A 60948-nucleotide genomic window follows, 5' to 3' on the forward strand; every position below is an offset into this window, starting at 1 on the left:
CCATTCAATCTAATCGAGGTAACGAATACCTTCTTAGGGATTTCAAGGATTATCTAATTCATAATGGGATTGTATCCCAATTGACTGCATCTAAAACTCCTCAACAAAATGGTGTAGCAGAGAGAAGAAATAGGACTCTTTTAGAAATGGTTAGGTCCATGATGAGTTACTCAACTTTACCGATTTCTTTTTAGGGTTATGCCTTAGATACAACAATACATCTTTTAAATTTAGTTCCATCAAAATCTATTCCCAAAACACCCATGGAATTGTGGAGTGGGTGTAAGCCTAGTATGAAATATCTTCATATTTGGGGTTGCCGAGCACATATGCTAAAGGGGAAGCCTGATAAGTTGGAACCAAAATCAAAAATATGTTTGCTTGTGGGTTATCCAAAAGAAACTAGGGGTTATTTATTCTATAGTCGAAATGATAACAAAGTTTTTGTTAGTACGAATGCTAAATTTTTGGAAAATGACTATATGAATAACTTTACTCCTAGAAGTAGATTTGTATTGGCTGAAATGAAAAAACCTGTAAATGAACAACTAATGAATGAAACTAGGGATGATGAAAGGCCAAAAACGTAATAACCCCTTGTGGTAGCACAAATAAATCACCAATAAACTAAAGTGCAGTGGAAAATAAAATGGCACGTTGATTTGTTTACTAATGGGGTAAACCTCCAAGGCAAAAACTCCACCGGGTGATTTTAAGGTCACCACTCCCAAGAATCCACTATTATCACAACAAGCAGTTACAAGTAAAGGAATCTCAGTACCTTATACCAACATACAGTTGAACCCTTACTCCAATACCCAATTGGACTTGTTCTGTAGTGACAATCTCTCCCTTTCAATGCACGGCTCCTAGTACGTGACTAACCAATTGCGCGGATCCCAATACACGACTTCAATCACCAACTAGAGAAAGATGTTGGCTGCAAAGTTCTTCAGTTCATCCTCACAATGAAGAACAAGAAGATGCTTGGTTACAAAATGCTATGGTGCAAAGACACAGCAACTTCTTCACAAAGAGATGAACTAGGGCAAACTTTGTCTCCAGTCATAAATTGCTTGAACAAACTTTGCTTAATGCTTGTGCAACTTGTGTCTACTTTGACGGCCCTTAAAATAATCCTTTTATATGTCTAGGGTTATGAGAAAAGAAGGTCCAAAGACATAGTCATGGATTAGAATCAAAACAAATCTGAAAAACTATTTTTCTTAAACCTCGACAGCTAGAGATGTCGAGATGCTATCGAGCTTCGGGCTAGAACAGCTTATTAAAGCTCGATAGATGAAGCTGTCGAGTCAGCTGTCGAGCTTTAATGACAGGCACTTCTTCAACTTGTTTCTTAGACAAACTTGCATGACTTTAACACTTGATCTTGGAACAAGATTTCTTGACGCATTAAACACATCCTAGATCTATCCAAATACAAGTAAAATGCGTTTTGTCAAAGGATTTGTCAATTATATAAAATAATGACATATGTTCCTAACCAGTGAAACACATATGTCCTAACAGATGATGTGGCTGTATTAGATACACCACAAGATACTACTCATGAGATGTCTAGTACTCAGGTGCCTCGTCGTAGTGGGAGAATTGTTCGACCTCCTATAAGATATATCGGTTTGGGAGAAACTTATGAAGCTATCTCAGAAGAGGCTGAATCGGATTCTTACACTTATGAAGAAGCAATGAATGATATAGATGCACATCATTGGGTCTAAGCTATGAAATCTAAATTAGATTCAATGTATTCCAATCAAGTTTGGGATCTTGTAGAGGTGTCTAACAGCATTAAACCTGTTGGTTTCAAATTGATTTACAAGAAGAAGAGAGGGATAGATGGAAAGGTTGAAACCTTTAAAGCAAGGCTAGTGGCGAAAGGGTATACACAAAAAGAAGGTATTAAATATGAAGAAACCTTTTCACCAATAGCAATGCTTAAATCTATCAGAATTCTCTTATCCATTGTTGCTCATTATGATTATGAGATTTGGCAAATGGATGTCAAGACTGCATTTCTCAATGGCAATCTTGAAGAGGAAATCTATATGATGCAACCGGAAGGTTTCATAACAAAGAACTAAGAGCATATGGTATGCAAGTTGAAAAGGTTCATTTATGGACTTAAGCAAGCATCTAGGTCATGGCTCAACTATTCTAATCATCTTCTTTCTCTGCCTTCTCCACTATGCATTAAATTCCTCTACTACTATTTTCCTATAAATATATGATTGCAATTTAACGTTAAATATTGAAGAAAACCAATTCATTACTTAGTGCATTTCTTCTCTCTCTCTCTCTCTCTCCCTCTCTCTCTCTCTCTCTCTCTCTGTGTTAATATTTCTCTATGGAGAGTTACTAATTCAAATAAAGTCAATTTTCCTACAATTTTCATACCATTCCTCTAAAGAACTACTGAATTTCTAACACTCTACTTGGTAAAAACTACTAATGTATCCCACAATCAACTTCAGATCCAATCTAAAATCCTCTATGAACTCCTTTCATGAATTATGATCATGATCCTGACCAATTTCACCAGCCGACTTCAAGGATCTCCTTGAAGATTTGAGCTCCACATCAATGCAACGGGTTATGCTTTGTGACTTTAGCTTTTAATCTCTCAACAGCACTATAGATGATATCACTATTTACTCTCTTTACTCACTAGTTGGAATGTGGAGGCAATAATTTTCTCTTAGATTGTCTCTTTAAATTTTGCCTCAACAACCATATGAAGTCTTATATAATAGGCCCTTATATAGCCATTCCAACTAGGGTTTTGAAACACAAGCATTGACTTCATTAAAACATGTCACTGACTAAGTCCACAATTCTTAATTGATTGAGCTACTATTGAACATAAGTTGAAACTTGTCTTTCGATTGACCAAGATGCAATTGAAAGGATGCCAAAATTGTGATTTTTATCAATTGAGGAGAAATTGAACGGCAGTTGATTCTTTTTTTTTTAGCAGCTAATCGGCAGTTGAAATCTTCAGCAATGATGATGCCAAAGAAATCACCAGTAAGCTGCAAGCACTCCTAAATCGAAACAACACCTGCAAAAGGAAAAAAGAAGACCTAACAGAAAGCACCGGTGTGGTGCCAGCCAAAAACCCTTCGAAGGTCATGTTAGAGTCCTTTACAACCTAGAGTGCTAGAGTCGAGTTAATTATGCGTATCTTGATTTACGAGGGTTTTGGGGTATTTATATTGGTGTAGGGTTATCATCCACGCCTTGGCCAGGCTACTCTTTCCTTTTAGGATAATACTTCTTTCCTTATATAGTTCTTTTCCATATAGGAGTCTTTTGATTATGGTCAAACATGTAACGCAAGAACTCCTTTTATTCACGTTTGTGTGGAGATCAAGCAAAGCCATATCAGACTTATCACGAGATGCAAGTTGATTCCGATTAGGAACCCATGAAGCCTAATCAATACCGACGGAGACCAAATGTTACAACCGTCCACTACGTGTCTTTGTAGTATTGATCCGTCGACCCTTCCTATGTCAACACCGTTCCGTCGTTCTTTATGAAGAGAGATCCGTCTCCTACTTTATCCTCTTCAATTGCCCCCTCACTCCTTGAGTCCGTCGCTAAGAACTAGACGGACTCATGGAGTGGCAATCTTCCTTTTTCATGGCGACCTATTAAGACAGACAGGCTAGGATTATTTATGACTAAGGACACGCGGCCTTTATTGATTAGCTATTCACCCTAAGCGAAGTGTCCCTTCGTATTCTGTGCCCTTTCACTCTATAAAAGTTTGCCTTCTCTTTCTTCATTCTCACCTTCTTTATAGAAATTTTGCAATCGGAGCACCATCGTCATTTTCATTGCGTACTTGTACCGTCCTACTAATATCTCCGTCATCTTATATTCCTTGATCTCGATCCGGTATGTACTCTAAACTTTTTCTCTTTTTTCATGCACTTTCTGTAGATCCGTCAGTGTTTTAGGTTTAACATCATATATAGGTAATGTCTAGTGCGTCGAGTACTCAATCGTTTGTCCGCGACAAGGCGGGCTACGATGAGGGATTCCCGTAAGGTCAAAGAGACCCTGACACTTCAAGTGAAGAAAGAAATTCGTCCGCTACTTCTCCTTCCCTAGATGATGAAGGTTTGGAGTCGGATAGTTCAGAGGAGTCTTCAAGTGATGGCCTAGACGGCGTCGATCCCCCTGTTCAATCTGTAATCGGTCCTAACGGCCTTAGGGAGTTCGTCATGCTACCCTTGTGGATGGTCAATGATTTTAGGTCCACGGTCACAGAATCCCATTTCAAAACAATTAGGGCCAAGTACCAAATTCCTGACAACGTCTATCTCCATCTCCCCCACAAATCCGAGAAATGTTACTACAGGGGGGTTGACGGTGTTGGGATTTATGAGCAAGCGCTAAAGGTAGGGCTCAGATTTCCTCTAAGCTCTCTCCACCGTCGACTACTTCAGTATCTTGGTTTATCCGTCACACAAATCTCCCCAAACGCCTGGAGGGTTTTCATAGGCATGGAGGTCTTGTATGGGGCCATGTCAGACAGTGCACGAAGGCTGACGGTGGAAGAATTTTTTCACTTTTACCGTCCCACTGAGATCATAAAGTCAAAGGGTATGTATAGTTTCGTAGCTAGGAGCCCGTTGTTGAGGCTCGTCCATGACACACCTGACTCGAATAGGGACTGAAAGAGTAGGTATTTTTTCATGGAAGGGGACGAGTGGATGTGTCGTCCTGGGGATAACATATATATGCCTGTCGACACAACATAGGTCATAATGCCTCCATCGGGTATGCAATTGCTTTTAGTTCCCATGTGTTCAAACCTTTCATTTTTTGTAAGTTACTCTAACCGTCTTCTTTTGCAGCTCGAGACCGTCCGCAAGTTACTTTGGAGCAGTAGAGCTTCTTGGAGAGGATTTTTAATAAGACGAAGCTCGAAGAGAGGACGTGGGCACAATTAGTCACCCTCGACATACTCCACTAGTATTGTGAAGGCCCCGAACCAACTTCTGCCACCCATCGTTACGACAGTAGAGTTCGCAAACGTAAGCCCGTCATCAAACACTTTCAGTTTCTTTTACTCATTCTTTTCTAATGCTGCCCATCCGTCTTTTCTTTGCAGAAATGGACGTTGCTAAGAGAAAAGCCTTCATCAAGCAACAAGCAGTAAAGAAGAAACAAGAGGCCAGTTAACAAGCTAAGGGGACGGGTTCATCTGTTCCATCCAAACGGAAGCAACCAGAGAAGATGGACCGTCAACAAAAGAAGCAGAAGACCACCCCTGAGCCCGTCGTAGCGCTGGAGGCTGAGACCAAAAGAACAGTCACTCCCATGGGGCATGGAAAGGGTAAGGGTTTGATGAAAGGTCCAGCTCCTACTGGTGAGAAACCACCCGTCCTCCTGCAAGAAGATTCTGAATATGCCTTGGAAAAACTCTCGTCTATCATTACCGTTGATGATTATGAGGACCTTGGCAACCACGCTACAGAGGCGATAGGAGAGACGGGCCTTTTTACTATTACTCAGGTATTTTAAACCCGTCCTCAACCTTGAAACCATCCTTTCTAATCCGTCGTTTACATCATATTTGTTTTGACTTTGTTTTCAGGCCATGTTGATGATAAAGGGGCTGATGGGTCGTTGTCTGAATCATGAGACAACTTTGGACCGTCTTAGGAAGAAGAATAAGCTAATGGAGGACGAGCTTCATGATCTAAAGGCCTGGAAGATCAATATGGAGAGAAAACTCACCTACTCGGAGTAGGTTAGAGGAGAGCTAGAGAGGCAGACGGAGCAGCTGACACAAATTCTGAAGGATAAGGAAAAGGAGGTGACGGACGCCAGGAATCAGCTTCGTGATGCCAAAGAAGAGGCGATCGGGGAGTATCGTGACTCCGACCTTCTTTTAGCAGAGCTTGGGAGCTCCTTTGCTGACGGGTTTGATGATGCCCTCCGTCAGGTCAAAGCCTCATATCCTGATCTGGACGTGTCCCATGTCTCCATAGATGCCCAAGGGCAGACACTAGCTCACTCCGTCCATTCAAAGAGTACAGAAGATGTGTTTGCCGTCACTGCTCCTCTTGTGGATGAAGGCCAGACTCTTGCTCAAGATCAACTAGACGAAAACCAGAAACTTGAAAGCACTCCCCCCAAGCATCATCAGCAGTATTTTTTTTTTTTTTTGAATGTTAAGGACAAAATTTTAACCGTCGTAATTTGTTTTGTTGAACCGTCGCAATTTGTTTGTGGACATATTTCTTGTAAAATTTAACTAGCTTATTCGCTTGCTTTTATCCGTCGTGCATTTTTTAATTTATTGCTCGTACAATAGATAATCTAATCATGTCGTAGGGGTCCATCCACTATGTGGACATTGTATATTTTTACCCTTATTGGATTATCCGTCCATTATGTGGACTATTTTTCACCTTTGTAGGATGATCCGTCCACTATGTGGACATTGTATATTTTTACCCTTATTGGATTATCTGTCCATTATGTGGACTGTTTTTCACCTTTGTAGGATGATCTGTCCACTATGTGGACTATATTTTTATCCTCATTGGATTATCCGTCCATAATGTGGACTATTTTTCATCCTTGTAGAATGATCCGTCCACTATGTGGACTTAACATATTTTCATCCTTTTTTGGATAATCCGTCCACTATGTGGACAACATATTTTCATCCTTTTTGGATGATCCGTCCACTGTGTGGATATTTTCATCCTTTTTTGGATGATCCGTCCACCGTATGGACTTGACGTATTTTCATCCTTTTTTGGATGATCCGTCCACTGTGTGGACTTGACATAATTTCATCCTTTTTGGATGATCCATCCATTGTGTGGACAACATATTTTCATCCTTTTTGGATGATCCGTCCACTGTGTGGACTTGATAGATTGTGAGCAAAACATGCGTTTCTGAATAAAACTCTTCTTATTATAACAGACTGGTAGACTATTGTTCATAGAAAATAGTAAAAAAACTGTCTTTAGGAAGTAAAAATCATGACTAAATAAACTAGAAATGAGGAGGTAAATGTTGCTGTTGTCTTTTGCCCTTTGTCTACTGGTAGTATTTTTTCAGATGCTCCGTGTTCCATGGATGACTCAGCTTTCTTCCGTCTAGTGTCTCTAAGTAGTACATTCCTTTCCTATGCCATGAGGTGATCCTGTATGGTCCTTCCTAGTTAGGACCCAATTTTCCTTGGGAGACATCCTTTGTTGCACCGAGTACTTTTCTTAGGACTAGATCTCCCACCTGGAAATCCTTGTGCCTAACCTTGGAGTTGTAATGCTTTGCCATCAGGTCTTGGTATCGCACTAATCTCTATGCAGCTGTGGCTCTAACTTCGTCCACAAGGTCGAGCTGTAAACGCAAAGCTTCGTCATTCTTGCTCTTATCGTAGTTCTCCACGCGGTAGCTTGTTAACCCTACCTCTGCCGGTATGAGAGCCTCACTACCATAAGCCAATTGAAACGGTGTTTCCCCTATCGGTGTTCTCACCGTTGTCCTGTACGCCCATAAAACACTTGGTAATTCGTCTGGCCATATGGCCTTTGCCCCCTCGAGCCGGGTCTTGAGAATTTTAAGCAAGAACCGGTTCGTGACTTTAACCTGTCCGTTGGCCTGCGAGTGGGCGGGTGATGAGTAGTGATTCTTGATCCCTAGCTAAGAACAAAAGTCTCTAAATGCGTCGTTGTCAATTTGTTTCCCGTTGTCCAAAACAAGCACCCTCGAAATTCCATACCTGCAAATAATACTTCTCCATACAAAATTACGGATGTTCTTCTCCGTGATAGTGGCCAGAGCCTCTGCTTCTACCCATTTGGTGAAGTAGTCAATACCAACCACTAAGAACTTCAGCTGCCTCACCGCTGTTGGGAACGGACCCATGATGTCTAAACCCCATTGTGCAAATGGCCATGGGGCCGTCATAGGGGTAAGTTCTTCCATTGGCTACCTTATGAAATTGCCAAATCGTTGGCACTTGTCGCAAGCTCTAACGTATGTGTGGGCATCCTTCTGCATTGTTGGCCAGTAGTATCCCACTCAGAGTAGCTTGTACACTAAAGATCTTGATCCAGAATGGTTTCCACAAACTCCTTCATGGATCTCTCTCATTACATAGTCTGCTTCTTCGTGGCCGAGGCATCTTAGATATGGTCGGGAGAATCCTCTTTTGTATAGGACGTCTTTAATCAAGACGAACCGGGCAGCTTTAACCTTCAACTTCCTTGCATCCTCTTTATTGTCGGGTAGCTTGCCTTCCTTGAGATACGCCACTATTGGAGCCGTCCAACAATGCTCATTGCTTACCTCCTGCATGCTAATGTCATCTAATAATGATGAGAGTTGGACGAAGGACAATACCTGTTTAGGGATGATCATGGGTTCAGCCGAAGCTGTCTTTGCGAGTCGGTCGGTTTCTTGGTTCTCCTCTCTTGGGATTTGAATCATCTTGAATTGGAGATTATTCGTTCGACCCTTTACTTCCTCAAGATACCTTTTCATCCTTTCATTCTTGCAATCATAGCTCCCATTAACCTGACTGGCCACGATTCGAGAATCGGAGTAGACGATCGCACTCTTAGCTCCTGCCGCTATCGCAAGGTCCAGTCCCGCTACCAAGGCCTCGTACTCCGCTTCGTTGTTAGTAGTAGCGAAGTCCAGACAGATAATGCATTCGATCTTGTCTCCTTCCGGGGTGTGGAGTACAACTCCAACACCTCCAGCATGCTTATTGGAAGATCCGTCTGTATGAACTCTCCATATGGGCGTCTCTTCTGCCCCCTGATCCTTTGTGGTAGTGAATTCAGCAACGAAGTTTGCCAATATCTATCCTTTCACTGCTGCCCATGGTTGATATCGAATATCGAACTCACTCAGCTCAATTGCCCATAGCGCCATCCGTCCAGCAACTTCGGGACTACTCATTGCTCTCCATAAGGGTTTATCTGTCAGGACATTTATGGTATGCGCTTGAAAGTATGGTTTGAGCTTCCGAGCTGCGGTCACAAGAGCAAACGTGAGTTTTTCCATCCGAGGGTACCTCTCTTCTACTCCTCTCAGCGTCCGGCTTATAAAGTACACAGGCTTTTGTACCTTTCCTTCTTCTTTAATAAGTGTTGCACTGACCGCGGCTAAGGAGACGGCAAGGTACAAGAACAATTCTTCCCCCGGCATAGATGGGCTAAGCAACGACGGAGCGGAGAGATACATCTTTAATTCTTCAAATGCCTTTTGGCACTCATCTGTCCATTCGAATGGTCTCTTCAGTGTGCGGAAGAATGGGAGGCAATTGTCCGTTGCTCTTGATACGAACCTGTTCAAGGCTACTATCTTCCCGGTCAAGCTTTGTACTTCCTTTACCGCCCTTGGAGGAGATAGTTCCATGATCGCCTTTACTTTTTCTGGGTTGACTTCAATGCCTCTCTGGGATACCATAAATCCTAAGAATTTTCCTGCGGTTACTCCGAACGCGCATTTGTTCAGATTCAGCTTCATTTTGTATGATCGAAGAGTATTGAAAGTCTCCTGGAGGTCCCTCAGGTGATCAGACACCCGCACACTTTTTACCAACATATCATCTACGTAAACCTGCACGTTTCTGCCAATTTGGTGCGCGAACATCTTGTTCATCAATCTCTGATATGTGGCCCCTACATTTTTAAGCCGAAAGGCATTACCTTGTAGCAGAAAAGCCCCTAACTCGTTACAAACGAGGTTTTCTCTTGATCAGCCTTATCCAATTTGATTTGATTGTAGCCGGAGAAGGCATCCATGAAGCTAAAAAGTTCATGCCTTGCGGTGGAGTCTACTAGGGTGTCAATACGTGGGAGTGGGTAACTATCCTTAGGGCAGGCCCTATTCAGATCTGTGAAGTCAACACACATTCTCCACTTTCCGTTGGCCTTCTTGACCATTACTACATTTGCCAACCAATCAGGGTAGTACACCTCGCGTATGAAGTCTGCTTCTTGTAGCTTCCGTACTTCTTCTGCTATGGCTCGATCTCGTTCGGGGGTGAACACTCGTTTCTTCTGTCGGACAGGAGAGAAAGAGGGTGACACGTTCAACCTGTGAACTATGACCGTTGGGTCTATCCCCGACATATCCTCGTGACTCCATGCAAAGACATCTTGATTTTCTATGAGGAACAATGCAAGCACTTGTCAGACTGTTTGGTTGGCCAAGGTGCCGATCCTTGTGGTTCGTTCTGGCCTATAATCATCCAGTTGTACTTCTTCTAACTCTTCCACCGGTTCAACCACCGCCCTTTGTTCCTCGATGCTCATTGCTTGTAGGTGGTCATCCATTTCCATCATGGCGATGTAACATTCCCGTGCAGCCACCTGATTTCCGCGCAGCTCTCCAACTCTGTATTCGGTGGGGAATTTGACCATTAGATGGTAGGTAGAGGTAACAACCTTCCATGCATTGAGAGTGGGCCGTCTAAGGATGGCGTTATAAGCAGAAAAGTAGTCGACCACCAGAAAAGCTACATCCTTGGTTATTTGCTGTGGGTAATCCCCGACCATCACAGACAACGTGACGACACCCAAAGGGTAGACCCTTGTCCCTCCGAAGCCAACAAAGGGTGCATTTTTTGGGACCAGTCGTTCTCTACCAATCCTCATTTGCTGGAACGCGGGGTAGTAGAGGATATCCGCTGAGCTTTCGTTGTCCACCAAAACTCGATGCATGTTGTAGTCCCCTGCCCATATGCTAACGACGAGCGCGTCGTCATGTGGGTGGTGAAGGCGTTGCGCATCTTCTTCCGAAAACCCGATGCTGGGGTTATCTCGTCGTGTCACTTTCAGTGAGGAACCTGTCGACTGGACACTTTAAACCATCCGTAAATAGGTCTTTCTGGCCTTTTTGGATAACCCTGCTGAAGTAGTGCCCCCTACAATCATCCATATGTCTCCTACGGCCGGTCTGGGACGTTCACTCTCCCGTCGTTGATTTTGTTCCTGGAGTTGATCTGTTCTCTCCTTCCTCACAAATCTCTGCAACCTTCCTTGCCTAATAAGGGCTTCAATTTATTATTTTAAATCATAACAGTCCGTCGTATCGTGGCCATGATCGCCATGAAAACGGCAGTATCTGTCTTTTGGCCTCTTATTCGGATCTCCCTTCAGCTTATCGAGAAACGTCAGGGTTCCTTCATCTTTGATCTGCATTAACACTTGGTCGATTGGGGCTGTGAGAGGGGTGAAGTTCGTGAATCTTCCAGTAGGCGGTTTGGGTCGTCAATCTTCTCATCATTCTCCGGTTCTAGCCATCTTTCGTCCCTTATCCGATCGTATATCCTCCTGCCTTTCCCTTTTTCTAGGTTTTTCCTCTCGAGCCAGCAAGGCATCCTCTGCATTCATGTACTTCGCTGCCCTGTAAAACACTTCGGACATAGTCTTTGGGTCGTTCTTGTACAGAGAAAACAAAAACTTACCCTTTCGCAGCCCGTTTGTGAACGCTGCTACAAGTATCTTGTCATCTACCTCGTCTATCGAAAGGGCTTCCTTGTTAAAGCGGGCTATGTATGATCTTAAAGTCTCGTCTTCTCGTTGCCTAATGTTCATCAGACACGTAGTAGACTTCTTATGCCAGTGACTCCCAATAAAGTGTGATACAAACTGTGCGCCCAATTCCTTAAAAGTGTCGATGGAATTAGGTGTCAGCCTACTATACCAGTCCCTTGCAGGCCCTTTCAATGTGGTGGGAAAAGCCCTACACATGATTTCATCCGGTACACCCTGAAGATGCATTAAGGTCTTGAAAGATTCCAAGTGATCCAATGAATCCTTGGATCCGTCGTAATTCTCCACCTAAGGCATGTGAAACTTTGGGGGTAGGGGGCATGAACTTATGAGCGCTATGAAAGGCGAATTTGTTCTATGGACTAGGTCGTCCAAGTCGCTGGAGATTCTTCCTCTGAGGGCATTCATCATCACATCCATACGTTCCCTCATCTCCTGCATCTCAGCTGTTATGTGAGTTGGTAAGGTGTCCGAGATGGATGGCCGGTTGGTCTCCTGCCGCTCTGGTCTAGTTAGAGCGTTGCTACCCTCAGGCCTTCCGCGTTCCTCCCCTCCGCACTGGCACCTTCCTGGTCTTCCTCTGGTGCGCTTGGGTGTGCATTCCTTTGCCGCAGTTGCTATTCTAAATCATGATTCTGCTTGGTTAGGCGCTCAACTACCGCCGCAAGCATTTGGACTTGCCTCTCTAGAGATGTGGCGTGCGGTTCATCGCCTTGATTGTTGGTTGTTGCCATCAATCGAGTGAGTACCATGCAACTTTTTGTCTCAAGGATAGAACAAAGGCTAAACAATTTTCCCACAGACGGCGCCAACTGATGATGCCGAAGAAATCACCAGTAAGCTGTAAGCACTCCTAAACCGAAACAACACCTGCAAAAAGAAAAGAGAAGACCTAACAGAAAGCACTGGTGTGGTGCCGGCCAAAAACCCTTCGAAGGTCAAGTTAAAGTCCTTTACAACCCTAGAGTGCTAGAGTTGAGTTAATTATGCGTACCTTGATTTACAAGGGTTTTGGGGTATTTATATTGGTGTAGGGTTATCATCCACGCCTTGGCTAGGAAACCCTTTACTTTTAGGATAATACTTCTTTCCTTATAGCGTTCTTTTCCATATAGGAGTCTTTTGATTATGGTCAAACGTGTAACGCAAGAACTCCTTTTATTCACATTTGTGTGGAGATCAAGCAAAGCCATATCAAACTTATCACGAGATGCAAGTTGATTCCGATTAGGAACCCATGAAGCCTAATCAATACCGATGGAGACCAAATGTTACAACCGTCCACTACTTGTCCTTGTAGTATTGATCCGTCGACCCTTTCCATGTCAACACCGTTCCGTCGTGCTTTACGAAGAGAGATCCGTCTCCTACTTTATCCTCTTCAAGCAACATTCTTCTTAATTTGAGGTACATCTTAGAACTTTTAGTCCATAAAATTTTATAAACATTACAATCTCTTATTAGATTTCAAGGTCATGGAATTTGCCAATCTAAATCCTAACAATCTCCTTCTTTGGTAATGTTGTGACCATCTCATTTCTCTTTCAATCTTTTCATTTGTTCATATGTGAGTTCTAAAGAAATGTGCTTGGTCATTTTTGGTTTCCTTCAATTGTAAAACTTCCTCTCTAACTAGACTTTTTATATTCCTTGTCTTTGAGCTAGAAGATGTGATCATGGTATTGTTGCAAAAGGAATGTGTTTATCTCGCTTTTCAAAAGTTCCTCGGTTGTTTATTTTAGTTTGTCAAAATTTGAGATTTGCATTGGTCAACTTTATTATTGACACTAGTTGCAAACTCACGCAATACATGAGAAAATATAATATAATTATTTTATAAGAATATATGTAAAATTTGCTGATTACATAATGCATTTTTTATATAAAATATTTTCTATTTTTTATAATGTATAATGTAATGGAATATATAATGTATTTTGCATTTAAGAATAATTTAATAAAAAGACTTAAATTACATGATTTAATTATTATAATAAAAAGACTTAAATTACAATAATTTAAATGTGCACCCCCATTCTATGGACAACATGTAACATGTTATATTAAGTTTAAATTACTATTTAAATTTAGAATTGAAGTATATATTTCTTTCTTTCCAAATATAAGTGTAAGAACACAATTCAAATTCCCAATCTAAGGTTGGAAATGGGCTTGAAAGGCCCTTTTGCAATAAATTTGTAGAGAGTGGGTTTGTAATCTAGTTCTCAAGGATGGTTTTAAATAACATAGAAAAGAACGGGCTCCGGGCCCAATGGCACGAAATAAAGAGTTATTTGTAAGAGTATAACTAAAAGCTCCTCCTCGGACACAATCCAAGGATAGTTTATAATATTGCTTCCTAAGGTTGGTTACAATTGTAGATTATCATATACTATTGTCTTTATTCTTTACAGAAAGAAGCCCTCCCCTTGATCCAAAGGTCTTTCCCTTTATTTATACTTCTTCTTCTTCTCTTTATCATCTTCCACCTCATGGTTGTAACGCTGGCTTGGGATATTTGTCCCATCAATTCTCCTCCAAAGTCCGCTGGGGTCAGGGACCAAGTTCCAAACCTCATGCTCAGGTCCCATCTTTCCATCTATGCAGTCAGTATATCAATTACAGAGCTTTTAATGTATGGGCGGTGGTAGCAGCTTTACCTTAGATATTCCACCGCTCTTCCTATTGTCCTCCACATGTACTGTGTCTTCTCGTACTCATAGGATTTCTTATAACATAGCCCGGGTACACTAAACCTCTCTTCTTATGACCTCGGCTTAAAAACCCAAGGACAAATATATTCCTCAAACGTAATTGGTCACTCGTTTATCATATCTTTACTTGACATTTTCTTTATGAGGTACATTCATGTACTCCTAGATCATTTGATGTCCTCGGATTTGGGTTTTTAGCCCAAAAGACTTTGTTGGGCCATCCTTGGTAAATTACTGGGCCCAATGCCCCTACAATAACCCCTCAAGATTCTTTATTTCTTCACCTCGGGAGGAAAAGAGGATCTCGACTTAAATCTCCTTTTTGTCTTGCGGATTTTTGGCAATATTGCTGACGAGGACAATGACTTTTGAATTGCCCGTCGCATGTTCCCGATGCTCCGGCATGTGAAGCACCCCTGAATTAATTTTTGGCATCTCTATGTCCCCCATGTTTCAACGATGTGACACATATCCAACGGTTGAGAGCCATTCCTGGGTTGAGGCGGGAATTCTCCCACTTCATAACTCCTTTTGATATATAAATACTAATTTTCTTCAAATCTTTCACACTACAATAACCTTATAACGTACCTGCCACATTTGCTACCTTCACGTGCCTTCTCATTTTACCAAATACTTTGTCCGAGGTGACCGTGCCTTCTTCTTTTTTTAAAGTAAGTTCTCTCATACTCTCTCCCCTTCTTGTCAGCTCTTTGTTTCTTTTGTTTTCTTTCTTTCCCTTTCTTTTTCTTTTTCTCTGTATCTTTCGTCCTCGGCATAGTTCTTTTTTAGTTTCTTCGCACCCCCCTTTTTCAAAGATGGGTAGATTTGTGTCCCTAGTGGATTCAAACGAAAAAATAGAACAGTTCAAGGCTAAGTACCGAATCCCCTCAGACGTATCTATTAGGTACTGTAACGAGGAGGAATATTTTGAAAAAAGAAAAATAGGGGAGGTAGTAATCCCGATGATTGCATTCATCGAAGGGGGAATGAGAATCCCCATGGGAACCGTGACTAGGGATTACCTTAGGGCTTTTAGATTAACTCCCACCCAGTGCGCCCCAAATCTCTTTAGGATCTTAGGTTCCATAGACGCTTTAAACGAGAGGATGAACCTAGGGCTCACTCATCACGACGTGAACTGGGTTTATAACCTCCATTACCTGACAAAGAAAGACGAATATTACCTAAAATCTAGATACCCAGAAGTTAGGCTAATTCAGTGTCTGCCCGAATCTAATAAGGGTCTAAAAAACGACTTCCTGATCGTATCAGGAAATTGGCACGACAGCTTACCCTGTCCGACAAGGGAGGGGACTCCAGGTGAAGTTTTTGGTTTTTTATCTAGAACCCTAAAAACCATTATTATATATTTTTTCTTTTTTTTTGTCTTCTTATTTATTCTTACCCTTTTCCCTTTGGATAATTCTACAGATCCACACGCAGCGGATCGTCATCCTTTCCTTATCGATTTTGGACGTTTGGACAGGATCCTACAAGCCGAAGTTTTTGTGCATACTGACAGCCAACTCCGAGCGGCTCATCTCATCCTCGGCTACAATCCAATTTCCAAAGCCTTTCAGCCACCGAAGTGCATGATCAAAGCCAAGGACCCCCGCCTTCCTCGGATTAGCGTTGTCGTTTTCCTGCTACCGGAAGGGGCTCCTATTCCCCAAGGTACTCTGATCACTCAACAAATACAACCACCACAACCTGTTCTAGTTGGGATTCCCTTAGTCCCTATTCCCACACAATCCGTACTTGGTGAAGCCACATCTTCCCATCCTACTGTAAAGGAAGAAGAAAACATCGTTGAGGTATCTGATTCCGAGGATGAGTTTGAGGTTTTTAACCAACCCCACTCTCCCAAAGACTCAATTTCTATCCTCGGCACCTCTTCACAAGTCTTGCCAGCCATTGTTCACCAATCCGATAACATGGGCATTCAGCGCAAGGTCAAGCCCAGTTTAAAAGATGTGCTTGAGGGTCACACAGGCTCTCAAGAGCCTCCTAAGGAACTGCGCCCTAGGGCCCAAGATAAGGGTGCTGACAAAGGCCCTGAGTCTAGGCTCCCTCCTCCTCCTCCTCCTCCCCAAACTCAACGTACCAATCCGGCTGACCTTTAAAGGAAAAGGGATCAGCAGAAGGGAAAGGAAGTGATGGAGGTAAGGAAGGGCTCTCTTTCTAAAGAGCCCGAGATTGAAAAGGGTAGTAAGCAGGCCCGCACGATGCAGACCAGGTCGGACAAAAGGACCGAATCGCAGGTGACTGTGCAGGCTCCTCTATGGCTCCCTGACATGACCATGGACGACCGGGCTATTACCGTGAAGGGGTCCATCAGAGACTCTGATGAGGGGACTACTGCGTGCGTGGCAGACCCATTGGAGCAAGCGTTGCTGCTCCCTGAGGACATGGGTGAGCTCAGAAAGAAAAGAGACCACAATGTCTTCATGATTTTGAAGAAGGAGCTTGCGATGGTAAGTTTTTCTTCTAAGCCTTATCTATTTTTATTGTATATATATATATATATATATATATATATATATATATATATATATATATATATATATATATATATATATATTTTATAAAACTTACACACACACACACATATATATATATATATATATATTGTTCACAGGCTGTTCAATCTGCCCATAGGGCAGAAGAGATTGCCATCAGCTCATACAAGTCTCTGAGGGACGAGGAATCAAGGCGTGAAGCCGCCCAAAGGATCTCAGACATTCAGAAGAAGAAGCTGCAGGTTGTCTCAGCCAAGTTGGTTAAGGCAGAGAGTGAAAGGTCAGGTTTAGAGGCTGATCTCAAAACAACCACTAAACAAGTCGAGGACTAGCGACTGATGCTCCGACACGCCAACGAGAACCTCGCTGCAGCACAAAAGCTTATTGAAGATCTGAAAAAAGATCTGAAGGAGTCTGAGAGGGTTAAAGAGGAGGCCATCAAGGGCAAAAAGAAAGCCCTTGAAGAAAAGGAAAGAGCTGAAAAGGCAAAAGAAGAGGCTGAAAATTCAAAGGAGCTAGCTGAACAAGAAGGTTATGAGATAGGTGTGAAGGAGATCACGGAAACCTTCAAGGCTCAGGTTCCCGAGGTATGTAGACATTACTGCCTCCAAGTGTGGAACGAGGCACTTTCCCAAGCTGGGGTTGATGCTTCTTCTACTCTTTAGAAAGTAGAGAGTGTCTACTATCCTCCAGCAATTCGAGCTTCTGACGTTCCTCAAGCTGACAATGAAGTTGCCCAGGTATCATCTGAGGATAAGAGAGGTGAACAGTCCGAACACTCAGCTCTTTCTGAAGATCTCCTCAAGCCAGTTGATCCAATACAAGAGAAGGCACTAGAAGACATACAGCCTTCAAGTGACCTTCAGGAATCTTCCAAGGATGAGCTGGGTGACCAAGCAAATCCATTAACTTTGAAGGATGATTCCAAAGGCAAAGGAATTGCCGATGAGGCCTCGGTGCAGCTCCCACCTCCTCAAGACCCTAAAGGCCCTCTGAAGATAAAATTGAAGCAGTGACTGCTTTTCCTTAGTTTTGGTTTTTTTTCTTTATTTTCTGCTAAGTGTAATTTCGCAAGTTCCTTGTAATTACAAAATACTTTCTGAATCTACTACAAGTGCAAGTTCTTTTTTGTTTGATGGCCTTCACTTTTTTTTTGTTTTGCCATATCTTTAGAACAATAATCCTTTCACCCTTATTAATTTACTAAAGTCAAAGCCAAAAACTGGATCAAACTTGATACTATAGGCAGGTTCAATATGCTAGGAGATGCATTAAGTGATGCTCATGGATTTCTTATCCATTTATCACTATCTCAGGGAGACTTTTAAGCAGTTGATTTTTCATTTAGACCTCTAGTTTGATTTATGTCAAATATATGAAATAAGGTATATGGTCTAATGACCTAGGCATACCAAGCTTTGATACTTTAAGAAAAAGAAAAGGAATGTTAATTTTCCCAAAGTAGATAGTCTGAGGACCAGACATAACTAAGGTTCTGTTTAATACTTGGTAAAAAATATTAATTTAGACGAGGTATGTGGTCTGAGGATCCTGGCACACCAAGCTTTAGTTTGATACTTAGATGAAAACAATTGAAATGTTAATTTTCCCAAAGTAGATGATTTCAGGACCAGACACAACTAAGGTTCTGTTTAACACTTGATAAAAAATATCAATTTAGACGAGGTATGTGGTCCGAGGATCCAGGCACACCAAGCTTCAGTTTGATACTTAGATGAAACAGTTGAAATATTAATTTTCCCAAAGTAGATGATCCGAGGACCAGACATAACTAAGGTTCTGTTTAACACTTAATAAAAAATATCAATTTAGACGAGGTATGTGGTCCGAGGATCCAGGCACACCAAGCTTCAGTTTGATACTTAGATGAAACAGTTGAAATGTTAATTTTTCCAAAGTAGATGATCCGAGGACCAGACATAACTAAAGTTCTGTTTAACACTTGATAAAAAAATATCAATTTAGACAAGGTATGTGGTCCGAGGATCCAGGCACACCAAGCTTCAGTTTGATACTTAGATGAAACAGTTGAAATGTTAATTTTCCCAAAGTAGATGATCCGAGGACCAGACATAACTAAAGTTCTGTTTAACACTTGATAAAAAATATCAATTTAGACGAGGTATGTGGTCCGAGGATCCAGGCACACCAAGCTTCAGTTTGATACTTAGATGAAACAGTTGAAATGTTAATTTTTCCAAAGTAGATGATCCGAGGACCAGACATAACTAAGGTTCTATTTAACACTTGATAAAAAATATCAATTTAGAAGAGGTATGTGGTCCGAGAATCCAGGCACGCCAAGCTTCAGTTTGATATTTAGATGAACGAAGATAATGAACGCAATGCAGTTTTTAACAAAAATGGCCGAAGGGCCTTTCATTTAATAATAGTACCTTCGTAGGTTATTTACATTCCAAAGACATTGTACAACATGTTCGTCCAAATCCTCAAGATTGTAAGCCCCTATTCCTGCAACCGAAGTAATACAATAAGGTCCTTCCCAATTGGGCCCTAGTTTTCCCCATGCTGGGTTCTTTGTTGTGCCTAAAACTTTCCTCAAAACCAAGTCGCCAGGTGCAAGAGGTCGCAACTTTACATGAGAATCATACCCATGTTTGAGCTTATGTTGATAATAAGCTAGTTGAACCATGGCATTCTCCCGTCGTTCCTCAACTAAGTTTAAATTTCTCCTTAATAGATCATCGTTGCTATCTGGAACGAATGAGCTTTTCTTTAGGGTTGGGAACCTAGTTTCTAGGGGTATTACTGCCTCGGCTCCATAAGTCATGGAGAAGGGCGTTTCTCCTGTGGATCTTCGTGGGGTAGTTCGATATGTCCACAAGACATGTGGCAGTTCTTCCACCCACCTTCCCTTAGCGTCACCCAACCTTTTTTTGAATCCATTAACTATCACTTTATTGACGGCCTTGGCTTGGCCATTCCCTTGAGGGTAAGCTGGAGTGGAATATCTATTCGTGATGCCCAGATCACAACAATATTTCATAAAGGCTTTGCTATCAAATTATAAACCATTATCTGAAATGAGAGTATGAGGGATGCCAAACCTGGTAACAATGTTTTTCCATACAAATTTTTTCGCTTCCATGTCTCTGATATTCGATAATGGCTCAGCTTCAACCCATTTGGTAATATAATCTGTTCCGACGAGGAGCCATCGCCTGTTTCCTGTTGCTTTTGGGAAAGGTCCAACAATGTCCAAGCCCCATTGAGCAAAAGGCCAAGGGCTAGATAGAGGATTAAGGACACCTCCTGGTTGATGTATGTTTAAAGCGAATCTTTGACATTGGTCACACTTCTTCGCATAATCCTGCGCCTCCCTCTGCATATTGGGCCACCAATAGCCCTGAGTAAGGACTCTATGAGCCAAAGACCTTCCCCCAGTGTGACTTCCACAAATCCCTTCATGCAACTCTTCCAAAAGTAACTCCGTTGCCTCGGGGTGCATACATAACAAATATGGTCCCGAAAAAGAGCGTTTGTATAATTTCTGGTCCTCGGATAACCAAAACCGAGTTGCTTTCCTGCGAATTTTATCTGCTTCGACTTTTTTTTTAGGCAAGATATCATCTTTGAGAAAAGTTACTATTTGATCCATCCAACTAGGCCCTGTCCTAATTTGAAGAATTCGAGTGACGTTACCATTCGTCTTAGCAGGTTTCAACAGATTTTCAACAAGGATAACCCGCGGTAGGCTTTGCGCCGAGGATGTTGCGAGTGTGGCTAATGAATCGGCATGGGTATTCCAACATCTAGATACATGTAATAAAGAAAAAGACTCAAATTTAGATTGCATACATCTGACTTGGGTTAGGTATCCTTGCATTCTTGAATCTCTTGCTTCTAGCTTCCCTTCTACTTGGCCTACCACCAATAATGAATCCGAGAACATTTGTACCATCTTCCCTTCCATTTTATGAACCATGTTCATCCCTGCAAGGATGGCCTCATATTCTACTTCGTTGTTAGTGGCCGAGAACCCCAATCTCAAAGATTTCTCAAAAGTAATTCCCTCCGAGGATACCAAAACTAGTCCCACACCAAATCCTCTCTGATTTGCTGCTCCATCAACGTGCACTTTCCATAACGGAGGCTCTTTGCATGAAATCATGCCTATTGATTTTTTACCCACACCTGATCCTTCAATATATTCTTCTAATGAGGGCTCAGTAAATTCTGCCACAAGATCCGCAATGACTTGCCCCTTTATAGAGGTGCAAGGCATATACTTGATGTCAAAAGCTTCTAGGATAGTGCCCCATTTCGCAATTCTTCCCATATAATCTGCACTCTGAAGTATAGATTTGAGAGGGAGTTGTGTAAGGACAACCACCGTATGGGATTGGAAGTAATGAGGAAGCCTTCGTGTAGCATGCACCACCGCTAAAATAGCTTTCTCCAGTGGCAAATAACTCACCTCGGCTTCATGCAAAGACTTGCTTACATAATAAACTGGCCTCTAGATATTACTATCATCTCGTATAAGAACCAAACTAACTGCATGATTAGCTACTGCAATATATGCAAACAGAATTTCATCAATTTCTGGCCGAGACGTAATGGGTGGTTGCGAGAGATACTCTTTAAGCTGTTGAAAAGCCACCGCACACTCCTCGGTCCATTTAAAACCCTTCCATTTATTCAACAACTGAAAGAAAGGCCTACATCTGTCCGCGGACCGAGATATAAATCGGTTGAAGGCAGCGGTCATACCTGTTAGTCTCTATACTTCTTTAGGATTCCGAGGTGGGTGTAAGTTGTTAATGGCCTTAACCTGAGTAGGATTCACCTCAATTCCTCGGTGAGTTACCATATAGCCTAGAAACTTGCCCGATCCCACACCAAAAGAACATTTAGAGGCATTAAGTCGCAACTTATACTCTCTTAGCATTTGAAAAGTGTTGCTCAGATCTTCCAAATGCGTAGAAACTGCTTTACTCTTTACCACCATATCATCCACATATACCTCAATAGTCTCTCCCAGCTGTGTCTCAAACATTCTCGTCATCATCCTTTGATAGGTAACCCCTGCGTTTTTCAAACCAAAGGGCATTACCTTATAATGGTAGTTTCCTGTGGGAGTGACAAATGCAGTCTTCTCCTGGTCCTCCACAGCTAAAGGTATTTGGTGGTAACCTTGGAAAGCGTCAAGAAAACTCATCCGAGGATGTCCAACAGTAGCGTCCACCAATTGATCAATCCAAGGCATTGGGAAAAAGTCCTTCGGGCAAGCTTTGTTCAAATCTGTGAAGTCCACACAAACTCTCCATTTTCCATTCTTCTTTTTCACCACTACCGTATGGGCTAACCATTCAGGATAAAAAACTTCTTTGATAGCACCCGCCTTCTTGAGTTTCAGCACTTCCTCTTTCACAGCCTCGGAATGCTCTTTAGAGGACCGCCGAGGTGGTTGCCTCCTTGGTACTACAGCTGGATTGACCTTTAAATGATGACAAATGAAACTTGGATCAACTCTAGGGGCCTCATAAGCATTCCATGCAAATACGTCCATGATTTTTCTTAAAAACAAAATCAGCTCTTCCTTCTCCTCCTGTGGCAATTGAACCCCTACCTGAAATAACTTCTCAGGGTCGTCGTCTATGAGAATCTTCTCCAATTCCTCACATGCAAGTTCATCTACCTTGGCTGCGCCAAAATACTTTGATTGCTACGCCTTTCCGCTAGCTGAGGACGAGGACTCCGGCTCAGGTTGACGCAGAATTGCAGCCGTGATACATTGTCGAGCCACAGATTGACTCCCAAGTAGCTCCACCACCTGGTCTCCAGAATGAAACTTAACCTTAACATGCAAGGTTGAGGAAACAGCTCCCAACGCATGCAGCCAAGGTCTTGGCACAATTGCCGTGTAGGGAGAATAGTCATCCACCATGATGAAATCTACGTTTACCACCTCTGGGCCTGATTGTACAGGCAGTCTAATTTGCCGTTTTGGAACGACAACCTTTCCTTCGAAGCTTATCAAGGGTGAGTCATACGCCATAAGATCTTCAAGCTTTAATTTTAAACCTCTAAACAAGTCAGGGTACATGATATCTGCGCCACTGCCTTGATCGACCATCACCCTCTTCACATCATAGTCCCCTATTCTTAGGGTTACCACCAAGGCATCATCATGAGGCTGGCTAGTCCCCACTTTGTCCTCTTCCGAGAAACCTAAAACTGGTAGGATATTCTCCTTAATTCTCTTCGGCTGATCCCTTGACTCCTCGGCCAAAGTCCGAGCCACTGACATCACACTAAAGGGAGCTGAGCCAGTCCTTCCAGGTGCCGCAAAAATTACATTGATTGTACCTAGAGGAGGCCTTGACGAAGGGCCACCGTGGTTTGCCACTCCTGATTGGTTTCCTTGCCCATTAGGCTGATACAGGAATTGCTTTAGCTTTCCCTCTTTAACCAACTGCTCTAAATGATTCCACAGAGTGCGACAATCCTCGGTGGTGTGACCCCTCTCCTAGTGATAATGGCAATGGAGATTTTGGTTGCGTCTCAGAGGGTCCCCTGCCATCTTATTTGGCCATTTGAAGAAAGACACATGCCTGATTTTCTCCAACAGCTGCTGCACTGGTTCTTTGAAAACGGTGTTGACCACCTGTGGGGGCATATGACCAGCTTGTCTAGAAAAATCTCTTGTAGGCCTATTGTTGTTGTATCTGTCCGACCTGAAATCCCTCCTTTCCTGTGGGATAACCTTCGTCTTACCCTTCCCCTGCTGCTGATCTTCCTCAACCCTTTTGTACTCGTCGATGTGATCCATAAGCCGACGCACGCTTTTGACAAGCTTTTTCGTCAAAGACTTCCTTAAGTCATGCTCCGTCGATAGGCCGACCTTGAAGGTCCTTATCGCCACATCGTCGAAGTCCCCGTCAATTTCATTGAACATCTCCCAATACCTATCCGAATACATTCTTAAGGTTTCCCCATCCCTCGTGGCCATGGATAATAATGAATCCAATGGCCAAGGAACTCTACTGCACGTGATGAAGCGAGAACCAAATGCTCTAGTAAGCTCTTTGAAAGAGCTAATAGAGCCTACCCTCAAGCCATCAAACCGTCTCATGGCCACAGGCCCTAGGCTAGAGGGGAAGATCTTGCATATCAAGGTCTCATTCTTGGAATGTACTACCATTCTTTAGCTGAAATGGCTCACGTGCTCCACAGGATTCGTCCGGCCATTGTAAATAGTGAAGGCCAGTTGTGTGAAGCGCCGAGGTAACCTCCCTTCCTCCAGTCTACGCGTGAAGGGTGACTTGAAGATTTGGTGCAACGCCCTACCCATCGCATCATTTCCTAAGCCCTTAGAGGAGAAGTCCCTGCCATGCCTCCCATGCAGGTTGTCCTCCTCGGAAGAAAAAGATTCACCCGGGGGAGTCCTAGACCTCTGCCTGTAATTGTCATCCTCGGATCCTTCCGAAGAGGGGTCGGAGACCGAAGGAGTTCGCCTTCGCCTTTCGTGACGTAACTGTCTTTTCAGGCCGTCAATCTCTTTCTGCATGGCCTTGGTATTCCTCTCGTGAGGACCTCTACTTCCTCCTTGTGAATGACTCGTACTTCTGATAGTGTGCGTAGTATGTACACTACCTTCCCAGTTCTCTCCGTGATCAGGATGTAAGGAGTGATCCTCATGCTGGGAGCCTACGGACTCCGCACTGCGTTGTGGTCCTGAGCCCACCATGATGTTCTAAACTTCCTCAAAGACTAAATTCCCACAAACGGCGCCAATTGTAAGAACACAATTCAAATTCCCAATCTAAGGTTGGAAATGGGCTTGAAAGGCCCTTTTGCAATAAATTTGTAGAGAGTGGGTTTGTAATCTAGTTCTCAAGGATGGTTTTAAATAACATAGAAAAGAATGAGCTTCGGGACCAATGGCATGAAATAAAGAGTTATTTGTAAGAGTATAACTAAAAGCTCCTCCTCGGACACAATCCGAGGATAGTTTATAATATTGCTTCCTAAGGTTGGTTACAATTGTAGATTATCATATACTATTGTCTTTCTTCTTTACAGAAAGAAGCCCTCCCCTTGATCCAAAGGTCTTTCCCTTTATTTATACTTCTTCTTCTTCTCTTTATCATCTTCCACCTCATGGTTGTAACGCTGGCTTGGGATATTTGTCCCATCAATTCTCCCCCAAAGTCTGCTGGGGTCAGGGACCAAGTTCCAAACCTCATGCTCAGGTCCCATCTTTCCATCTATGCAGTCAGTATATCAATTACAGAGCTTTTAATGTATGGGCGGTGATAGCAGCTTTACCTTAGATATTTCACCGCTCTTCCTATTGTCCTCCACGTGTACTGTGTTTTCTCCTAGTCATAGGATTTCTTATAACATAGCCCGGGGACACTAAACCTCTCTTCTTATGACCTCAGCTTAAAAACCCGAGGACAAATATATTCCTCGGACGTAATTGGTCACTCGTTTATCATATCTTTACTTGGCATTTTCTTTATGAAGTACATTCATGTACTCTTAGATCATTTGATGTCTTCGGATTTGGGTTTTTAGCCCAAAAGACTTTGTTGGGCCATCCTTGGTAAATTACTAGACCCAATACCCCTACATAACCTAGATAAAATCAATCTAAGACCCAATTAGTCGAAAATATATAGATTGAAGTGCACCAAAATGGATCGAACTAAACTGAAAAGGATTGAAGCGTACCGAATGACCAAGATGAATTGAAATTGACCAATTGGACGGAAATGATATGCTTAACAAGAACGTTACAACTTGCAACTAGAAATATTATGTTTCAACTTTTATATATTATATAATTTGTCTTATGAAATTGTGATATTCTTATCTCTTTCTAAAAGTCGTGTCATATATTTCACAGCATTAAGGAATTACATATTATAAATCATGTCTTTCAATAAATTGTCATATTATCGGGTACGTAATTGTTATTACATTACCAGTCAGTGATTTTTTAGGAAGTACAAAAGTAATTAAAACTAGTTTGAGGCGTAGAGTAATAAGTAGAAAGTATTTTGGAGGCGAAAATTGAATTGGCAGCTTCTGTATAGTGCACTCCATCCCAGCTTATGTATTTTGCTCCTTCATTGCACACGTTAAATCCTGTTTGGCCACATGTAGTATTGGGATTGTAGTTGTATGGCGGTCCTCCGTAGCCACAACATGCCATTAAAGGATTCTCAAAACCTTCAAAAGGAACCATAATCCATTTGAGAACGTGGAAAGTTAATGTTTAGAAGTTAGAACATAAAGTAGAATCTGAGATAGTACGTACCATAATTAGTAGCATGTGCAATGAGATCGTACTTGATGCTATATATGTCCGCATACACAATGGTGACATTTTTCATTTCAGACCTCAGCTCTTCACATAGAGTGCGCAATTGTTCGTTAAACTCTTTTGCTGCATTATTAAGAGGCTGAAGACAACCATACTGATCAAAATCGCTTGCGTTTTTGGTAGTTGTAGCAAGTTTTTGAGGCAAACAACCTAGGGGCCCGGTATTGTGTACCCAAAAATTCTGCCCTCCATGCTTGTATATAGTCTATATTTGGATTAAAGAGAAATCAAACCCATCAGGAGTAAGAGATACAATATAATTTTTTAAAACTATTGAAACAATGTGATCTGGTAATGAAAATTGAAAAATTAAGACTTACCCAGATAGCATTTTTTATTTCGGTGATCATAGATGGGATTTTTTCAATAACTTGAGTGTATGAAAGATAGGTGAAAGAACCAGCTAGATCATTTTGTCCAATGTCAATTGTATAAACTGCATTGTTGAATTCCTCATCTGTAACCAAATCTTTGTAACCTACATCAACGAGTAAGGAAATTAGTATTAAGTTTAAGTGTGAAATTAATCAAAGTAAGTTGTGAATCAACCTTTTGATATTAGCTCAAGGGAACGAGCTCGGAATTGAAGGAGCTGGAGAGCTTGGACGCTCAAACTGAAAGGTTTATACCTAGGTAGAGTAGATGAACCACTTATTGCAAAATTAGCTCCATTTGTGAAATTTGGACCCAAGGATTCCAGGTACGGAGTTAAATAACCAGCATGCAAATTTTCACCTGTGACGCAATCAAAATTAGCTACTGTAGAGTAAATAAGAGAGTTAATTGTTTTGTTATTGACATTTTATTTTGTCCAAACCATTACACCAAATGGTTATAATTTAACGGTAATGGCATCTTTTGTGATTTCTCATGTTTGTGTTCAAACATCTACCTATAAACAAAATTAAAAATTAAAATAGAAATAGATATAAAACCTTCAATTGGAGTATTGGGTAAGGTCTAACTTGGTCTTTATCTGTAATTTCTTCACGTACGGGAGGAAGATAATAAACCCAAAATTAAAGATAACCGTGAAAAAAACATGTTAGACATCTGCATGTATGGCTATATGAGTCTCATAATTAATAATAACAGTGTTCCCTATAATAACAACATAAAAATGACGGATGACTAACAACATTGTGTTTTCAGATATTTCTCAATCTTTACGTGACAAGGTTCAACATATGAGGGACTTCTCAATTGGGCTGCTTGTTCTTATTTGAATGAAAAGTATTACGTCCACAATATTTTCACAACAAATTATAGATGATAAGTTGTTATTGGTTCTAATTGAAATCTACCACTAAAATTACTTTTTCTTTCCATCAATAATAACCTGTAACAATATGTCACTTATGATTTATTGTGAAAATGTTATAAATATAACATTTTTCTATTTGATTAGAGTACGTTCACATTTGCTTGCCCCAAGTTAGGAGCTTTTTTGTTCCTAATTAAATTAATGAGCAAGAAGATTAAATTTAAGAGCAAGAAGAGTAAACAAGAGTTGTAGGTGTAAGTCTCAAGTCCATCCCAAAATAATTACTTATTCTCACGATAATTTTCACTTAAAAGTACCTATAAAATCATCTCTCCTCTTGATATATATAGCAACAATTCATTTAAAATTTTAAAGAATGTAAATTTGTTATATAGAAGAGGATCTTTTTCCCTAAATGATTTTTTTTTTTTTCCTTTCTTTCCGTGAAGCATGGACTTAGTCACTAGTTCTAGACTCATACTGATGGAGGAGGAAAAACAAGGATTATAAAGGAATGAAAACAGAATATGTTGAACTTACAAAGAAAATCAATTATCAAGCGGCCATCGCATAATCGGCCTGATGGCTGATGGAAGAATGTACGACCATTTGGAGGTCCAAAGTTGAGTCCAAGTCCAATAGAGAAACCGCCAGTGTCTGAATTAGAGTCGCCAAAGTTGAACACAACTGGTTTTCTATTGCACTGAGAATGAACAAGAAGTGGAAGGCAAAGACACAGTATCACAAGAAAACCTCGTCCCTTCTCACCCATATCTACCTCACTTTGGTTTTGATTAGAACCACAGAATTAATCTTGTTGTTTATATATAAAAAAGAATGATTAAGGTGGACAAAAGAATAAACAAGCCGAAAACATAACCAAATTTAAAGTTGTCTTACTACTTGTAACTTGTTAATTGTCCTACATCAACATGTGATACTGACAACTGACTGCACGAATTAGCAGATCTCTGCTAGGTACTCAGGCCATGTAATTTTTATTTCCATTGAACAATCCTAAACAAGTAATGATCAATAACAATGGATTTTTTTACTCTTTGTCTGATTATTGAGTCGTACAATTGATTATCAAGCCCGTGAATGTGATATATATAGCCCGTGATACACAGATATAATTAACAAAACAATTATGAAGAGGGGAAGAGCTTGATCCCATTTACTTTCACCAGATGTTCACTTTGGCATGTACAATGCGGCCATGATTACTTTCACAACATGCATTTATTTGGCTACTATATTTTCTGTATGACACATTTTACCCAAATTGTAGCTTCTCATGATTTGATCACTGATTTCATCAAAAAAATGATTTGATCACTTAACGTATACCATGGACCATGATGATAATTTTTCAATACAGAACCCAAATTCCATTCCCCTTCCTGGCCTCTTGTGCAACTTTTCCTTCATGTAAGGTTGAATTTATTCAATCATGTGTTGACTTTATTCCACGCCAAATTTGCTTGTATTTTAGCAATTAGATATCTTGTATTTAGGTAGGAATTATGTAAGGGTAGTGTATGAGAAAGTGTGAAGAAAACTCAAGAAGTGTGCACTTAAAGGAGTCTCACGACTAGATCTCGCGACTGGCAAGTCGCCAAAGTGTCACAAGTGTGAAGCATGCAAGAAGCTGGAGGGTCACGACAGCTGGAGCACTACAGGACAAAAAGTACAGTCTGGCCTGGCAGTTATCTCGCAACTCAAACTCGCGACTAGTTCCGGTCGCGAGGCCGAGTCGCCAAAATGCCCTGTTTGGATGAAATTTGCCTTTTCACATTCCTCACGTACCCTACTATAAATATCCTTATATCCACGAAATCTAGAGAGCTTCTAGAGAGAATTTTGAGAGAGAAACCCTATAAAAAAAAAAAACAAGATTGACTCATCCACAATCTTAATCTTTTGATTCTTCAAATTCCTCTACTCTCGACCTCTCCATTGATACATCCTTGAGAGGTTCATTTGCCAAATCATTATCTCACCATACCCATATCAGTGAGAAGGTATTTTGGTGCTTGGGAAGCAGTTCAGAAAAAACCAATTTAATTTGGTTGATGCAATGGACTTATTGCGGGATTCGGTAAGCTAGAGAATACAAGATTCAGCGTAACCCTGTTGGAGCAAGAAGCTTGGAGGGCTTAGGTGCACTGGGTAGATTAGGCTTTGAGGGTCTATTGCTATTCATGTATCCCAACTACATTCTCTAATGGATTATTTGACCGCTTGGAGGGCCACAGAGAGGTTTTTCGCCGAGTACTTTGATTTCCTCTTTGATAACACATCATTGTGTTATCTTTGTGTTTGCATCTCTCTTCCCTTACTCTTACATTTTAGTTGCTGTTTTGTTGTGATTAATTATGGCTTAGAGTTGTTTATTGTTTTGGGTATTGCTTGTACGTATCATTCCGCACATCTATTGTTTGAGTATAAGCTTGTATCGATTAAGTTTAAATTGAGGGTCTGACTGTTCATTGGTGTTTTATACACTAATTGAACCTTTCAATTGGTATCAGAGCGGGTACAGTTATGTGGTTTCATTACCGAAGTGTGATCCTAGACCCCTTTTGAGATGGAACGATCTCAATCCCTCAATGCACCTCCCTACTTTGATGGGAGCAACTATGCATTTTGGAAAGTCCGTATGAAGGCATTTCTATGCTCCATTGATGATAGTGTTTAGGACACTGTCAAGATAGGATCTCTCCTGATGAATTTCACAGGATCTCTCATGTTACAATTGCCAAAGAGGCATGGCAAATTTTGGAGACAACCTATGAGAGAACCAAAAAGGTGAAGGACGCCAAGTTGCAAATGCTTACCACATGCTTCAAGGAGCTGAAGATGAGTGAAGACGAGTCATTCGACTCATTTTATGGGAAGCTAAATGAAGTGGTAATTGGAAAATTTAATTTAGGAGAAAAGACGGAGGACTCCAAGATTGTGAGGAAAATTCTACGATCTTTACTGAAGAGCTTTCGTGTGAAGGTTACTATCATTAAAGAGAGCAAGGACCTTGATGAGATCAAAGGTCAAGAACTTATTGGCTCATTTCAAACGTATGAGTTGTCTCTACCATCATATAGGAAAAGCAAATCTCTTTCTCTCAAGATGATTAATGAAAGGGTGGAAGCTCAAGACTCCTCGAAAGAGGATGAGATTGAGAAAGAAGTGGCATATCTTGCTAAGAACTTCCGCAAGTTCTTAAAGTTCAAGAAGAATGGAAAGTTTGTTGAGAAAGAAAAAATCTCGAATTCTTGGAAGGAGACAAAGGATTTCAAAAAGAAAGATGGGAAGGATTCTCAATCCCCTCAAGAAATCGTGTGCTACGAATGCAATGGTCATGGACATCTCAAGAAGGAATGTCCCAACTATTTGAGAAGGAAGGGTAAAGTGTATGCCACTACCCTTAGTGACACGAACTCCTCTAATTCAAACTTGGAAGAAAGCTATGACAGAGAGGGAAACTACTCTACATTCATGGCCATTGCTCTCGTACAATCTTTGAATGATTTGAGTGTGCTAGTGGAAGAGCTTGGTAAGCACACCGAAGTGGAGTCGATGGGGATAGTAGAGGAATTCGATGATGATGAAGATAAAGGAACAATGAGATCGCAAAAGATTGCAAGAATCCAACAATTCCCTCCTTGAGAAGACCAGTGAATATGCAAGAGTGACTAGAGCAGCCATTAAGAAAATGAAGAGAGCCGAGCCAGATTACAAAAGTCTTCTAGTGTGGTACAATGAGACTAAATGCGAGATTGAGGCACTAAACGGAGAACTAACTAAAGCCTATTCCATTATCAAGTTCCTTAAGCTGGAAGTGATTCAAGCTAATGCTAAAATGGAGCGGGTTGCCTCCAAGAAGCTTGATGAAGTGCTTGCTCATCAAAAGCCGTTCGCTGACAAAAGCGGATTAGGATACACTAGAGAAAGCAGTTCAAGTGCTAATGTGTCTAAGGGAATGAAGTTTGTGAAAGCAAAGGAACCAATGATAGCAACTCCTATTGTTGAGAAAGTGAAGATGGAGAAGAAGCGGAATGTGACTGCTCATGTCCATGCATTAATATTTCCTATTTGATATGACATTGGTTGGTTGTGTGCATATTTTTTATCATTCTAGCATGTTTTTACTATTTTGTTTGTTGTTTTTAAATGCTTTGCATGTTTGTTTCTTTTTTATCAATCTTTACTTTTTTTTGTGTCAAAAATTCAAAAAAACATAAAAAGTAGAAAATCAAAAAAGTTTGATCGGCATTATTGTGCTTTGTCACACGCATATTTTGCCTTGTACCTTCGTACAAATGGCTTTGTGCATTTACGAGCATAGCTTGTTTTCATTGCACTCATATCATTGTGGGAGAAATCTTAACATCTATGTGACTGTTGTAAATAGATCTTCAAACTTGTCATGAATGATTAGTCAATGTTTTTGTTGATCTTAAGACATGTATAGACTTGTGCCTATATATCTTCCCACTCTTTTATGTTTTTGTTTAATATAGCTTACCTAATGTCAAATCTCAAAAAGAAATAATGAGCTGCAAAAGCTGTCGCATATACTAGTATTCAACTAGGAAAAATGAAAAGTGACTTGTAATGAAAATGTATAATGCCCAAAAGGCCAAAGGCTTGTTTATCAATTTGAAATATCAAAAATTTTAGGCATCGATCTCAAAAAGAGATGTAAAGATCAAAAATGATCAAATGTTATGAATTGTAAAGAAGCCAAATGAAAAGCTTCAAAGTTATGTAATCAATTTTTGTGGGAGGTTATATATGCATATTTCTATAATTGAGATTGGTCGCTCTTTCTAGTGCTAATTGTGTATGGCTTGGTCGAATCGATCATTGAAGCTTCACATTAGACTAAGGACTATCTCATTTTTTATATTTACACACATCACACTTGTCTATGTTCAATGAATGCCTTATTCATTTGTATGATTGTACTTATTTAAATGTGTTGCACATGCTTAATCTTATGCTGATCAAACTCAAAAAGATTTTTGAGTATTTTTATTGTCTTTTGGAAAGTGTTTTGTTTTTTTTTTTTGAAAAAAAAAATCAAAAATTCAAAATTTATGTGCAACTCTGTTTTGGCGATTCACTCGTGGGTTAAGTAAGTTGCGAGACCCTAGTCGCAAGCTTATTTAGAAGCTCTTGCGACTCTTTGGCGAGTCAGTCCGCTAGACGCGAAAAAAACTTAGAAAATTTTTCAAAAATTCTGGGTTTTTGAAATGGTCGCAACTCATTTTGGCGATTAGTTCGCGAGTGAAGCTCCAGTCGCGAGTTTACTTAGAAGGTTTCGCAGGTTCCCTCGCAACTTGCTCGCGAGTGGACATCCTAGTCGTAAAAAACACTTAGACAAATTTTTCAAAATTTATGTCAAGGGATTTTGGTGACTTGACTTGGCGACTTGCTCGCAACTCATTCCAATCGCAAAAAACTTGTGTTTTGCACAATTAGGGTTAAATCAATTACAGTTTGCAAAAACTTTTCAGTTTTCCCTCCCATCAAGTGCGTCTACATTGTCTTGTCTGCCTCTCCCTCTTCCAAAACCTCTATTTTCACTCACAAAACCTCCATTTTGTTCATCAATCCTTCATCACTCGTCAAGAAAATGTATGGGTTCACTTTTATTTCAAAAGCATTTTATGTTTCTAACCCTAGATTTCTTGAATTTTGTGTTTGTGATGAGATTTGAAAATATGGTGTTTGAATATGGTTTTAATGATGTTTTGTTGAGTTTGTCATATGAGTTTTGTTGATCTTGTCAGTGTAATGCTTATTCAACATGCTTTCCATGTTTGTTCTTCATTGTTGTGCATTATACCATGTTTATGTTGTGTTGTGCATATCATGTTCATGATAAAATGTCTCTTAGATGTTTTTGTGTGTTTCTTTGGATTTCATGGAATACAAAGTTGTTGAGATAATCATGTTTCTTTGCTCTTGAAACTTTTTATGATTATGTGGTTTTCCACTTTGCCCTAATTTGCACACTTTTGCATTTGATGCACACACACACACGTTGACATGTTTGAATGCTTATTGTCATGATTCTATCATGTTTTGATTATATATGTTGTCACATGTCAATTTTGTTTGAATGCCCATGTATATATCTGTTTTTAGGATTTTAATTCATTGTCCATTATGTTGGTACTAACCTCTAATAATTCAGTTTGCTATCATATTTTGTGATCTATTTTGTGGTACTTGTTGCTCTCTTTTTTTCAAATTACTCCAAAGAAGAAACCACTGCACAACATTCTGACAAGAGGAAGAAAATGGACAATACTCGCTTTCGCTCCACACAACACTTTGAGTGATACAATCGGCAATTTGAAAAGGCTCCTAGCAGCCAAGAGCGGTTTGTGGACCTATTTGATCTTAAGGATACTTTCATTCCAAGCTGCTTTGAAGAGAGAGGTTGGGAAAAGTTCTTGGTGATCTCCCAATGGTGTGTGAACCACTAATTCGGGAATTCTACGCCAATGTCATAGCACGAGATGATGTCATAAACTGTTGGGTTAGAGGCCATGAATTCACCCTTGAAGTGGAGGATATTGATGAGGTTCTTGGATTTGGAGAAGTGGAACATGGCTTTACTCACTTCAAGGACAAGATGCTATCCAGAGAAACGATTCAATCCCATATTGGTGGAGGTCAAGAAGGGTGATGCCTCAACACATCTGCATTCTCGTCGAATTTATGATGTCTTACATACATCATGATGTTCAATCTATACCTAGTGAAGAAGATGACCACTGTCAACAATGCTAGAGCCATCTTCCTCATGGAGCTTCATGAGAACCTCTGCATTGACATCAGTGCTCATGCATTCAACATTATTGCTGATGAAACAAGGACATCCTCAAGGGCAAAACTCATCTTCCCTAGTCTGATCATGAGGATCATTCATGCAAAAGGTGTGAAAACTCCCCAAGATATCAATGTCATGTCTACTCCTCTAGCTATCAATGCTCTAACCATTAAAAGGATCAAAGTTCGTCTTCCTGGCGATGAAGAAGAGGTTGATCCTACACATGGAGAGCCTATGGACACCAAAACTGAAGCAAAATGACAACCATCAACTTTGGAGTTGTGGTAAAAGGAACAGAGCTTCATCTTCAGCAGCCCCTCCAGATGCTTTCCAGGTCATTCTTGAACGAATTGACAACTTGAGAGAAGTCTAAACTGAGCACTCCAACAGGCTGACTGCCATTCAAGATCAAATCAACTTGCTCACAACCAAGTTTGACAGTTTCACAGACCAGCCTTAGCCCTTTGGCCATTCCGATCAAAAAAGGGGAGTAGTATAGAGTAGCTCTTGAGGGGGAGAACTTTTAGCAGTCTTTATAGTTTATTTTTTTGGTTTAAGTGTGTGTTAGTTTTAAGTATGGGTTTTCATAGCACTTATTTAAGTACTTTGGTTTGGTTTTAAGTAGTCTATGACTTCAGTACTTGTTTTTATTAATACTTGACTATGATGCGTTATGAAGGCATGAATGTTTTAGCTATTTAGACTATGTTTTATTTTGTACCTTTGCTTCGTAGCTATGTAGTACTTTTAGATTATGTATGCATTTTCTTTAGTACTTCACTCTTGTGCCCTTTGTTGGATCTTGTATCCTTGATACAAATAACTTAGTGTTTTTGTATCGGTTGGACATGCAAATGATATTTTGCATCGAGCTTATTAGCTTGCATGCCCGGATGTTCATTACTTGTGTGAATGATAATTGTGATCACTATTTATAGTGATTGTTTGGTCAAGCCATGCCTTATTGTTTCACTATCTATTGCTTGATCGCATTGTGTTTGCTCCATATGTAGTTCAAGATGTTTGCTTACAATGATCTTGTTGTGTTATTGTTTTCAGGTAACTTGTTCATATGGTTTAAGAGCTTCTCAGAATATAGAGTTAGATGTGAGTGAGTTTTGGCAACTGTTCCCAACTCACATTGTAAGTCTAGAGTCTGTTTTTAGGGTTTTGTCACAGAATAGCCAAAGGGGGAGATTGTAAGGTTGAATTTATTCAATCATGTATTGGCTTTATTCTGTGCCAAATTTGCTTGTATTTTAGCAATTAGATGCCCTGTATTTAGGTGGGAATTATGTAAGGGTAGTGTGTGAGAGAGTGTGAAGAAAACTCAAGATGTGTGCACTCAAAGGAGTCTCGTGACTAGATCTCGCAATTGGCTCGCGACTGGCAAGTCGCCAAAGCGTCACACGTGTGAAGCATGCAGAGAGCTGAAGGGTCACGACAGTTGGAGTACTACAAGACAAAAAGTACAGTCTGGCCTGGTAGTTATCTAGCGACTCAAACTCACGATTAGTTCCAGTCGCGAGGCCGAGTCGCCAGAATACCCTATTTAGATGAAATTTGTCTTTTCACATTCCTCACATACCCTATTGTAAATACCCTTATATCCACAAAATGTAGAGAACTTCTAGAGAGAATTTTAAGAGAGAAACCCTAGAGAAAAACAAGACTGACTCATCCACAATCTTAATCTTTTAATTCTCCAAATTCCTCTACTTTCACCCTCTACAATGATACATCCCTGAGAGGTTCATTTGCTAAATCATTATCTCACCATACCCATATTAATGAGGAAGTATTTTGGTACTTGGGAAGAAGTTCAGAGAGGACCAATTTAATTTTACTGATGCAATGGGCTTATTGTGGGATCCAGTAAGCTAATGAAGACAAGGTTTAGCGTTACCCTGTTAGAGCAAGAACCTTAGAGGGCTTAGGTGTACTGGGTATATTAGGCTTGGAGAGTCTATTGCTATTCATGTATCCCAACTCCATTCTCTAGTGGATTATTTGACCGCTTGGAGGGCGGCGAAGAGATTTTTCACTGAGTACTTCGGTTTCCTCTTCAATAACACATCATCGTTTATCAATGTATTTGCATCTCTCTTCCCTTAGTCTTACATATTAATTGCTATTGTGTTGTGATTAATTATGGCTTAGAGTTGTTTATTGTTTTGCGTATTGCTTGTACTTATCATTCCGCACATCTATTGTTTGAGTATAAACTTGTATCCGTTAAGTTTAAATTGGGGGTCTGACCGTTCATTGGTGTTTTATACACTAATTGAACCTTTCACTTGCAAACCTTGACCATTTGGGCTTAGCCCCCCTGGGCCTTAGCCCATGAGAGAAAACAAATAGTATCCTTAGAGCATCACCATCAGCTCTCTTATAAAAAATGTCATTTTGACACACCAAAAGCCTACTTTATTATTTTAACACACCATTTTACAATTCACCATTTATCACATCTTCTATTCTTCAATTCTATACATTAAAATAATATATACCAATATTAAAATAACATTAAAAAAGCCAACAATATATAAAAATACAAAATAAAAAAACCAACCACCTCACCCCAACCCACAGCCCACCCCCGCTACCAGCAACCATCAACACCTCACCCATATCCCACCCTTCACCGTCTCACACCAAAACCCCCACAACAAAACACCAAAACCACCACCACAGAAAAACCAAAACAACAACATAAAACACAACCCAACCGCATCCCACACACCTACCCACCACCGCCGCTAACCCACCCACCAATCAACACCCCACATACCACCCCACCACTGTCTCACACTAAAACCACCACAGCAGAACACCAAAACCACCACCACAAAAACAACAAAAACACAAAGATTGGCATCAGAGATCGGTGATCTAAGAGATCAGAATCAGAGATCGGCGATCTGAGAGATCGGCCATCCGAACCCATCCATTGCCCAACCCACCCATCAAACCACAGCCCAAAAAAGTGAACGAAAAAAAGAAAAAAGGGGGAAAAAAAAAAAGAACCCAAAGTGGAATAGAGAAGACAGATGATCGGCGACGTCAAGTGGTGGCTTTGGTGAGATCGGTGGCGTCGAGTGGTGGCCTTTGGTGATCGGCGTGCTGTGGAAGAGGAATAAAGAAGACAAAGATGAGAGAGAAGACAGAGATGAGAAGACGAAGAGAGAGAGAGAGAGAGAAATCTATTATAAGGAGAGAGAAAAACGCAATAAAATAAGAATATAAATTTTGCAATTGTTATCCGTACCGTCTCATATTTGAGACAGTACTGTAGCGGTGTGCCAAAATTTTTGGCAATTAAAACACCTCATGAGGCTCATATTTTGGGGTTTGGTGTGCCAAATGCCAAAAATTTGGAATATGGCACACCTGCTACGGATGCTCTTTGTACATATTACATTTTTTTTTTTGTGGATATATTAGTATACATTACTTTATTACCTTGAATAGGATAGCTATAAACTCATTAAAAAAATAAAAACTAAAAGCAAAAGCTTAGTAGAGCATTCTTCTATATTAAAATAAATTTGGAAAAAAAAAAAAAGTTCTCTTTCCAACAAAAATGCCTTAAATTCACTATGTAGAGACTTGTAAAATGATTTATGTGTACTTTTAATGACATCATTTACTTAATGAGTTATATGACTTGTTTAAGTAACACACAAGGATGATTTTATAAGTCGTTACATAATAGGTTAGAGGAGATTCTTCCAAATCAATTTGGAAGGAAATTTTGTCCATATAATTATATGAAGATAGTTTTGGGATCTTTCTATTAGTTTAAAATATAATTTTAATACTACTTCATTGATTTTATTTAAATCCCATAATTATGAATTTTTTCAAATTAAACCTAGCACTTTCAAAAAAAAAATTCAAATCATGAATTTCTAATTATATATATGATGTCATTAATAGAAAGTTTTTAAACAAAATAATATCGTATGACTTGGAATAAAATAATATCCATATATAGTAGACAAAAGTGTCTAAATAACTAGGAGTACTGATAAAAATTTCTCAACCCGCTTGACCTGCCTTGCCTAGCTCAGTCCCGTGAAAATTTTTCCCACCTTGAAGAAGAAACGATGCTAGCTAAAACAAGTTCTACCAGGCCCACTCTACCTTCAGTATGTATAAATATTTTTATTTGATTAGTATATTTAAAATTATTTATGTACCTAATTTAATCTTTTTATAGATATCTTATTTACTGTTGAATTTTTTATACTTATTATACCAAAATTATGAGGCTTGCTCCACTTATAGGCCATTAGGCAATTACTTTTTTTTTGTTTTTATGAACATTAAGTAATTAGCTAAGGCCTTCAAGTAAAACAAAGCCTCATAATTTTGGTATAATAGTACAATATCATACTTTTATAGTGACCTTAATAAGATATATCCCATATTCATTATTTATTTTTTATTTTTTTATAGAAATGTAGTCCATGTAGCTTATAATGGAAGAAACTTGTACCCTTTTTTTTGTTTTTCTGTCTATCTAGAAGTATCTCTTCAGAACCGAACCAGTCACCATCAAACCCACTTTTTCTTACCATCTTTTACCACCAAACTTATTCTCACTAGTCACATTTAAGCAAAATAAGTGTGTTTTAGTATTAATTTAATTTTAAGTATCTTTTTTTTATACTTAAAATTAAATTAATACTAAAACACACTTATTTTGCTTAAATTTTAAGTATCAATCTTTGCTTTTGCAGGTCAAGGATATGGGGTAATTACAGTCTTAAGTAAAACTCAAATAGTGTGTTTGATAAATTAGTTTATATTTTTATGCACCTTAAAATTTATTTTATTCTCATTATCTTATAAATTTAAATTTTGGCTGGTGTTTATTTTATTTCCAATTTTTTAATTATAAATGTCAACTTAAAAATATGAATTTATCAATATAAAAAACGCACAAAAAAAATCCTAGAAAAATGAATTGAATCTCAAAAAGGAACTACTAAAAAAAATTTATTAGACATAAACAAAGTGAAAATGTCAATTTTTATATTTATTTTCCAAATTAACTTTTGAAGAAGATTTACAAATAAAAGAGATATTTCAATTGACAAATTAAATTATAAAAAAAGATTATATTGTTTTCCAAATGCATGTATTGCTTACAGAAGCTTACTGACAATACTTACCAAATTTATCTTTTTCACTTAATTAACTTTCTCCAAATTAAGTGCCGGGTAGCTGCTTTTAAAAACAGTTTTTCATATTTAAAAACAAAAAGTGGTGAGTACCACTATTTGATTTGTTGTTTGGCACCTATTTTTGTAATACTATTGTTAGAGCATTCACATCCCAAAATTCTATCTCATCCTATTTTTCCATTCCAAAAAACTATTTTATCAATTATACCATACCATTTTACAATATTCTCAACATCCCAACTTTTATTTTACAATACAATACATTAAAATAATATTTCTATACAATAAAATAATATATCCCAAAATCCAAATATAAAAAAAAAACCCCAAAAACCCGATGAGAGAGAGGAATTGATAAAGTAAGTGAATAAAATATTAGTTTTTTTTTTTTAGAATTGAGCTGCAGTGCAATTCTTGTAGCACTATTGCAATTTTTTTTTTGCAATAGTTGGTTTTTACAAGTCTGAATGTGTGAGGAGTTTTGGGCTTTTATGCTAAATTTTCCTTACATATAGTATATGCCATTTCCAATGCAAATGCCCTTAGAAAACTATTCTAAAAATTTACTGTGCAAAAGAGTTTTCTAAAAACAATCCAAAGGTGTTTTCTACTATTCTTCGTTTTTGTATTTTCAATGGTGTTTTTGTAATAAAAACCAACTTTGTTTTTTTTATTATAAAGATTCTAGTCTCTCTTTCTCTGCGAAGTTCCCCCTCTCTGCTAATTACCACGACTAGTCTACTGCGAGCAGTGGCGGAGCCAGGATTTTAGTTTAAGGGGGGCAAAATTGAAAGATTAGATTGAAAGTAAAATTAATCTAAATATTACTAATCAATATAAATAACAAAATAGATAAACAATTATATACTAATGTAAGTGTCATACAAGACCAAATATAATATAAACTTTAATTTATATTTGCATACCTAGTTTAATTTACTCAATTGGAAGATTTGCAAAATATACCTCGATACAAGTTCGTTTAGAATTTGATTTGAAAATCATTATTTTGATTAGGCTTCGTCATAATCCCAATTGCTTACAAGTACACATTTTATATAATTAAAATAAATAAAATCACTTCATAGTTAATAACAATCGAATTAAGAGATTAATTTAAAGACATAGAAGTTAAACATGTGATTTGATTCCTTAAAATAAATCAATGTAAAACTGTTAAGGATATAGAAATATACCTGCGAAGTAGTACTTTCTTGGCCTTGAATACTCTTAAAAAGTTATGTAAAATTCAACATTTCTTTCTCTATTCTTTTAAGTGGTAAGAACTAAGAAGTTAAAATTTTGGTCTACAGCAAGAACAAAGTGTTTGAAACTGTGAAAAAGTTAAGATAGAAGTGAAAACAATTAGGAGGCTAGAGTTTTAGTTTGATACAAAAGGTCTTAAATATCTTTTTTTTTTATTATGATGATGTGGATACCCTAATTCAAAGGAAATAATTGTGCGACAAAGCCTCCAAGGGAAAAAAAATTGCAGTTGCTCAAGAACATGCGGTAGGATAAAAAAGGAATATGGTTTTTAAGTGGGACCCAAAAAACATTGTTTTGTTTAAAAAGACAAATAAACCTATGGAACGTTTGTGTTATTTCTAATGGAATCTATATATGGAAAAAAGACAAAATAGTGTTATTTGTTCTCTGAATGTGGAACGTTTGAGGTCAAAATGGCAGGTATTGTAAATTGCAATACTATATAGGATTTTTTTTGGGGAGGTCAGGGGGGGCAACTGCCCCCTCTCGACCCCCCTGCCTCCGCCCCTGACTGCGAGACTGGCTGAACACTATGAGACCAATCTTGAGATCCACCACGAGAACCATCAAAAACAAGATTCACCAAAGAATCAATGAACCACCGCCAGATTTTTTTTTTTTTTTTTTTTGGTCGATTTTTGTTGATCTAGGTTTATTTATTGTGTTGTGTAATCGGTGATTTGAGTGCGATGAGTTTAGCTAGCTAGTTGTGAGTTGTGAGGGTGGCTATGTGTGACCAATTTTTTTAGGTGAAGAGAAAAAGGATTGAGTAAATTTTATATATATATATATATACACTCATATATGAAATAGAAAAGAGGTGGCAAACAGATTTTGAGGGTGGAAATTAAAACACTAATAAAATTGTTTTTGAAAACAATTTCTCAAAATATCTAGAAACAAGTTTTAAAAATACAAAACTGTAAATACAGATTTGGGTGGTAATAATATGTATCATCGATAGTATATTTGAAGTATTTATAGAGTTTTGCCAAACTAAATGCTTTTCACAACATTGTTACCATTGGGTTGTTCCTTTCGCCATCTTCATGATACCAATATCATGATTTCCCAAACCAACAAACTTTGGTTTTGTTTACATGAAAATAGTTCAAACCACGAAAACTTCTTGAGAGCACATATATTATTTTTACTATCGTTATTGGGTTGTATAAGAGACCTAGATTTCAATTGTATTTAATGTTGACCTTACTTACTTCATTTGATATTAAAAAAAAAAAATCACGTCCAAAAAAAGATAATATAAAAAATCTTGGCCGGTAGTTAAATAATACAGATCGTTATTACCTCATAGTCGTAGTGTCGTACACAATTTGGCATAGATAAAAGAAGAAAATGAAATAAAAGGTTGTCATAATTAATGAGCTCACCATGTTTGCCGAATCACGCATGTGAACTTGTGGTTTTGACACAAGGAACAGTGTACAATAAATGTCAACGGAGGGAAAAACTTCTACATGCAGCAGATGTATGTTTCTTCTCTCTCACCAGGGGTCGACCCCACAAGTGAACTTGTGGTTTTGACACAAGGAACAGTGTACAATAAATGTCAACGGAGGGAAAAACTTCTACATGTAATAACTTGTGGGGTCCACCCCTGGTGAGAGAGAAAAAACATGCATCTGCTGCATGTAATAACTTCCAACGGAGGAGGTGTTTCTGTGGAAAAGGTATCCATTTTATGTCATGGAAGTTGGCAGCCTCCACTTTGACTTACGAAATAGTTTTTTTTTTTTTTTTCTCTTTTACCAATATAGTAAAGTTTTAACTTATAGGATCAATTTTGTGATTATTCAACTTAGTATTTTTATTTTTTATTATTAGGTTAAAATATCAATTGAGTTTTGGTGTATAACTTTAATCATTTTATTCAATAATAAAAAAATTTACTAATTAAGTTAAGCGAAACTTTAAAAAAAAAAAAAAAAAAGACCAATACTTTTTGACCCTTCGTTACGATCGATCTTTATTGTTAGAGGACCAACAAAGGTGGAGTCATCGATTGATAAAACAAAGTGGTGAGCCACAGGCCACAGCACTTTTCTATAGCCCGTTGAAAAAAAAATGAATAATGCAATATGGGTTCCACCGATCCTCTCGGATATTCTATGCCGAATGGAACCACCTCTACTCATCAATGGATACAAGGACCCAAAAAAAAAAGTAAACTTGTTTGTTGCAGTTCTTCCTAATGAGGTCAAAAAAATCACCAGTAAGCTACAGGCACTCTCCAACTCGAATCAACACCTGCAAAGAGAAAACAAAGTGACCTAAAAGAGAGCATCGGTGTGGTGCCGGCCAAAAACCCTCCCAAGGTCAAGTTAGAGCCTTAAACAACCCTAGAGTGCCAGAGTTGGGATAGTTGTGCGTACCTTTTGTCATGAGGGTTTCTGGGGCTTATATAGTGGTGTAGAGTCGAAATAAACGCCTTGGCGAGGAAGTACTTTCCTTTTAGAAGAGTAATTCGCGGATCTTTGCGTATCGTATAGAGCCCTTTTCCTTATAGGGATCTTTTTGACTAAGGTCAAACGTGTAGAGAAAGAACTTTCCTTATATTCACGTATGTAGAAGTCAAGATAGATTAAGAATGGAGGTTGGATTACTCCTTCAGCCTTTACCTATCAAGGTCGTCAGCCAACGTGTACCTCCCATACTGCCGTCAACCTAGGAACGTTTCCAAAAAGAACGTCAGCTAAGGACTCTCACAACCATGGCCGTCAATCTTGACTTCGTTATCTTGATCCTTTAGCCTAACGTCGCCACGTAAGGGGTGTGGCCTCAAACGTCAAAAAAGGCGTCAATGACAATGGCTGACGGATTGTATATTCTCGTCAGCCTTCTTAATGTGCCGTCAGCTTGTAAAATACGTCACTATCACTTCCATTCTTTATTGAAGCAAGAACAAATCTAGACCTATCAACAAAAAAAAAAGGAACAAATCTAGACCTATTCATTTGATATATTAAGTAGTATTTTCTGGACGCTCTACGATGCTTAATAGTAGTATGGCTTTGAGCATAAAACCACGATGGACTAATTATTGATTAATACCTCATCGTGTACGAAAATTTCGTGGAAAATTTATTTGGAAAATGCCACAATGATGAACAATATTAAAAAGATTAATGGAGACTCAACGACCAGCAGTAGTGTAAGTTTTATCAAAATGATGAATAATTAACCTCATGAATTGTAAATTTTCAGAGAGAACAATAATGCTCTTATTAAATATTTCGGATGAATGCCAAAGAGTCGCAACTAAATAAAACTCTACGGTTTTGTATTTGTGTTTGACAATAGCTACCAACAAGGATGATGAGCAATGTGCGGCGTGTGTAGCGTGATTGGATTCATACATATTATATGCTATTATTGTGGTAGGAATTAGGATGGCATTGGTGAAGGTCGGTTTTTGGCTTGGTAGTGACTAGTGACTATGATATATATATATATATATATATAGGGTTGTGTTAACAGGCATCGTGTGGTGCCCGTTAACCACAAAATTTTTTTACTTTTTCTAACACGTTTTTTGTCTTTTTGTGCTATTAATGTCAATTTTTCCGTTTTGTAGTACTATTCAGAATTTCTTTTTTACTTTTTCTAACAAGTTTCTTTTGTCTTTTCTGCCCTTAACCAGCACCAGGTGCTGGTTAACATTCTCCATATATATTTATGTATATCTTTAAAATTACTAAATAATACTATTTTAGAAAATGGTTTACCAAGCTTGGATCAATCCATCTTTCACCAAGTCCAAATTAGTCCCTTTACCCTTGAAGTTGTTAAAAACTTAAAAACATTTACTTTCAACCGATCTATAATTCAATCCCACTATTTGAATGTCAAGATAACATAAATATGGAAAAAGACAGAAAAAGTTGAAGAAGACAACACCACCCATATAGAACAAACTCATTGCAATATGACAACTTATCTAATCGAAGTAAACCAGCTCTAGTACTGATTAAAAGTAGAGAAACCAGCCACTGATCAGCTTTTATAACGGTAGATGTAATTAGGGGAAGGTGCATGATCTTTCCTTTTCTATAAATTATAAAGAAACGCTAGCTGTGAAAGACACACACATAATAATAATAATAATAATAATAATAAGAGGATAGAACATGCCCTTTATTTATTATATATAGTGAGGTTGTTAACCTTGTTCATGGTTAGTAACTAATCACTTTCCTGGATTTCTTTATCACTGAAAAGACTCATGCCACCTCTTTTTTGCGTTATTTTTTAATGAATAATGATGCACGTACGCTCTTGAAAATTTGATTTTGTTCTATAATAAATAGGATAGAATTTGAATTTATAATGTCCTCACACCATAATATTATTTTTTATTATTGAAATAATGATTTATCAATATGTTTCAATTTAGTCTAAACAAGATACGATCCTATGTTTTTTATTCAATAACAAAAAAATTTACAATTAAACTAACTAAAAATCTATTAAATCTTAAAACGTTACTCTTTAACTAATAGTCGTAAAGCCAAATTACAAAGGATAAGTTCTTTAGGCTATATTCAAGTAATATAAGGTATTACTGCTGTACACAATTATAGTTCAAACAAATTTAAATATCCTCTATTGAGAACTAAATATTTGGTACTTCATAAATACAATGATATGGCTTTTTTTTTTCCTCACACATAATAATAAGTTTCACTAATTAAATTATAATTAAATTCACCATTCATATAAGAGGAGAAAATATTATAGACTGAACTTTAGGAGTACCTTATAATATTTCAATGACACACATCAATCTTTAGTTAACACTTTTTCCTTAAAAAAAAAATAGTTAACACTTCTTACATGAATTACTTATATTATGCCATTATGGTGAGACGTAACAGATTATTCTTTTCCCTGTAATATTTATGGAAATAAGAAAAAAAAAATGGTTGCATACATGTAACAAAATTACTTCATTACGTGGTATATATGGTCATGAAATGGGAAAGGGAGACTACATATGGACGGGGGATTCATTGTATTTAAAGAATTTTGAACCCAAAAAAAAAAAAAAGGAAAAAGAGACAACACCATTAGGCTGAGAAGAAATACTTAGTCAATGGCTGAGATTGAATACATAATTATTGACAGTTGGGTTTTGTCTTAACCTCACAATCCCTCAATAATATATATGGATAATGTCTTGTGCTAGACAAAATCATTTGAATGCAACCCCAAGTAAAAAGTGGAAAAACTACTTCAAGAACTATTTATGCCTAGCATTTGGACCTCTTCCTCCATTCTCCTGCCTCGTCAATTTCTTATGTGACATTAGTGGATACTTTTTTTATTTAATCATGACATTAACTTGACAATGTTGAAACTAAGCTTGGAAAGGCCTAAAGGGAAAATAGTTTATGGACCCTTATAACTGTGGACGTCCTTTGTTATGAAGTGAATAATAAAATTGAAAGCCAATAATTCGTGAAGAAACGAAAGTATCTGATTGACTACCAATTAAGTACATAATTATTTTCTTCTCCAAAAAAAAAAAAAACTACGAAGTACAAATTCGGTGTATAGGTAATAAATTAATTAATATAATGTACTTGAAGTAATTTGATATGTATTCAAATCTCTTATTCATTTACAAAATATTTTACTAATTGAGGTCATTTGATCCGCAAGAAGGAAAATGTTTAATATGTATTCTATATATAATGGTACAGCCCATTAGCCATCCCCGAACATGCGGCCATAATTTTATGGGCAATGAAACAAAAACTATCTAGACAATTCTAATCTTAAACAGAAAGTGGCCATTTCACTAACCATAAAATAATTCGACAAATCCGAAGTATCCTAATTTTGCTGTGTTATTAGTGAACGATCCATATTTAAATTGAAAGCACTCATGGTCAAAAGTAGATCCATAATTAGAGACGTGCCATGTTCTATTGTCTATCTTTTTCTTTTTATTATTGAATGAACGAATGAATTTGGTCTCAAGAAAATGGAAATTTATAATAATTTTGAAAAAGATCCTTGTAAAAACAAATATATAAATTATAAAGAAGGTATATATGATTAATTCCACTCCCTCTATGAGAGGTATATGAGAGGTGGGGTGACTCCTCTTGTAGAAGAAGTGAATAAACTCGATCTCTAATTTATTTAGCAATGTGGGACAATTACCATTTTTCTCCTTTGAACCTTTTTTTTTTTTTGCTCATCTTGAACCTTTTTTCCTTAGATTCTAAGCATTTTGTAATGGAGAAATGTTAATTAAACTACAAACCTCGTGACTTCTCCTTTAAACTTAGAAAGGTATTTTATTTAGTTATTATGGTCCACTAACATTGCATTTGTGAATAAGCTAAACGAAACATAGACCGGTAAGATAAACACAAAAAAGTGTTAGATGTACTTAAATTATGGCTCAAAAGCATTACCACGATATAAAACATTCTCAATATTTTTACCTATAAATAACATCATCAACATTATTATATTAGAATAGTTTTTAAAAAAATACATTAAACTGCAATGAAAAAAAAAAACAAAAAAGATAACTTTTTTCCGCAAAAAATAACATCATCAACATTATATTAGAATAGTTCAAAAACATATATTATATTACAATGAGAAAAACAAAAAGATAACTTTTTTTTCACTTTGATTGAAAGCTAGGAAACATGTATAAAAATTCAACGTCTGTACGTAATTAAATAAATTAATCAACACGCGCTCTTGATCAAACCTTCATATCAACTAAAGTCAAAACTATAAGGTAAGCATTTGAGAGAAGGAAAAAGGAAAAAAGAAAGTATTACAGGCAATGTTCCTTGGCCCCAAAAATACATACAAATCATTTGTCCCATTTGAATTCATGTTTTGCTCCTCCAGGACGTGATCTATAGGCATAAAACATTGGCTACATTAGGAACTAAGTGGATGTTAGGCCCCTTTTCAAGTAGATACATAAATTTCGTTGTCTGTATCTGTGCCTTGCTATAAGAGCTTCTAAAATTACTAAGAAAACGAGGATGATTAATAAAGCAGTTTTATTGCAATTTACACTGCCAAGGATCATTATCTAATGGAAGTGGAGCTGATCATCATCCCTAGGGAGGAAAAGTCTAAACAACATCCAGTGGGTCAAGCTAACTATGTGATGCTGACATGCATGGTCCAATCAAAAGGAGGGGCCAATGAAGTGGCAAAGAATTTTTTCTATATATATTTTTTTTGGAAAAAGTTGGATAATTCTATTGGAGATAGACTTGAGATGTCTTTATTAAAAACGCCATCAAAAATTAGTTGAGTTACAAAATTTTGGTAAAAATAAAAATATATATATTCGGAAAGCAAATGATCTATAGAGTTACCACCTTAATTAAAAAAAATAAACCCTCATATGATCTGTGCTCCCAGAAATGACAGAGATCGATTCACTTAAATTTCCTTATGACCCGCTTGCTGTCTACACCAAAATCTGCATACCCTCTCTTTCATCAACCTTTTCAAACTTATACATTTGGAGATTCCCTCTCTTCTATTCTATATATATGCCCAGTACTACTAGTAATAGTAAATACTCCATATATACTTGGTGCTTATATATAGCTAGCATTGTTAATTTGCAAGTGTACACACAAAGCAAAGCCTAAGTTACTAGCAAGTTCAAGAGCCTAAAGGTAATTGATCCCCAAGAGATCATGGTGAAAATTGCCTGGGGAAGCGTCCGTGAGGCCACGCAGCTTGACTGCATCAAAGCCCTCGTTGTGGAGTTCATTGCAACCTTCCTTTTTGTCTTTGCTGGAGTTGGGACAGCCATGGCCGGAGGTATTCTTAAAATGCACCCTTATCTTGCATACTATATATATGCACCACACTCATCTTAATATTTTGTTACAATGAGTGCGACTGTTTTAAGGTTCATTGCTTTCTCATCTTAATAAAATTCATTTTCGTTGAAACTATTTTAGCTATGCCTAAAGCACATATATATATATATATATATATATATATATATATATATATATATATATATATATATTTGCGTACCTTTTGATGAACAGATAAGCTAGACGCAGATTCACTGGTGGCTTTATTTGCTGTGGCTATTGCACATGCACTCGTTGTGGCCGTGATGATATCTGCTGGCCACATATCTGGTGGTCATCTCAACCCAGCCGTCACACTTGGCCTCCTCGCCGGTGGACACATAACCGTCTTCCGGTCTGCTCTCTATTGGATTGATCAATTATTAGCATCTTCAGCTGCTTGTTATATTCTTCACTACATTACTGGTGGCTTGGTGAGTCAAATCACACGGCAAATTATAGTTTGGACACCTCCTCATAAATAGGTTTGCCAAAATGCTAAATATTTGACATTTAGCACATCAAACACCAAAATACCCTTTTCATGAGGTGTTTTGAATCTTATATCTTTTTACATACGTGAACAGTACCGTTCCAAAGATAGAATGGTACGAACAGATGTGTTAAAAATAAAAAATAAAATTTATTCATTTTCTCTCTCTTCTTTTATTACTTTTGTTTCTTCTCTCTCTCTTACTTTTTTCTTCTTTCTTTCTCCGCCTGTTCCTCATGTTTGGTCACTCCCTCTTCCCCTTTTCTTTTTCTTTCTTCTCTAGCATCTTCACCACATGGTTTCGAGTTCTTTTTTTTCCCTTTTTTCTTTTTTCTGTTCCCTTTCTCTCTCTTTTATTTTTTTTTTCCGTCACTATCTCTCGCTCTCTCTTTCTTTTCCTGTCACGAAGAAGAAAGCGATTCCGATTCGATATTCGCAGATGCGCTTGAGGGACTCCGGTGGCGGGGTCGTCGAGGATTTGAATCTCAACTCGCCGTTTGAAGCTTGCCGATCTGAAGCTCTGCTTGCCCAATGTCAGTCGATAATCTTTGCTTGTCGTCCCCCACAGCTCTCGCCGCCGATGGTTGGTTGAGTTTGGTCATTGATTGATCTATTGGGTTGGGGTTTTGTTGAAGATTTTGAGTTTTTTTTTTTTTTTTAAATTTTGTTGAGGTTTTTGGATTTGGAATTTGTTAGAGGATCCGGTGATTGTGGTTGTAGTTTGTGGCGGTGGTTGTAGCGGTGGTTGTTGGTTCTTGGGTGGTGGCGAATGCCACTGGGCTGTGCATTTGTATATTTGCTGGGTTTTGAGAAAATATATTATTTAATGTGTTGTATATATTATTTTAATATTTAGAATCAAATAATAGAAGATGTGATAAATAGTGAATTGTAAAATGATGTGTTAAAATAATAAAGTAAATTTTTAGTATGTTAAAATTGCATTTTTTTGTAGAAGAGCTTATGAGAATGCTTATAATAACATTAACAACTTCTTCTTCTTCTTCTTCTTCTTTTTTTTTTTTTTTGTGCAGACTACTCCAATTCATTCACTTGGTAGTGGGGTGGACTATTTGCAAGGTGTGATATGGGAGATTATTCTAACATTCTCTTTGTTGTTCACTATTTATGCTACAATCGTTGACCCCAAGAAGGGGGCTCTTGATGGCTTAGGCCCAACGCTAACTGGGTTTGTAGTTGGGGCCAACATCTTAGCTGGTGGAGTTTTCTCAGGGGCTTCAATGAACCCAGCAAGGTCATTTGGGCCAGCTTTGGTAAGCTGGGACTGGACAGATCACTGGGTTTACTGGGGTGGGCCCCTCACTGGTGGTGCTCTTGCTGGTTTTATCTATGAGAATTTCTTCATCATCAGATCTCATGTCCCTATTCCCACTGAGGAAGATAATTTCTAATTGTCCGAGTTTTGCATGCTCACTAAAAGGTCTTAGTGAGCTGGTTGAGCTGTGTTTCCTCTGAAGCTTTCTGTGGTTCTTCTCTTTGATGTATTCTTTTTCTTTTCTTTTCTTATTTTAGACGTATTCTAATCCTTGTTTAGTTCAGCATTTTTGTTGTTATTCATTTTCCCTAGTGTTATTATCTATGGGTGCATATGGTCAGTTTGTTTTGGTTGAAAATGATTTTCTAGAAATGTTTTGCATATTTTCTAACATTTAATACGGTTAAAAAGGTTAAGTCACGTAAATTAAACAAGCCTAATAAAACAGAAAATGCGTTAGTCATATAAAAAAAAGCCTAATAAAAAAAATATTCTGAAATGTTACGTACTCAACATATCACCACAAATAAACTATGCACCATGAAAAGTCTCTTATAAGAGTAACTTCTCTCTCTTCACCCCTCTTTCTCCATAGACTGACCGTTAATTAGGGGTGTGCAGCCAAAACTGACTCGATCTAACTCAACCTGTTGGATTGGGTTAGCTTTTAGAAGTTTATGGGTTGTGAAATTTTTTTTTTAGGTCAGGTTGGGTTTAGGTTATAAAATTCACAAATCCGTTAACCCGTCTCAATCCACCTATATTTAATATATATTTAAATTTTAAAATATATATTTAATATTTATTTTAAAATATATTATACAATTTTGTTATTTACTTTTTTTTTACCCTCTTCCTAAATAGAACCCAAATCCTAAGTTCTCCTTATTTCAATCTCCTTCTTATCTCACATATTGGCTTGAACTTTGAAGCGTTGTTAAAATTTAAAATATTTTGTGGTGGTGTTGTTTTAGTGCTCAATGTAGTAATAATAATAATAATAATAATAATAATATTATTATTATTATTATTATTATTATTATTATTATTATTATTATTATTATTATTGTTATTATTATTATTATTATTATTATAAGCGCACAATTGCACCTGGACCCAAAGATAGACGTGGACTCAGGCCCAATGAGCCTTAAACAATAAAATTTGTAGAGTGTGGATTTGAAATCTAGCTTAAGGGTATTGCAAACTTGGCAAGCAAGCTAGAATGCCACAATCTTTGTAAATGATAAACAAATATGACAAGGGACCCTCCTCGAACGTAAACCGAGAATAATTTATATATTGCTTCTCCTTTATGCCAAAAATTACAGTTCTTGGTTCTTTTTTCTTGCTCACTGATGGATCTCCCTTTTCCTTTTTTCCTTCCCTCCTTAAATATTCTTCTTCTTCCCACTTACATCCACGTGTCTCACAAATCTTATCCTTCTCTGCCTCCCCCTTCCACTACCTTCTTAAAAGTCTTTGAATAGTAGCAGGAAAGTTCAATTCCACTGTTCAGAAGTCATTTCCCCATTAATGCGGCCAGGGAGGTAGGTGCAGGGTCTTTAATGTGGAGGTAGCAGCTTTTTTCTCAGATATTTATATCATGCCATTCCCTCTAGAGGGTACTTGGATCCCCCTCTTATCCAATAGTTTTTCCAGAACTCAGCCTTTAGTCTTCTTGGCAAATCCCTGGGTGTTGACCAGGCCCATCCAAGGAGACATTCATCCTCGGACGGTTCCTCGGATATCTGTAGTGTAAGCTGACTCATGGGCTTAGGGGCCCAATGACAAAAACAAACTAGTACCAATTGACCAAGCTCACAACCCATTTATTTACTTTATAAATCATACCTCCCACAATAGCCCCTCAAAACTTTATTTTTCCCTCCATCCGATGAGAGAAATAGAGTTTTGATCTGACCAGAACACCTCGCACACGTTTCGTACATCGCCACGCATGTAGGGGCCCTTTTGTTACCTAGAAAATGCCGTCTGGCACTTTGAATCTTGGAATGCGAGCATTTATGGCCGCAAGTTACACCATTTTCCCCACGTTCAATGGTGAGATGAACATCTAACGGTCCAGGTCGCCCCCTGAAAATTTAAGCAAGACAAATCTAATTTCGAGGCCGCCTCCCGCACGTCAAAACGCTTGGAAACCCGCGCCTCATTCATTTCTTCAGAAGTCAATCATATCAAAGCATCAGTCATAACCTTTTCTCTCCAGAAACTCGTGAAGACTTGCATAACCAAACCCTGTAAGTTCTTGCTTTCTTTGCTCCTCTCTTCTCGGATTTTGTCCTCGGCTCCATTCTTAACTTTCTTTCTCCTTAAAACTTGTATTTCCACCCCTTCTAGATGGGTAGGTTCAAGTGCCTAGTAGATACCGACGCTGGTATGGAAGGGTTTAGGGCCAAATATCAAATTCCTAATGACATAGGTCTAAAATACTGCCCGGTAGAAGCCGTAGAAGGGTCTAGAAAAATGGGAGAAGTCATCATTCCCATGATCGCCTTCATAAAAGGTGGAATGACTCTCCCAATGAGAAGTGTGACTAGGGAGTATCTCTGCAACCATAGGTTATGCCCAGACCAGTGTGCACCAAATGTGTTTAGGGTCTTAGGAAGTGTCGACGCTCTAAATGAGCAGATGGGCTTGAACCTCACATGGCACGACGTTGTTTTTATGTACGAATGCCACAAACTTAAAAACGTAGGTTATTACATTAGGTCACGGTCCAGTGTAGTTAGGTTGATCTCGTGTCTGCCCAAATCCAACAAAGGCATGAAGGACGACTACCTCATCGCCTCAGGGAACTGGTATGACGGTCCCCACTGCCCAGCCGAATGGGGAGATCCAAGTGTGACTTCTTAGGAATTAGATTTACTAACCCCTAATTCAATCCCACTACCTTTACCATTTTTCAACTTTTATTGCGCATTGTTTCCCTTTGCTTTGATGTTTATCACCAGTCTGACCATGTCCTTCTCGGATGTCTTTCTCACAGATAAACAGCACGTATGCCCACGCCTAAGCTTTTACAACGTCGTCGACCTAAACCGCGTTCTCCGCTCAGAAGTCTTTGTGAGTGAAGACTTACAAGTAAGAGCAGCTCATTTGATATTAGGATACAATCCTATATCAACGGACTTCCAAGAGATAGAAAACGTGATTATCGCGGGGGACAGGCGACGCAGGAGGATAAACGTAGCAAGGCAGCATTTTCTCTCCGACCACGACATTCCCGACGAACCCAATACCATCCTGTATACGCGGCCTATTGCGACAGTTCCACTCTCTGTGCACTCTCAGATGACCGCTGCCCCGGAAGAGTAAGCGTCCTCGTCACACTCATTGGACGAGGAGATAGACCAGTTTCAACTCGAGGACATCGAAAGACCCCAAGGAAAACAGTTTGTCGTACTCTCAGACGAGGAGGACGAGCCCGCCGAGACCTCCGGGATAGCAGGCCTGATAGTCGCCCGCCCCGACTCCAGCTCCGAAGAGGAAGAGATGGACGTGCTTAAAGGAATTATGCAGAAAAGGGGCGAGGGAGTCGCCAAAAAAGGAGCCGGGGGATCTCAAGTCCCTCCGTCCTTGCCACCACCCCCTCCTCTATCCGATCCTAAGCCTCCGGTGGAAGAGCCCACGAAGAAGAGGAAGGGAGAGGCCGAGGAGGCTGGTGTGGAAAGGCAGAAGAAATTGAAACAGCAGCAACAGCAACCCCAGCAACAGAAACTGGACAAAGGCAAGGGACGTGCTGCTTCAGTAGAAAGCGGGGAGATAAGGGATCTTGCCAAAGTGCGCCGAGCACCGGCTACTTGGTCTCCCGAGCTGAAGCTGGACGGGGCATCAATCTCTTGCCAGTCCAATATTAGGGCGTTCCAACAAGGCCATGCCCTCCACCTGACCGATGCATTAGAACGTCCATTTCTTCTACCCAAGGACATAGAGGCCTTGGAGAAGATGAGCCAGCTCCATTTGTTCCTTTCTTTGAAAAGGGACTTGGCCCTGGTAAGTTTTCAATCTTATCTTCACTTTAAGTTTTCGCCGTATCTGACTGTTAGGAGACATTTTTATGTGTTTGACCTTTTGATGTTCTGTCACAAGCCATCCAGGAAGTCTTTACCACCGAGAAGTTCGTGGAGGATTCTCGGAAGAAGGCAGGACTAGAACTGGAGATTCGGTTGGAGACCGAGAAGTCCCTAGGCCAGGCCCTTGTAACAAATGAGAAGCTCACCACACAACTGACAGAGCTAAAAAGGGAAAGGGATGGTGCCGAGGCTAGCTTGAAGACGACAAAGACCCAGATGGAGGGGCAACGCTAGCTTCTTCGTCAGAAGGATGAAAAGTTGTCCAAGGCTTATCAGGAGAACTCCGACTTGAGGAAGGAGCTTGCAAAGATGAAGGACGAGGCCTATGCCTTCGAGGACTCGCTAGAGGCAGCGAAGAAGGCTGCTTACAAGGAAGGGGCAACTACGACAGAGGATCAGCTGACAGAAGAATTCGCCACGCTGTGCTGGGAATACTGCCAGCAAGTTTAGGGTGAGGCCCTAAACGTAGTAGGGGTTCCTCTAGCTTCCGAGCTGAGGAAGCCCGAAACCGTTTGGCTTTTCCTAGACATATAGGAGATAGAAGAGCTTCCTCATGTCGCCCCTGCCCCTAAGACAGTTCTTCCATGCCCCTTGCAGTGATCCCAGAGCCTATTCCAGCTCCTACTGAACCTACAGGTTCCAATAAAGAGAAGGAACAGGGTGAAGGTGCTGAGAAGGCCCCAAATCAAAGTGCTGAGCCCATCGTCCCTCCATCAACTGCAGCAAACAAAGGAAAACAAGTCCTGTCTTCCTTTAAAATGGAACTAAAAAGCACTGAGGCCACCAATACTTCCCAGCAAGACCCCCCTCCAAAAGCTTAGGGCCGAACCTAGGACTTCCTCTTCTTTTGTAATTAAGATTTTCTTTGCAATGTATATCAAAAACAATTAATGAAAATCTATCTTTGTTTGACCTTTATTTGAACTGTACTTATTTTATTTTTGTTTTTACCATAAGAGCTCTCATTAGCACATAAAGAAAGAACGAATGGAATAGCTAACTCCACTTCCAATAGTTGAATTATCATAACTTTAAACACTAATACACATGCTTAACTCGTGCTTTACAAATTACAACTTAAGAGTACAACATGTGCGACACAATAATAACGTTTAAGAAGCTAACTTAGAATTCAATTCGAGGCATGAAGTGATCAAGAATACTTCATCAAAAGCTCAACATTCACACGACATGGACTTTTGCTAACATTTCTGAAGTAAAGTGTTCAATTTGCACAAGGCATATAGGCCAAGAACCGCGCATATCAATGTGATACTTAGAATTTGTAACTTAGAACATTACCAACTTTCTGCTTGATACTTAAGAATTTGTAACAAATGATAAGACATCAATTTATACAGGGTATGTGGTCCGAGGACCATCCCTAACCAAATTTATGTTCGATACTTAATAATAGTAACTTAAGATGTTAATTTCTCCAAAGTAGAAGGTCTGTGGACCCGGCATAACTGAGGTTCCGTTTAACAAATGATGAGATATCAATTTCCACAAGGTATATGGCCCGAGGAACATCCGTGACCAAGTTTCTGTTCGATACCTAATAATAATAACTTAAGATGTTAATTTCCCCAAAGTAGAAGGTCTGTGGACCCAGCATAACTAAGGTTCTGTTTAACGAATGATGAGATATCAATTTTCACAAGGTATGTGGTTCGAGGACCATGCATTACCAAGTTTCTGTTTGATATTTTAGAGCATATCAATTTTCACAAGGTATGTGGTTCGAGGACCATGCATTACCAAGTTTCTGTTTGATATTTTAGAGCAAAGGACCATGCATTACTAAGTTTCTGTTTGATATTTCAGAACATATCAATTTTCACAAGGTATGTGGTCCGAGGACCATGCATTACCAAGTTTCTGTTTGATATTTTAGAACATATTAATTTCCACAAGGTATGTGGTCCGAGGACCATGCATTACCAAGTTTCTGTTTGATATTTCAGAACATATTAATTTCCACAAGGTATGTGGTCCGAGGACCATGCATTACCAAGTTTCTGTTTGATATTTCAGAACATATCAATTTCCACAAGGTATATGGTCCGAGGACCATGCATCACCAAGTTTCTGTTTGATATTTCAGAACATATCAATTTCCACAAGGTATGTGGTCTGAGGCCCATGCATTACCAAGTTTCTATTTGATATTTTAAAAGTTGTGACTTATAAGCCCAAATACATTCATAATTTAAACCACAAACGACAAAAGTGCCTTTTATTAATAATAATACTTTCGAAGGTTGTTTACATTCCACGGGCGTTGTACAACTTTTTCATCTAGATCAGCTAGTCGATATGACCCTATGCCTGCTACAGAAATGATCCGATATGGTCCTTCCCAATTCGGTCCTAGCTTTCCCCAAGCTGGGTTTTTAGCAGTACCCACAACTTTTCTCAACACCAGATCCCCGGGCGCTAGTGGCCTTAGCTTTACGTGGGTGTCATACCCTCGTTTAAGCTTCTGCTGATAATAAGCCATTTGGACCATAGCGGCCTCTCGCCGTTCCTCAATCAAATCAAGGCTTTTCTCTAGGAGGCCGTCATTATCTTCTGGACTAAAAGAACTCGTCCTTAGCGTTGGGAAACCAGATTCCAAAGGTATTACTGCCTCGGCCCCGTAGGTCATAAAGAACGGTGTCTCTCCAGTGGATTTGCGCGGCGTAGTTCGATACGTCCACAAAACATGTGGTAGCTCTTCTACCCATCTGCCCTTCGCGTTGTCCAGCCTCTTCTTGAGTCCACTGACTATAACCTTGTTAACGGCCTCGGCCTGCCCATTTCCCTGAGGATAAGCTGGGGTAGAGTACCTGTTTATGATGCCCATGTCACTAGAATACTTCCTAAAAGCTTTACTATCAAATTGAACGCCATTGTCCGAAATGAGTGTGTGTGGTCCTCCAAACCTAGTGATGATACTCTTCCAAAGAAACTTCTTGGAGTCGATGTCCCTAATATTTGCTAAGGGCTCAGCCTCGACCCATTTGGTGAAGTAGTCGGTTCCCACGAGTAGCCACCTTTTGTTTCTTACAACTCTCGGAAAAGGCCCTACTATGTCCAATCCCCATTGAGCGAAAGGCCAAGGACTAGACAAGGGATTAAGGACTCCCCCAGGCTGATGAATGTTAGAAGCGAACCTTTGGCACTGGTCACACTTTCTTGCATAGTCTTGAGCTTCCCTCTGCATATTGGGCCACCAATATCCCTGAGTCAGGGCCCTATGGGCTAATGACCTTCTCCCAGTATGGCTACCGCAAATTCCCTCATGCAGTTCTTCCAAAAGTGCCTCCGTTGACTCGGGGTGTACACACAATAAGTATGGTCCGAAGAATGAGTATTTATACAATTTCTGATCCTCGGATAGCCAAAAACGAGGGGCCTTTTGACGGATCTTATCTGCTTCAGACTTGTCCTCTGGAAGAATGTCGTTTTTCAGAAAAGATACTACAAGGTCAATCCAACTAGGTCCAGGCCTTATCAGATGGACACGGGCTGCAATAACAGTGGTGAGAGTCGGCTCTAGCAAATCCTCGACTAGGATAATCGTAGGTAAACACAGAGCCGAGAATGTCGCCAAGGTAGCCAATGAGTCTGCATGTGTATTCCCACTTCTAGAAACGTGGGAAAGGATAAAGGAATCAAACCCAGATTATAAGCGTTTAACCTGGGTCAAGTATTCTTGCATTCTTGGATCCTTAGCCTCCATGGTCCTTGTCACTTGGCCGACCACTAATTGAGAATCTGAGAACATATGAACTTCCTTTCCGCCCATGATACGCACCATGTTCATGTCGACCAAGACTGCTTCGTACTTGGCTTCGTTATTAGTCGCTGAGAACGCTAACCTCAAAGATTTTTCAAAGACAATTCCCTTAGGGGATATCAACACAAGTCTGACACCAGACCCTCTCTAGTTAACTGCGCCATCAATGGACACTTTCCATATCGGAGGTCCTTTGTTCGTAATCATGCCAACTGATTTTTCATCCATGTGTGATTTCTTCACAGTTTCTTCCAACAATGGTTCAGTAAACTCCGCCACCAAGTCTGCAAGAACCTGGCCCTTCACCAAGGTGCGTGGCATGTATTTGATATCAAATGCTCCCAAAATAGTTCCCCATTTGGCCACCCTTCCAAAGTAGTCAGCACTGCCTAACACTGACTTGAGAGGCAGTTGGGTCAAAACTACAACGGTGTGGGACTGAAAATAATGAGGAAGCTTCCGCGTGGCATGAACTACGACCAGAAGTGCTTTCTCCAAAAGTAGGTAATGCACATCGGCTTCATTCAAGGATTTACTAACGTAGTAGACCGGTCTTTGCACCCCACCGTCGTCCCTTATGAGGACCAGGCTGACTACATGGATGGCCATTGCCAGATACGCAAACAAGATCTCATCTACCTCAAGCCGAGACATGATGGGTGGCTGGGAAAGATACTCCTTGAGTTGTTGGAAGGCTACAACGTAGTCCTCGGACCATTAGAACCCTTTCCATTTATTCAACAGTTGGAAGAAAGGTCTGCACCTGTCAGCTGACTGAGAGATAAATCTGCTGAAAGCAGCGATCATTCCGGTCAACTTCTGAACTTCCTTTGGATTCCAAGCTGGCTGTAAGCCTTGAATGGCTCTGACCTGTGCCGGGTTCAATTCTATCCCTCTATGAGTAACCATATAACCTAGGAACTTTTCGTAACCCACGCCAAAAGAACATTTTGAGGCGTTAAGGCGCAGCCTGTACTTTCTAAGTACTTGAAAGGTGTCGTCCAAATCTTTCACATGCGAAGGTATTGTTCTACTCTTTACTACCATATCATCCACGTATACCTCAATGGTTTTTTCAAGTTGCAACTCAAACATTCTAGTCATCATCCTTTGGTATGTAGCCCCAGCATTCTTCAACCCAAACGACATAACCTTGTAGTGATAGTTCCCTGTTAGAGTAATAAAAGCAGTCTTCTCCTGATCCTCCGCCGCCAATGGAATTTGATGATAACCCTAGAAGGCATCCAAGAAGCTCATCCGAGGATGCCCAACTGTGGCATCCACCAGCTGATCAATGCGTGGCATAGGGAATGAGTCTTTTGGGCAGGCTTTGTTTAAATCTGTAAAGTCCACATATACTCTCCACTTTCCGTTCTTCTTTTTCACCACGACCGTATGCACCAACCACTCTGGATAGAAAACTTCCTTTATAGCCCCGGCCCTTTTGAGCTTGAGCACTTCCTCTTTAACAGCCTCGGAGTGCTCTTTGGAGGAACGCCGAGGTGGCTGCCTTCTAGGAACAGTAGCAGGGTTGACATTCAAATGGTGACAAATGAAGGTCGGGTCTACCCCCGAAGCCTCACAGAGATCCCAGGCAAAGACATCAATGTTGTCCTTTAAAAACTCCAACAACTCCATCTTCTCTGGGTATGGTAAACATTCACCAACTTGAAAAAACCTTTCAGGATCATCGGCTATCAGAAACTTCTCCAAGTCTTCACATGTGGCTTCCTCTTTTTTCATCGCATCGGGCGCATCCAAAGTCGTTAATTGCTATAAGTCCACAACCGGGGCCGAGGACTCCGCTTCGACCTGATGTAGTACTGCAGCCGATATGCATTGCCTGGCCACCGATTGGCTGCCCAAAATTTCTTCAATGTATTCCCCCGAAGGTAATTTTACCTTAACATGCAAGGTGGAGGAGACAGCACCCAAAGCATGCAGCTAAGGCCTGGCAAGGATAGCAGTGTATGGGAAATATACATCGACCACGATAAAATTCACCTCAACCGTTTCCGAGCCAGATTGCACGTGCAACCGAATCTATCCCTTTGGTATAACGGCCTTCCCTTCAAAACTTATTAACGGCGAGTCGTAAGAAGTGAGATCCTCCAATTTCAACTTCAGCCCCTTAAATAAGTCAAGGTACATAATACATGCCTCGCTACCCTGGTCAATCATCACCCTCCTGACGTCATAATTCCCAATCCTTAAAGTGACTACCAAGGCGTCATCATGGGGTTGGATGGTCCTAGCCTTGTCCTCCTCTGAAAACCCCAAAACAGGCAGATTCACTCTCAGCCTCTTCGGTTTCGCGCCTGACTCCTCGGCCTAGGAGTGTGAAATTGCCATCACCCTGGTGGGACATGAACCGGTCTTGCCAGGTGCAGCGAAGATAACGTTTATCATTCCCAAGGACGACTGAGATGGATTATTCTTCTGATTATTCGAGCCAGACTGACTGCCTTGCCCATTAGGTTGGTATAGATGCTGCTTCAACTTCCCCTCGCTAACGAGCTGCTCCAAATGGTTCCAGAAGGTCCGACAATTCTTGGTGGTATGACCCACGTCCTGGTGGTACTGGCAAAAGAGATTCTGATTCCACCCCGCAGGGTCCCCCGCCATCTTACTAGGCCATCCGAAGTAGAGCTCCTTACGAACTTT

At 39.4% G+C, this 60948-nt stretch overlaps 3 protein-coding genes across 3 annotated transcripts; 1 reads left to right on the plus strand and 2 right to left on the minus strand.

The window, feature by feature from the left end:
• Nucleotides 1-7356: 7356 nt before the first annotated feature.
• On the minus strand, nucleotides 7357-9423 carry LOC142612113 (uncharacterized). Its single transcript, XM_075784236.1, has 4 exons — nucleotides 8878-9423; nucleotides 8401-8826; nucleotides 8240-8349; nucleotides 7357-7540 (listed from the first exon to the last, which is right to left on the minus strand). Exons 1-4 carry the CDS (start codon nucleotides 9421-9423, stop codon nucleotides 7357-7359), a joined length of 1266 nt encoding a protein of 421 aa, XP_075640351.1.
• Nucleotides 9424-25736: 16313 nt separating this feature from the next.
• Nucleotides 25737-28236, minus strand: LOC142614218 (GDSL esterase/lipase At1g09390-like). Its single transcript, XM_075786782.1, has 5 exons — nucleotides 27987-28236; nucleotides 26732-26917; nucleotides 26503-26660; nucleotides 26117-26387; nucleotides 25737-26028 (listed from the first exon to the last, which is right to left on the minus strand). The coding sequence occupies exons 1-5, from the start codon at nucleotides 28216-28218 to the stop codon at nucleotides 25796-25798; spliced, it is 1080 nt and encodes a 359-aa protein (XP_075642897.1). The 5' UTR covers nucleotides 28219-28236; the 3' UTR covers nucleotides 25737-25795.
• A 19993-nt stretch (nucleotides 28237-48229) lies between these two features.
• Nucleotides 48230-50709, plus strand: LOC142614013 (aquaporin TIP4-1-like). Its single transcript, XM_075786541.1, has 3 exons — nucleotides 48230-48593; nucleotides 48830-49068; nucleotides 50162-50709. Exons 1-3 carry the CDS (start codon nucleotides 48467-48469, stop codon nucleotides 50537-50539), a joined length of 744 nt encoding a protein of 247 aa, XP_075642656.1. The 5' UTR covers nucleotides 48230-48466; the 3' UTR covers nucleotides 50540-50709.
• The last annotated feature ends 10239 nt before the right edge of the window (nucleotides 50710-60948 follow it).

Source organism: Castanea sativa, chromosome 10 (genome assembly GCF_040712315.1).
Source record: "Castanea sativa cultivar Marrone di Chiusa Pesio chromosome 10, ASM4071231v1".
In the NCBI taxonomy this organism is placed as follows: Eukaryota; Viridiplantae; Streptophyta; class Magnoliopsida; order Fagales; family Fagaceae; genus Castanea; species Castanea sativa.

Bases quoted from the DNA above. Each gene is read 5' to 3' on its own strand.
- LOC142612113 (XM_075784236.1), bottom strand. From the start codon at position 9,423: ATGGAACTATCTCCTCCAAGGGCGGTAAAGGAAGTACAAAGCTTGACC. The intron at 8,827-8,877 runs GTGAAAGGATAG...ACTACCACAAAG, and splicing joins GATATCAACCATGGGCAGCA to GATCAGGGGGCAGAAGAGAC. The intron at 7,541-8,239 runs GTTCGTCTTGAT...ATGGGCGTACAG, and splicing joins TTGAAGGTTAAAGCTGCCCG to GACAACGGTGAGAACACCGA.
- LOC142614013 (XM_075786541.1), top strand. From the start codon at position 48,467: ATGGTGAAAATTGCCTGGGGAAGCGTCCGTGAGGCCACGCAGCTTGAC. The intron at 48,594-48,829 runs GTATTCTTAAAA...TTTGATGAACAG, and splicing joins TGGGACAGCCATGGCCGGAG to ATAAGCTAGACGCAGATTCA. The intron at 49,069-50,161 runs GTGAGTCAAATC...TTTTTTGTGCAG, and splicing joins ACTACATTACTGGTGGCTTG to ACTACTCCAATTCATTCACT.
- LOC142614218 (XM_075786782.1), bottom strand. From the start codon at position 28,218: ATGGGTGAGAAGGGACGAGGTTTTCTTGTGATACTGTGTCTTTGCCTT. The intron at 26,918-27,986 runs GTAAGTTCAACA...ATTGCGTCACAG, and splicing joins CTTGATAATTGATTTTCTTT to GTGAAAATTTGCATGCTGGT. The intron at 26,029-26,116 runs GTACGTACTATC...TTCCTTTTGAAG, and splicing joins TGCACATGCTACTAATTATG to GTTTTGAGAATCCTTTAATG.